This window comes from Ruditapes philippinarum, unplaced genomic scaffold, assembly GCF_026571515.1.
Source record: "Ruditapes philippinarum isolate M1 unplaced genomic scaffold, ASM2657151v2 ctg7552_1_1_1_1, whole genome shotgun sequence".
NCBI classification, from domain to species: Eukaryota; Metazoa; Mollusca; class Bivalvia; order Venerida; family Veneridae; genus Ruditapes; species Ruditapes philippinarum.
The window spans coordinates 7,554-76,334 of NW_026863919.1; the positions used below are offsets into that span (position 1 = coordinate 7,554).

General features: G+C 33.1%; 3 protein-coding genes across 4 annotated transcripts; 2 read left to right on the forward strand and 1 right to left on the reverse strand.

Annotated features, from left to right (window-relative positions):
• Positions 1-552: 552 nt before the first annotated feature.
• Positions 553-9,179, forward strand: LOC132723838 (uncharacterized). The gene is made up of 4 exons (XM_060708635.1): positions 553-673; positions 4,214-5,438; positions 5,967-6,145; positions 8,072-9,179. The coding sequence occupies exons 2-4, from the start codon at positions 4,217-4,219 to the stop codon at positions 8,255-8,257; spliced, it is 1,587 nt and encodes a 528-aa protein (XP_060564618.1). The 5' UTR covers positions 553-673; positions 4,214-4,216; the 3' UTR covers positions 8,258-9,179.
• An 8,841-nt stretch (positions 9,180-18,020) lies between these two features.
• LOC132723839 (uncharacterized) lies at positions 18,021-60,630 on the forward strand. Of its 2 annotated transcripts, none has more exons than XM_060708636.1 (4): positions 18,021-18,136; positions 50,832-52,065; positions 54,156-54,331; positions 54,494-60,630. In XM_060708636.1, exons 2-4 carry the CDS (start codon positions 50,835-50,837, stop codon positions 54,752-54,754), a joined length of 1,668 nt encoding a protein of 555 aa, XP_060564619.1. In that variant the 5' UTR covers positions 18,021-18,136; positions 50,832-50,834; the 3' UTR covers positions 54,755-60,630. The 2 variants fall into 2 exon arrangements, with proteins under 2 accessions (XP_060564619.1, XP_060564620.1); XM_060708637.1 differs by lacking the exon at positions 18,021-18,136 and adding an exon at positions 44,775-45,066.
• Positions 60,631-65,555: 4,925 nt separating this feature from the next.
• LOC132723840 (heavy metal-binding protein HIP-like) lies at positions 65,556-66,809 on the reverse strand. The gene is made up of 2 exons (XM_060708638.1): positions 66,590-66,809; positions 65,556-66,224 (listed from the first exon to the last, which is right to left on the reverse strand). The coding sequence occupies exons 1-2, from the start codon at positions 66,762-66,764 to the stop codon at positions 65,788-65,790; spliced, it is 612 nt and encodes a 203-aa protein (XP_060564621.1). The 5' UTR covers positions 66,765-66,809; the 3' UTR covers positions 65,556-65,787.
• Between the last annotated feature and the right edge of the window lie 1,972 nt (positions 66,810-68,781).

A 68,781-nucleotide genomic window follows, 5' to 3' on the forward strand; every position in this document is an offset into this window, starting at 1 on the left:
TTAGTATCTATAAAATAAACAGAAAACTAAGAATGAGGTATAAATGCAGCAACATTTACAGTCTGATCTTTATGATTTTCACTTTACTTATACACTTTACACGAAATACTTTAATCGTAGGTCGCTTGCATTCGGATGTAATAGTGTCTATGTTCTGACGTTTATAAGTCACAATTATTTTCACAAACTTACTTGCATAACAAAATTAATAACAAAAATGGATTGTTTCAGGTCTAAATGATGTAATATGGACACATATTCATTTCTTTCTGAATAATACAGTTTAAATTAGTATTATGAATGGAAATGTTAAAAACGCTTTGTATGATAAAACAGCGAGTTTCCGATTTTCCCGTCATAACACTATAAAAAGGAACCGTCATCAATATTGACTAAACAATCATTCAGATTTTATTAATATAGGATATCGATTTTAAGATATTAGACTGCCTATAAAACAAACTCAAGGGGATAAGTATGAAAACTGCACATAGCATACCTTTACTGTGATTTCAGCAAACCAAGATAACGTAACCTAGCTGTTACTTTTGAAGTGCATTATTTATAATACCCAACATTCAAGATTGTTGACATAAAATTAAATTACGCTTCCTTTTAGCAGGTTTTTATATTTCAAAAGAAAGAAAAACCCAGAGTTATAAGATGTTAAAAGGTAAGGTAATATTTAATTCATTTTTACTGTAGTGCCGAATTTAGCATTTTTTTAATGTAAAAGTAATTTGTTTCAGATGACATTACTTTGTGACTCTCTTAAAAAATACGGGCGATATGATTGATCTTTAATACATTCTACGACAGCAACATTATTTTGTTCAGCTGTGTTTCATTACTTTTGAACACTGATGATTGAATGCCTATTAAATTTGTTAGTACGTAAGGTAAGAGACAACATTTTAATTGGCTAACAAATACGTTAATATATCGAAAGTATATATTAGTTATTTGTAATATTTATTAAGAATTGATTGATTGATTAGTTGATTGATTGATTGATTGATTGATTGATTGATTGATTGATTGATTGATTGAGTAATTGATTGAACGGAACAGCAGACTAATTTCTGCAAAATTTAATCCGAAAAGAACACATTGAATGTCCCAACTGGTGGTGCGATTTGGTTCAGGGGTATAACATTTTCTTAGTAACTCTGACCACTCCTTGAAATACTTTAAAAGTGATAACATCTAGATTACCTTTATATGCTCTTTATTTATAGAAATAAGAAAGATTTTTTATTAATTTATTTTCTATTTTGAAAATCATCTTCTTTTTTTAAAATAGATCATCTTCTGTGATAAAACCTGGTTTCTGCTAGTACCTGATTAAAATTAAAAACATCATTTACATTTGTTGTCAAAAACCACACCACTACAAATGATAAAATAATTATGTTGATCAAAATGACAATAATCACTAGAACTACACTGTTAGTTCTGCTTATTCTACAACTGCTAATGCCTTTAAGCTGTTGTTGTTATGACAACAGTTATCACTCTGATGTTACTGCTGCTGTACTTTGCTTCTGCTGTTAGTATTATTTCTGATTCTACTGTAACTAACGAAGATGTTCTAACAGGTGTTGCTAGTTACTATTGTTACTTCTGTTGATGATCTAACAGGCGTTGCTTTTGCTTCTATTGTTACTTCTGTTAATGTTCTTACAACTGTTGCTTTTGCTACTACTGTAAACACTTCTGATGCTACTGCAGATTTGCTTCTGTTTCTACTGTTGCTACTGCAAATGTTCTTAGACTCTTTCTTCTTATACTACATTTGTACTCTCTGTTGCTACTACAACCATTATTTCTGCTACAACTGCTAATGCTCTTACAGCTGTTGCTTCTGCTTCTATTGTTACTTCTGCTTATATTCTTCCTAAGATAATGTAAGGATAATCATTTTTTTCACCAAATACAGTCATGATTTATTAACTATTTTAAAAAGTCTGCTTCAAAAGAAACATGCCAGCCATGTTCCTGTAAGTGTCAATATAAACTAAGTAAGTTTGACCCTTTACCAATATTTCATAATATTTTATGTATAGTACCACAATGTAATGTTATACGTTATTTAATGCTTTGTGCACTGAAGTTTCGGAGAAAAATTTTTTGACATAAGTCAATGTAAACATTTTAAGAAAAAACAGAGAAAAACTGAATCCCTACAGAAAACACGACAAAATAGAAAATGTTGCAGGCCCGGTTCTATTGAGCCTGTTCATGAACGGTACCGGGAAGTGCAAATTACCGCCCACGCCCGCTAGCACCAGTTTAAGCAAAATTCAACATCTTAACACGAAAAAGATGATTTTTTTATTTAGAAACATCAGCAGCAGATGTGTTCATGGCCGTTATCATTGAACCTTCAAAGTGACACTTTCGTAACATTCCATAAAAAGTGGCTTTTGGTCCCCAAGTAAAGGAATGCATGTGCCCTAAACGAAAGAAAAAACAAAGTTTGAAACTAAATAAAATGGAATTCTGAAAGGGAATCTGAGGTTATGAAGCCCGTATATTACAGACAAGGCATCAACAGACAAATTCAAAAAGCAGTCAACATATCCTAAGGTTGATTATACAGTATTATACAGTTAAGCCATTTTGGTCAGCAGAAGCATGATTTAAAGGCCTGTCAAGTTACTAACTTGTTCAAGGTCTTTTGTTAGTAAACATTCAATTTTATATTTGCATTTGTAAGAAACTAAAAAAGGTCAGTAGAGATAATGAAATATAGAGATTTTGTCGAGAGCATATCTACTACACGCATAGAGGGATTCAAATGAAACTTCATAGAAAAGTGCACAACTATAACAACTATAAGACTCAGCGTCATGCGCATGGACAGGTCTCTAGGTCAAATGCCAAGGTCACATTTAGAGGTCATTGAAAAACACTTGTTCGGAGCAAAACTTCAATTTGCATTGAGGATTTCAATATTACTTGGCACAACCATTGTGCGGCAGAGTGTTGCGTGCAAAATTAAAGTCCTTGCGATCAAGGTCAAGGTCACACATAGTGATCAAAGTTCCCATAGAAAAATATGAAAATGTGTATTTGGAGCATTGAGTCATCATTTATTGAGGGATTAAAACACAAATGGTCATTGTAATGACTACGGGTGTGAAACATGTAATTTATGTTAATATTTTTGTCCAGTAAATATCTCCTACACGCATGTTGGGATTCAAATGATGTTCACCACTTTGAGAAGCAGTGTCACATGCATGAACCAGGTTTATAGGTTAAAGGTTAAAGTCACAATTTATGGTAATTGTGAAATGCTTGTTTGGAGCAAAACTTATACATTCATAAGGGGATTTTAATCTTACTTGACACAAATGTTCACCATTGTGAGGCTAAGTATTGCGCACATAATCCAGGTCCCTGCTGTCAAGTCAAAGTCACATAGAGAGAACAAATTAAGTATGAAACAGAAGATGTGTACAGGGACCATCTAGTTATCATTTATGGATTGTAACACAAATGATAACTATCATGACTACAAGTGTTACACAAGTAATTTAGGTTAATATTTGCAAGGTCAGGGTCACTAGGGATGATAACATATCCAGATATTGTCAGGATATTACCCAGAGCATATCTCCTATATGCATATCTATAATTAATGTCCATATCTCTGTCTAAAGCTTTTGTGACGGGCGTATTTTTTGACAACGTTGCCCTTGTTTTAAATATTATTATGAAACAAATAATTGCCGAAAGGTTTCGGTAATTTCCTGACAAGATTAGCAGCTGCAATTGTAAAATTGTTTTAAAATGGTTTGCAACATTTATTAAGTTGTCGAAAGCATTGAAACCTTTACAATACCGGATGAAATGTACATTTTTAGACGACATATCTACTTATTTAAGTGGATGTAATAAAGATTTAGAATCATTTTCTTTCGATACAATACAGTGTTTATAAAATCACAAAATTTGCTTAGCATATAAATTTTTGTGTTTTATGTCTTAGAGATTTCAAACAATTAAAGTTATCATCAGTTTTAACTTTTTGGTAAAAGTAGACTTTTTTAAACTATTATTTGAAAATTTTGCATTATGGTATCTCACTGTCATGTTGAATTAGAAATACAGTATATTGGATATTGACAATAATATATAAAAAATGAAATATACGAATTTCTACTAACATATGAGTATGACAAATCATTTTCTTAATATGTTGCAGGAAATGGCTGAAAGTATATTGGAAGACAACCTAAAATTTTTGCTTTTAGTTGAAGGTGTTGTCAAAAAAGCTCAAACAGAGACAAAAAATAAGAATTCAAAAATACTTTGTGATGGAATAAGATACTTTATCGAGACCTGGCTTTATCTGGTAGAACGAATAAGCCCACTTTATAAAGTATCAGAATTAATTCCAGTTGGAAGTTATGCCGAGGGAACTAAAATAATACGAGCAGACGAATTTGACTTTTTGGCTGTTATTGAAGAATTGTCAAAACCGGATGTGATAAAGATAGATGTAAATGAAAGCGACATTAATCAAGGTTTGGTAAAAATCGTAGTAGCAGACGAAACATTAAAGTTAAAATGGAGTGGACTTTGTAAAGAGGGTCATTTGAAATGCTTTCAGCCAATAAACTTTCCCAATAAAAATGAAAGCAGATTTGGACATGTTGTTATTCAAGCTTTAAAAGAGTTTATAAAAAGCTCGAAACAACTAGAACTCTCAATCGGATCGCCAACTCACATCGATTGCAATATTCCTTTATGTAAAGTAAATGATACGTTTTTACATTTCAGAGGAGCTCGTTTTAAAGCACCTAATGTTATCTTAAACTTTGAATACGGGAACAGAGAGGTATCGGTTGATGTTTCACCCGCAATAAGATATCATAAAATCCACGATTGTTTCAGAGTAGATGACTGCGTTGGTCCAAAGTTTTCTGAACTTGTCCTTCGTCGCAAATCTCTGCTGCTTGTCGGAACTGAAAAGGAATCTGATTTTAAAGTGACTGTAACGGAAGCAGAGGTTGAATATATATTGACTGTCATGAAAACCGAGCACAAGATCATCTATGTATTTCTCAAGTATGTCAATAAATTATTCACGGAAATTTATCCTTCCTATCTTACACTTACTTCATACACTCTGAAAACAGTTTGTATTCATCATGATGTGAAGTGTGCAAAGAACGAGAGATCCATTAAAGAATGTTTAAAATCAGTAATCATTGATCTAAATGTTAGTTTAGAGCAATATTTTGTTGCAAGTATAGTAAATAAACATATTAATCTTGTCAAGTCTTTTAATAACGATGATGACAGAGATTATGCTGTCCGAGCTCTCAATGAAATTTGTCAGTTGCCTACAGAAATTGAAACCGTTGATGACTTTGAAACATTTATGAAGCAGGTTGCTGATGTTGAGCGACTGAAGAAAGTGAAAGGTACAAGAATTATCAATGAAATTATAGTATTTTGTTCGCTTATTACTTATAAATCAAATGCAAAACATCGCAATCCTCGTGTTTCTGTAAAGAGCAATTATTTTTTTAAATATTTGCCGTTTATTAATGCGTTGTTTATATGATAAAAAAAACTGGAGCCTTTTAAAGAGAATGTTTATCCGAGACAAATGTTGGGGTTTTATTACACTGATGATAAAAACAACATTTGGACAAATGATTTTGCAATTTATTTTAAGTTTTTTTTTTAGTTTTTACTTCTTTCTTGAATTCTAAACGCAGTGCTGATTCATTATCTGAATACAAAAAAAAAGCCATTAATGCAAATGACGAGTTTTTATTCATGATTTTTCTTTACAGTGCAGATTATGTACAGAGATCTTAACTTGTATATAATGAGATTACAATTACACTTTCGATTAATTGTGACATTTGAAATACTGCCAAACGTTTAATTTGTGCTTTGTCATACACAGTGACAGACATTTTGTTTTTTTACTTTGTCGACAGCTGCAGAGGAAGCCGCAAAAAGTATGAGGGAAATTTCTGAAATCTTTGCTACCGAGCTTCAAGAAAAAGTTTCAAATATTGTTGCTATGGGATTTGATCCTGATGAAGTGAAAGAGCTTGTACTAGGTCATTGGGATAGTCCTGAAGATTATATTATAAGAATCCTACAGGCTGAGTGGGTATGTTCTATAATGTCAATCATTGCTTTATTTATGTTATGCAATCTTTGATTTAACTTTATTTTTATTAAAAACAATACTTAATGGAGTATTTTTTAACATTTTAAGAGACATAATTATACTGTAATTGAGGATTATGCCATTAAGAGCAAAACGACACATTTATTTAGCTAAATGACAAAATTACAAAATCATGAGAGTTAAACCGTTTTCCAAAAGGTATGCAAAAGTATTACAGTCAATGTGAGTGACATTCGTATTTATTTCACGGATATAAAAACAAGTACATAGTTTAGTGTAACATCATATTTTTTTATTCCCCTTCCACATCTACGTTGCCACCCTAAAGGTGCATCCAGGTTGCTATCCCCAAAGGTCAAGATTACACTTAAAAGTCATATGATGAAGTTCATATATTCCTGTCTGATGCTTTTCTTTTCAATTACTTTTTAATAAAGTTTTTAAAACGACTTTGTATCAATGGTCACAATAATGACATGATGTGTGGAGTGCAATGTTCAGGTTGCTACCCGCAAGGTCTAGGTCATAATAGAGGTCAAATGTTAAATGTAAACAATTTTGTGTTCCCTTCATAACTTTTTAACTTCTGATTTGTTTAATTATATTGGCACAAATTTTCATCATCATCACCTACAGGGGCGACAACAAGGTGGCTACCCCCAGGGTCAAGGGTATAACATATCCAACGGTCTTGTAATTCTCACCTGAATGATGTATAAAGCATGGAAACTATTTCAAATACATGTAATACATTTGAGTCACAATCAAAGTAAAAATAGTTTAAACAGGACATATCACTTAAGCCCACGGAACAACTTTTTTCCTAAAGCATGATCAACCAAATATATAAGAAACATGTTAAAATATGAAGTCCTATATTACTCATGGTTACCAAGACCTTGACCTAAAAATTCAAATAAAATTAGAGGATTTTCAAGGATATGGATATGGAAAATAAATGGTCAATAACTGTAACAGACTTTGTGATAAGCAAATGTGCTTTTGATATACATCGCACAACATCAAGGTCACGGTTAGTTAAAGCATAAAAGGTCAAGAGGTACACATTCATGTCTGCTATGGAATGGGATTTAGCTGTTTTTCAGACTGCTTTGTTTCAATTTGTAACTCATTATGAAATTAAATTACATGTACCGTATAAGTGGTTTTTTCTGCGGTGACTTTATTTCTGCGTTTTCTGCGGTCAGTTTCGGCACCGCAGAAATAAAAACCGCAGAATATTTCTCTTACCTGCTACGAAATGTTTCCTACATTGTGACCTGTTTCGTCTAAAGTAATAACGACTAACAAATTTTAACTGTTAGCGGGTTTCCAGTTGTATAAAATTGCTGTCGGCTAAGTATGTAATCTGTGTTTGTTAGGATGTTGTTATTGTTATTAGGCTAATTTAAGAATAAAGATATTTAAAAGCATTCCAACCCATATACTTCTAATCGTTGTATACTTTAATTGTCATCTGATTTACGGTAAACTTCTAACAATTTTATTAAATTAAAATAACTGCCGGGGTATATTTTTTACACGTCAATTCACGCTGATCAAAGATGTATACCTTTCTATTGTTGCGCATTATATTTGTTTGCAAGCAAACCATATAATTCTTTGTAATTACTATAGAGTTCTGCGGTTACGACGGTGAACAAATGCGAACGTGTACATGCATATATAATAGAGAGGGTAATGTGACATAGACTTTGATTAGACGAGTTGCAGAATTTAAATCACGTTTTGTCCAAAGAAAGTGCCGCAGAAATAAAGTCCGCAGAAATAAAAAAACATGCCAAAATTTGGAAAAACCGCAGAATTTGGAGCTCGCAGAAAAAATCACTTATACGGTATATGACTTAATTGAACCTGTAAGTTCTTTATTATATGTTACTAAAGCGCGTAAGGGAACGTGAAAAGAAAAAGCTTAAAGTCGAAGAAGTCTGTTCCGCAACTCAAGGAAAGCTAGTGTCTGACACACATTCTGTCAACGAAGAACATTTAAATGGTGATGTGCCTGAGGAGCTATCAAGTCAACAAAGTAGCGCCACTCAAATTTTGTACCAACGGCAGAAAGATGTTTAAACATTTTCTAAACAGTCTCAGAGTACAAGCAAAATGTTTGTGATACACTCAGCGATGATATAAAGTTTTGTATCTCCCTGAAGTTCGTGTCTTCCAAGAGGGTCACGATGTTGAAACAATTTTTAATATTTTTATACAAAAGTATTGGCAGTATTTAGAATAAATTGAGAATGTGCGGAGAATTATGTAGATTGGCAATGGAGATTATACTTATACAAGATCTAAAGTTTTGGATACAAAACCTTTAATCCCATATTAACAGTCGGGTAGATTCGAAATGAAATGAAAATGTTAAACTCAGTTTTATTCTATATGTGTAACAAAAAGTTGCTATCCTGCAATGTTTAATTGTTAAGGGAATATAAATAAATAGTTTGTTTTAGATGATACTGAACGTACTTTCATATATTTATTATAAATTCTATAAGTAATTACCTATGCAATATTAAATGTTGTAATGAGACAGAGTACGACCAGAAGGTGATCACCGATCCACTAGGTAAATAATGAACCCGGGGACCGACTTATTTCACCGACTCATCTCTTACGTCTATTAATGTCTTTAACAATACAATACCAAACTTCATTCAGTCAATTACATTAACATATGGTTAGAACTAAAACAAACAAGAATAGAGTAGTTCAAAAACATTAACAATTCAAAATAATTCTAAAACAATCCATATACTTTGCTCACACGTCTCATATAATTCTTATTGAATGGCATATGTACTTCTGTGATTTATTTGACGTACATTTGATGAGACTTAAACTATTTGAGCTTGAACTTGTATACGTCATATTTCGGATCAGACTGAGTCAAACTGTTGTTACTTTATTTGCTTTCAAACGAAATTGTGAAAAATATCAGAATCTTTAAGTCGCTTAAATCAATATATGTATTAAAACATTAACATTTCAATATCTTTTGTTATAAGTTAGTAACTACATGTGAAACACTTGATAGAAGAATTCAACAGCGGAAAAGGAAACTTAAAGGAAGTTTATACATGATAAGTTCAATGGGCACTTAAACTTCCTGTAATTCAATTTTTTGTTGTTTTTATATCATAGATATGATGCTAAATGAAGATTCATCAATATTGTAAGTTCTAAATAGCATTATTTGTTAAGATAGTACCGAATTTACATTTCACGTAAATAAAGGGAGGTAATTAGAAATTTATTTTCTGAGTCTATTTTTTCAATTAGAAATGAATGCATGTATTTTAATGATTACATTTAATGTGGACATATTTAACATATTCTTAGATGTTAAAAAATTGTTCTAGAAGATAATTATATACAAATATAAAATTTCACTTAAGTATGGTAACAACCTTAATTACAACATACCGTATTTTTACGTAGCGATTGATAGTATAAAGTAAAATCTCGCATATGCTGAGCTTCGTCGTTTGAAAGAATTTTAAAAAAACCTTCCCGCTTCATACGTTGAAAGGCTGTTATTTTCCGCTAAAATTGCATTAAAGAAACAAAATGGCCCAAACATTGCTATCAAACTTCAAACTTTGATTCTACACTATAAGATGACCCTAGCTTACATATCTTTGGCTCAGAAGTAATAATAGTTTCCATCGAAATCCATCGTGAAGCTCCCTGGTGGGCGTTCCTTGCCAACTGGTTAACGCCGTTGGTATAAAACCACTGTGGGTTCGAATTGCGCCGGGGACATTCGTTCATGTGACAAAACTGTCAAGCTAGCAATCGGAAGATCGGCGATTTTCAAGTGCCTGGGGTCCTTCTCCACAAGATAAAATGCAGAGAGTCGTGCGAAGTAAAATCTTAACACAAGCAGTAGCGTTGCTAAATAAATGTTAGCAAAATACAAGTTCAGTCAACTGTTAACAACTGTTGTTCCATTAAGTTGCATAAAAAAGAAAAAGCTACATTTCGTTACTTAAATGTGTTTCATATCGATTCCGTTCTTATTTTGGTGTCAAAACATTCAAAATGAGTTGTGTATACCTTAAATTCTGCTACATCATTATGGCTTAATCGGAAGTACAATTTTTATTTGCATAAAAAAACTCCGCCTTTGGAACATCCGTACATCATTAGAAAATAAAAGAAAAATCTTAATCAGTCGTCCAATTTAATAGTATATTTCCGAATTATATTACGGATGTTTTCATACAAATTCGATCTTTTTTTTTAGATGAATACGTTTTGTAAACAACATAGCTAATACACCGTAAAACTGAAACAGTAAAAGTGTGTTTGTTCAAGAATATCTCATAATTGCTGTGATCTACATAATAACAATTGATTTTACCACTGCACTTGACGTGACACATACACGTGCTAACTATAGTCTTCATTTGCATGTTTTAATTCGTATACGAATTCATCCAGTATCCAGTATATCTAGAAAGTCGCAAGCTGACTATTACATGCAGTGGCTTTGTTACTTAAGATAAAAAAAATCGTTATTACAGCAGCATGCCTCTAGATCGAAATCGATAATTAATCGCACGCAACATGTAAATTATTACTTGAATCTTGAATAACTGCTTTAAACTTTTAATACATTTTTCTTAAAATTTATTATTTTGAAATATTTCTCATGTTTTATATGGAGCCATGCAACTTAAAATGAAATAATTTTAGTTTTTACCACAGGCAGAAGTATCAAACCTGGGAAGAAAAATATGACGAGATTGATATAAAAAAGCTGTGTTCATCTTAAATGTTTAAAAAATATACAGTGAAGTATGGCCCCCCTTCAAATATACTATCAGTGGAGAGAAAGGGAAGAGAAAAAATTGTCCAGATAAATAAAAAAAAAACATTCATCACTATTTCACGTTTGTATTAAGCCTCCACCAAGTCTATGGCCATTCCTTTTCAGGCAACGAGCGAATTTGTACGGTGGCATAGAGGTGAAATAAGTGCGTTTTTATTTATCTCGTGGGCACGAGGTATTATGTCGAGGTCACGAGTGGTGCACACAAGATACTATGTCGTTACCAGCCATGAGTTATTAAGTCGCGAGAACGAGATAATTAAGAAGTGCATACGAGATAGTATGTCGAGGGCACGAGTTACAAGTCGTGCGCAGGAGATAATTAAGTCGAGCGCACGAGATAATTTATCAAGCAGATTACACTATATACAATGTTTATGATTTTTCTAAGATAGCTAGAAATGTGCTATAGGACAATGCTGCCCCTACTTCACCTGTCTGTCATTGTGCCATATATTTAAGTTATTGATAAGACAATGACTTTACATTTATCTTTATTGTGGCCCTGATTTGTGACTCAATGCCCTTAGAATTATTATTTGTCATCTACTGAACAGGTTCAATGTACATACTAGGTTATATAAACCATGGCTTTCTTCTTCTCAAGTTATTCATCACACAAGCATTTTACATGAAATGATATGGTTACCTTGACCTTTGACCTATGACCAAAACATCAATCTTCCGGCCATACCAAAAAAATAAACCAGGGCTTATTCCTTTTCATGTTAGCATATGAACGAGGTTAAAAATTGTTCAGGCCGTTAGTGCGTACATACTTAACCGGGTTAACAAAATTGCAGCACAGTGTTTCGGAACGTACACATAGAGTTATACGTGTTTGTCAACCGAGTATATATACGAGTCTAAATCACATGCATTTACTGGATATCTTTAATAAAGACATCAAGTGGGACCACTCACTGTCGTCAGTAGCATCTGATACATGCAAGATTCGAGTTTCAAACCTTTCCACTGTCTTTCGATTGCTTTCTTAGCCACGGTGAATTAGCCGTTCGGTATTTTGTAACGAGTTCTGACTGGTCAATGGCAATGAAACCGCAACGTTTCGCACAAGCTAGGATGCCTGGCATTAATTTGACATTTCACTTTTTACGCGACAACCATCAAACTATCTGAAAAACAAGAGCCCCGCTAGGCGGAGCATTATATGCTCGAAAGTGTTTTAGTTAGGATGAAGCATTTATAAGACATGGGAATTAGCTGTTCATCCTATGAAATTTTACAGCTGTAGGTTGATTAATACTTTAGTTATTAATAATGACCTTAACCTTTGACCTTGTGACCCCAAAATCAATAGGGGTCTTCTACCTTATATGGATAATCATCCTAAGAAGTTTTAATATTATGGGCCAAATGGAACTTTAATTATGCTCTAGAAACTGTTTTCAGTATCAAGGTAAAAGTGACTTTGAACTTTGACAATGTGACCCCAAAATCAATAGGGGTCTTCTACCCAATATGGACAATCATAATATAAAATTTGAATATAGTGGGCCAAATGGAACTTACGTTATGCTCCTGAAACTGTCTTTGGTTTTAAAGTGATTGTGACTTTGACTTTGACCTTGTGATCCCAAAATCAATAGGGGTCTTTTGCCTCATATGGACAATCATCCTATGAAGTTTGAATATTGTGAGCCAAATGGAACTTAAGTTATGTTCCGGAAACTGTTTTCAGTTTTAAGGTTAAAGTGACATTGACCCTTGACCTTTTGACCCCAAAATCAATAGGGATCTTTTCCCCAATATGGACAATCATCCTATGAAGTTTGACCATTGTGGGCCAAATTGAACTTAAGTTATGCTCTGGAAACTGTTTTCAGTATCAAGGCAAGAGTGACATTGACCTTTGACCTTGTGATCCCAAAATCAATAGGGATCTTCTGACCAATATGGACAATCATCCTATGAAGTTTGAACATTGTTGGTCAAATGGAACATAAGTTATGTTCCGGAAACCGTTTTCAGTTAAGGTAATAGTGACCTTGATCCTTGACTTTTTGACCCCAAAATCAATAGGGGTCTTCTACCCAATATGGACGATCATCCTATGAAGTTTGAACATTGTTGGTCAATTGGAACCGGAAACTGTTTTCAGTATCAAGGTAATAGTGACCTTGACCTTCGACCTTGTGACACCAAAATCGATAGGGGTCTTCTACCCAATATGGACAATAATCCTATGAACTTTGAACATTGTTGGTCAAATGGAACTTAAGTTTTGCTCCGGAAACTGATTTCAGTTTTAAGGTAATTGTGACCTTGACCTTTGACCTTTGACGCCAAAATCAATAGGGGTCTTCTACCCAATATGGAAAATCATCCTATGAAGTTTGAACATTGTGGGCCAAATGGAACTTAAGTTATGATGCGGAAACCAAATTGCTAACGGACGGACGGACAGACAGACGGACGCCAGGGGGTATAACATAATATGCCCTTTCGGGCATATAAAAACATTACTTTTTGTAAATACCTCTTACACATTTGCGCTTAAGAAATTGCACATTATAACTCACGATATCCAAGATTGATATAATTATACTAGTAAATGTAACAATTACTCGACCCAACTCTTACAATGACAACAAAGAACTATTTTCTCTTTTAACCTTTCATACCGGTTATTAGATATCTGAGATTTCTTTATACATGTACAAGTAAAAATAATCATTACTTTGACCTTTACCGTACAAAAATACCACCAGAAGATTCTAAAAAAAAATTTGTTTCTAAAACTGGTATTAAGCTATGATATGCTATTCTTTGTTATTAAATTGAGGATGAGTTCAATTTAGTGTCCTGCTTATAAAGATATAACAAATGTACATATATACATATACATACTGACTATTATATGTTTGCCTTACATGTCCAAACTAATGAAATGTTTTTAACTGTACACAAAGGTAAGTACGTATTATCCTTCATGTCATCGTTTATTTAGTTTGACCATTAAATATATCATGTTAACGTTCATGTCATTGTACGTTTCATGCCACAATACGTATGTCACAGATTAAAATTATATGTTAATGGCAGCTGTGGCTTTCCATGGTTTCAATTAAGTGGAAATTGCGTGCACGCACGTTTTTATTCGGTTGCTTTGAAGAAGAGGATGCAGTTTGCATATAGTACTGCCTGAGAAACCTCCATCAAACAAGGACAGAGACACAAGACTTACTGTGATGCTAAGGTTCGACACTCTATTTTAGATGTTGGAGACAGGGTCCACATTAGGAATGTTACCCTTTAAGGTAAGCTAGACGACAAGTGGGTGAAGGAACCTTACATCATAGTAGGCATCCCCAATGAAGACATTCTAGTCTACAAACTGAAGAAGGCAACTTGCAAGGGAAGAAAGAAGACCCTACATAGAAACCTCCTTCTTCCTCTGATGTCTATACCGTCCACTTACACTTTTTAGCGAAAAGCCAGACCAGAATAGAGGGAACAACAAACTATAGGAGTTTTACAAGAGCAAGAGTCCGACTCAGACTGCAGCACAGGAAGTGACACTAAGACCGGTGCAGCCAATCACCAATTCACGTGTTGTTTTTGAGGATCAGTTGTCATCTACTGGTGGAGAGGTGTCATCTTTATCAAGGAATTTAAGGAGTCAACATGTTTCTCCAAATTCACATTTTAGAGATAATTTACTGTTGATAACCTTAATTTTTTTTTTTTAGGTAGAAACCAATCTAATAGTTCTCGTAATATTATTATTTTATCAAAAACTAATTCAAATGTTTCTAATGGTAACAATTTTTCTCTTTTGAGCCCGGTATTGCTCGAAGGTCAAGGGTTAGAAAACCACCAGATAGAAATGGTAAATGGGTCAGACCCATCACAGCATATATTGATTATTATCAAAATCATATCAATATGTATCCTCAATCTTTTCAAAATCAGGGGAGAATGTCACATATGAGATATTTCCAAATGATTGAACTATTTTATATCAGTTTTGATTTATATGTTGTTTTTTTTATTGAACTTAATTTCTGTGTTTTACATTAGAGAATGATTATAAAGTATCAGTTTAAACATGAAATCTATATATCAGAAATCATTAGTTCTGTGAATGCAATTAACATTTCAGATTTCCGAGACAAAACAAGTATATCAAATATGTATATTGTATTTCGAAATGTTAAGAAAATGCATTTGTTGTAATTTATATTGAATGCATTTCTTATTCTATTTGATATTTAATCTGAATTTTGTGTTGTGTCTGAAATGATGTATTTATCTTTTCAGAAAAAATGATGCAGTACCTTTAATGCTGATAAATTTTGTGTTGACCTTTAACCTGCTAAATTTTGTTATGAGCATTTAATCTACCATTACTCCAGGAAGGTTAATTTCAACTTCATGTTATTCTTGTATATCTATTTCAGTATGCATAAATGAGATAAAGTATATGTTTTTAAATGTGTTTTATTTAAGGTTGATTATGGTGGCTGATTTGTCATTCGTGTTTTCGCCCCGCGATCCGGCAAAGCGAAAAGTCGAGCATTAACAAGTTAAAATGGCGAGGGCGCGGAGCGAACACACGCAAACGCGCCCCGCCGTTTTATTTCTAAAGTCCCGAAGTTTTTTTTTTATAAAACTTTGACCCGCGCTTCCGCTAATCAGCGTATTTTTTCGCTGCTCGCCCCAGGCATTTTAACTTTTTAATTGTCGATTTGTTCCTAAGCGGGGTCGCGAGACTAAAACACGCTAATAAGCGAAGGCGCGCGGCGAAGATTTATGTACTAAACTTTGCCCGCGCCCCCGCTAATTAGCGTGTTTTCGTCTCGCAACCACGCCGTTTTATTTCTTAAATCTTGCCGCGCACCCTCGCTAATTATCGTGTTTTAATACACTTGTTACTATATATAGTAACAAAATTGCATATGATTTCAACTGATTATGAACGTCACGTGACCTATTATGAGTTTGCGGCCAGGGGCCGAGAACTAGTTATCAGCCCGAGGATCTTGTGCACGTGCACAAACTTAAATAATGACGTCATATTGTACGTCATCAAACAGTTAACTGTTAAAGTGAAAGTAGATTTTTAGCACGAATCGCTTGATATTATTATGAGAGCTTAAGCATATTTCTTACAAACATAGTTTTTAACAATTGAAGTTTAAAGAAATAATACGACAAATTCATTCCGAAAAAAAAATATCAAAATGAAACTTGCTTCTAGATTCTAGTGTACTTTGTAAACACAAAAAGTAAACAACTCTGTAGAATTACTGTACTGTACAGTAGAAATGCAGACAGGAATTTTAACAAAATAAATATCAAAGGTTTTTGAAACATGCTACTATTAATTCTACCAAGTGTATTAAAGACATTAATACGCGTCATAGTTGTGCCAGAATGTGATTATCGGCCCTGTAATGAATATTGCCCTCGGGCTAAAGCCATCGGGGCCATTATTCATTTTGCGGGCAGATTATCACCTTCCAGCCCTACTCTGCCGTGTATTAATCTCCTATTCCCTCCGCGCCCACGCCATTTTAACTTGTAATGTTCGATTTTTCGCTTGGCGGGGTCGAGGGGCAAAAACACGAATGGCACAAATCAGCCATCATAGCTGATGCAAAATGGAAAATCATTGTTGATATTTTCATTTTCAGCTGATAAATTCCTTTTGCAATTGTTTATTGATTAAGAAAATACAAATGTTAAGCATCTAAAATTCAGTAATTTTTTGGAAAATTTTGGTTTAAAATTTAAAATTTATTTCCGTTAAATCATTAAATCACTATTGCTGAAATTTACTAGGAAAATGTCAGGAGCCATTTTCTCCAACGAAGTAGAGAAGATACAGATTAAAATTATATTCTAATGGCAGCTGTGGCTTTCCATAGTTTTAATTAAGCGGAAACAATTCATTCATTTACTATTATTTGACATTTGCATTTACTTTTTTTCCCAAATTTTAATTTTGAAAATTTCATAAAAAAAATTTACCTTTATACGGGACCTGGGGTTTAAAAAAATATTATTTTAAGACAGATTATTTTTGTAGTTTTTTTTTTCGCTTTCCGTTTGTGTTCTTTTGTTATCATTTTTTTGTTTATATGTATTGTATTTGTAAATGTATAAATTTTTTGTTATTTTTAATAAAATTTTTTTACTTGAAACACGAACCAAAGGCCCCAGAGTTTTTTTCCCTGTATCCCCAAGTCCAAAAATTTAATTAAACCTTGGGGACCGTATTTTGGGTTTTTATGAGAAAATCACGAGCAACTTAAAAAATTAAGCGTTGTTGTTCTTCTTCTACAATACAATTATGTGAACTTTACAGGTTATCTTTTAGAATAGAGGAAAACGTTTGTAGCTTAAGCTAAGTTTCGTGCAAAAACTGGTACAATTCTGTAATAATCAGTATTATATATTTTAACCTATATATTCTAAAACAAGTATTTGTAAATTATCTAAAACTGATGCGAGAAAAATTAAAAAAAAAATCTTCAGGAAATGCCCGCCCTCAAAACGTTTAATTTACTAGTTTATAAAGATTTTGGCATATTTTATGGCTCTATGCATATATAAACGGTTGTTTGCAACAACCATTATTCATTATATTGTTGTTGTTGTTATATAGCAAACAATCGTTTATATACTACCATTTAATCAATCAAGAATCTTCATAATGAATCTTAATACAGCACATGGGAAATTGAAAGTAATCAATAAATTGACTTCATCCGTACAAGTCACATAAACGACACGATCGAGCGACCTTGAAAACTTGTAGTATTATAAAACATAAACGAATGGAAGACAATAAAAAACCTGGTGAATAATAGTTATAAAAGTTCTTGTTGAGTTCGCGTGTACACGATCTGAAAGTATTTATTTTTAAAAAACCATGCTTAATCTATTACTGTTATCACAGAGATGTCAAGTATTTCAAATTACTCTAACACTTAGGATATACCGCATGATCCTCCCCTGACGCCGCCAACTCTATAGATAACACAACAGTTTCCGGTGTATATGTGCACTTTATTAATAATGTTTAGAGATCTAGATCTACATTTACTTATATATCTTTAATAATCTGGAGTATTAAAAGTGAAGTAAGTTAACGGAATGTATATGTCATGTGTGTGCATTTTGTTTATTCTACTCATAAATAAGCATTATTATCTTTTAACCATGACCTCATTTTCATTTACTGGCGTGTAGCATGCATTTTCAGCTAAATTGCATTATAATATATTGTTTACAGTCAACCATGAAAATAACAAATAAAAAGTAGGATATTGTTTAACAATATTGACATGGCACTTCGTTAATTTTCGTTAAGGTCACTTGATAAACGAATATATTTGTTATAATATTTGTGAACTTTGCACGTCGGTGATGAGGTGTGGCGTACCGGACTACCTATCTGAATGTCACTGGTTCGATTTCTAACCAACAATTGCAGATTTTTGCCGTTCTGTTGATTGAATTGTTTCCTTTTGTTTTATCGGGACGTTTCCGTACAAACTTAGACGTACACATTTTTCTCTACAGTAGAACACATAAGTATTTTAACAGTTTTCTTAGTGAAATTATGCACTGTACGTATATGCTTAAATAGCGCACACACGCTATATGTGATCAAAATGATACATAGAAAGTATACACAAAGAGGGTTTGCATAAGATAATCACAATTTTAAAATTATGACAAAAAGAAACCAGCGAGTTTACTTCTATGTTCTTTAAGTGAAAGACCTTTACTTACTTCTTGCAAATAAAACAGGATTATCTACTGTGTACACGACTGCTTGAAAAACATTTCTTGCATTATCAGACTGGCGTTTCCGTTTGTTTTACCCATGCCGGAATTTCATCTGGCATGGGGGTACTAGATGAATTGCGTGCTGTACATTGCGTGCTATTCATTGGCACGTTTAGGATGACGTAATTTTACCGTTATGAATAAAATTGTAATTTCACTGTTGTAGGAAAATAATTACGGGTGTTATGACATAAATTTCAATGGAAATTGTTTAAATAAGGTAAAACGATTAAAGTATAATTGTAAAATATGCAAGAAAAAAAATATCTTACATATGTTTGCGGTTCAAATCGGAATATCGATCCCTCGCGAACCCACCCATGGGCGGGTCCCCTCTGGACGGCTTTTCCGATCCGAACCGTGGCATACCGGCTGCCGGTACAGACCAAAATATCTAGCTCGAGAGTAAAGTTCTGTTTACGGCGGTAACGAGGCTCTGATTCTTCGTCTTGCATATAGATGATAAAATAATAAATAAAAGAAAATACGAATCTAATATTTTCATTTAGCACTTTTTTTCTTAAAGTAGCGTATGAATTTACAACTCTATTCATAACGGCACATTGACGCCATCCTAAGAACGCAATTCATTCATAAAAGGCGCGTGGGAGTGACGTCATCTAAAGCATGCGACTTGTCTTACATGGGGGCGTAAGATAAGATTTTCTAGCAACGGTGTAAATAGTCGACTATCCTGTCTGATATGCAAGAAATTATTAGATTACCCCCGTGTAAGGCAGGTCGATTGCTTTAAATAACGTTCACATGATGCGTCATTTTTCCGTTATGAATGAAGTTATAAACTCATACGCTACTATCTAATATAATAATATAAGTTTTTGCAATTTCTTTCCGAAATATGATAAATATTTTATATGCAAGAAAGATAATCGTCAGAGACGGGAATATCCAGCTCCCTGGTAACTGTTTAGCGGAAACTCGACAGAGCCTCGTTACCGCCGTAACCCAGTTACCCTCGAGTTAGATATTCAGGTATGTACCTGTAGCTTGTGTAAGATCCTTTTTCGATAGCTCCAAGAGAGGATTCTTAATTTTGACATTTAAACAACTGTTTTATATACATTCATATCGATTGCAAGTTGGGTCGCAAAGTTCGCAGACTTTTATCGACTATATTAGGGTCAAATGCAAGGGTGTCAGGTAAATATTTTAAAAACTCTTTTGCTACCAAAATGTTCAGATGTACTCTTATATTTATCTAATTAGCTCTTGTTTATAGTTAAAAAGACACTCATTTGATGTTATGTTTTTTCATGGCGTGATTGAAATATTTTTCGTCATTTTTATACCATTTAATGAAAATCTTTTCCAAAAACTTGTATGCATATTTCAGATCATTTGCTCACTCCATTTTTTAGAATAATCATTTTCATTGTGCAAAATAATTTAAAAATTAAAAAAGCATTACGCATAACGCTTTTAACTGAAACCGGGGCCAAAAGAAAGGAGTTCTGTTTCTGGTATTCTGCCCAAAGAAAAGGGCTTGGGTATGTACGGGCTGTGAATCACACTAAATATCGATGATTCTCAATTTAATCTGAGATTATATCTGTAATATCTCTGTTATATATTTCCATTTAAAGTCTCCTTGTTGATCAATTTAACATTTTTCAATTTTATATGTCCTTGTTTTTGGATGCACTTGTACCTCCATTTACATTTGCTTAATTTGCCGTTAAAACCTCTGAACAACAAAAAAGGTTTATTGGCATAAATAACACGACAAAATAATCAACATATGTGGTTTAGGTAAGGCTACTGTATTGATTTTCAAACAAACGTATATAATGAGAAATGGCTCAAAATAAACCTTAACACTGAGCATTCCTCCTGAACATGTAGTTATATACGAAAATAATACATCCTACACATAGCAATCATCTCGTTAATAAGCGTGGCATAACCATTTTTGAACAACACTGCATCGTTAGAGAACACATGGTAGAAACAGGTTTGACATCACCTGTTGAATTATGATGATGATGATGATGACGATAATGATTGTTTCTGATATAAACTCAATCGTAACTTACCTGCTTCTTCATACGTTTATGAATATGTAGCAAGGTAAAATGTAGAATAACTTTATCACTAACGTCCTCTCTTCATAATGTTATGTTTAAGAAAAAAAAATAAAATATGTTGTTGCCTGAAATGGCAACAAAGAAACATTTTATGTGAAACAACAAACCTTATAGAGGAAATATATTAGGCAGTTTTTGTCTGGGGTCTTTAGTCTAGTCTAAAGTTTATTTTTTAGATATAAGACGTACTTGTTTCTCCTTTAAACTTATAAGATTTGATAACATCAATTAATTGATTGGTATTCAATCAAATAAATATATATAATAGATGGGAAAGTACAAAATATGCCGGAATACTATTAACAATCAGTTACATGTATCATAAATCTTCTACCTTAATATGTTGTAGGAAATGGCTGAAAGTGCATGTGAAGACGACCTGAAATTCTCGCTTTTAGTTGAAGGTGTAGTTATAAAGGCACAGACTGAGACAACAAATGAGAAGTCAGAAATAATTCGTGATGTCATAAGGTTTCATATTAACACCTGGCTCGATCAGGTAGAACAATTTGACGCTGCATATAAAGTATCAGAATTGATTCCAGTTGGAAGTTATGCCGAGGGAACTAAAATAATAAGAGCAGACGAATTTGACTATTTGGCTGTCATTGAAGCATTGTCAAAACCAGATGTGATAAAGATAGATGCAAGTGAAAGCGAAATTAATCACGGCTTGGTAAAGGTCGTATTAGCAGACGAAAATTAAAGTTAAAATGGAGCAAACTTTGTAAAGACGGTCATCTCTGAAATGTTTTCCAACCCATTAACTTCCCAGTAAAGGGTGAAAATAGATTTGGACATATTGTTATCGAAACTTTATGGAAATTTGTCAAGAAACTGGACGCGTATAGGACCGACAGCTGGGTCACCAACTGACATTAGATTGCAAATTCTCTTACCAGCAGTGTATGGTGGTTTTATATTTCACAGGTGCTCTTTTTTAGGGCACCCAATGTTATTTCTAAATTTGAATACGAGAACAGAGATGTATCGGTTGATGTTTTCACCAACAATAAGATATCATAAAATCCCACGAACTGTTTTCAAGAGTTGAGGACTTGCGCGGCCACAGTTTTGCTGAACTTGTTTTCCAAACGCAATCTGAACTGTTGCTTGTTCGGAACTGAAAGGGGAATCTTTTTTCAAAAAGGGACTGTGACAGAATCAAGGTGTTCATTTTTAACTTCATGAAACCCGACCACAAAGATCATAATATGTTTTTCTCTAAGTATAAATGTTTTTTTAAAATTATGAGTGGAGACTTAGTGAAGGCTACATTTTTTCCCTCACTTTTTGGATGAAAAATGGTTTTTTTTATCATGACCAAAAATTTTAAAAGTTCCCGAAAAATTAAACTAACTTTAAAAAAATTTGTTTTTAAATTTTTTTTTAAATTTATTTTAAAATTTTTGCACTGCGCAACAAAATTTGTTTTTGGGGAGTTAAAAAGGTTTAATAAAATATTTAAAAATAAAATTTTTAATTTTTTAAAAAAACAAAAAATAAAAACAGAAAGGGGAAAAAAAACAGACAGTGGCTTTAACCCTTTTTAAAAGGGGGTGACCCCCAAAAGTTTTTCAAAAAAGGGACCCTTGCAGAAAAGTTTTAAAAAAAATTTTAAGACTTTTAAATAGGAAAAATTTTTTGAAAACAGGGTTTTGTTTGACATTGGGAAAAGTCAGAAAAGATTTTTAAAGTTGGGGTAACTAATATTTTTTTTGAATTGAAATTGTTTTAAAAGGGTAAATACTTTTAAATTTATTAAATAAAACTTATTTAAAATGGCCCAAACTTTTAAAATTTTCGCCGGTTTTTTTTTTAGAAATTTCCCCAAAAAATTTTATAACAATTGGTTTTTTTTAACTGGGGTTTTTTATAATTGATACAAAATAGTATCTTTGTATAACAAGGGGAAATTTTGTAAAAAATTGGGTTTTGGGGTTTGAAAGTGCATTAGATTTATGCACAGGGTTTTCCAAAAAGGGCGTTTTAAAATCATATTTTGTTAGAAAATTTTAAACACCCCGCCCTTCTGGGTACCAAAAAAATCTTACTAAATAAATCATGAAAATTTTCTTCTTCCCAAATTATTTAAGTTTTCTTTCATTATGATACAATACTGAATGGTATTAATTCAAATGTTTAAGGAAATAGATATCACGTTTTAGTCAGTTGTTCATGTTTCGAGTTCAGTTGCGGAGTAAAAATAATCAAGAATGACAAATTTCAAAAGAATTGAACGATAACTTTGCAATATTGTACTACAACGCAAGAAAAAATATAAATGACATCTACCGTCATTCTAAATTGCTAATTGAAAAAGTATTTTAAATGTATAGAAAAATGTTGAACAGCATTTTAGCGGAGAAATAATCATGACGTCTTTTGGGTTACTGTATTGATATTACATCTGTTTAAATAAGTCGGTTTTTTATATCATACCCCGTGCCGCTTTTTGCGACCCCATAAAAACGGTATTGCACGGTTGTGCATATATTTTGAAATGACTTATTTCGTTTAAAAAACAAAAACGTAAAGATGCGCTTTTTTAGCTTACACTATTTAAAACGAAAAAATGAAAAAGAACTCTTTTTTCTTAAGTTTTAATTTTGGGGGTGTTTATTATTCAAAATATTAATTAATTTTATGCAACTCATAACTTTAAATTTTGGAATCAAAAAATATTTAAAACAAAAAAGTTTCTTTCAAAAAGGTTCATTTGCCCCAAGGTTTACGACATGTTTTGTTTTTTAAACTTTTCTCTTTGGGCCCGGTGGAAATGGAAAAAGAAGAAATTTTATAGGAAAAGCCGTTTAAAGTTTTTTAAAACAGAAATTTGGGGAAAAAGTTTTAATTTTTACTTTTGGGGGGTTCGATTTCCTGTTTTAAGGAAGGGTGTTTTTGAAAAAAACTTTGATGATTTGAAAATAGCAATTAGAATTCTTTCCCCGAAAAGGGGGAAAGGGAAAAAACCTTTAAAAATTTAAAACCCTATTTTCAAATCTGACTAAAGTTCAGATCTACTTATTTCTTTTATGTATATCTGATGACGACGGTATGTGTTTCGCCTTCTCTTTAGAGAAAGCTATTTATAGTCATGCATTCAAACTGGTTTTGGTTTTTGCATAGGCATTAGAAGAAGTATTAAAATACCGTTATAGTTTGAAGTTAAAGAAGTTGTTGATTTTTGTTAAAAAAAATGATTGAAGTATTTTTTAACAAATTACTTGAAAAAATAGAGTCAATTTTTTATGGGCAAGATTGTTTTGCCTGTTTATCTGCCGGCTATATGGACAACGCCATGTTTGTTCTTGAAATCATGAAAATTACTTACTCCCAGGGTTAAAATAAGAAACCTCGTCGCTTTTAAAATTATGAAAGCTCGCCGATGATTGGCTATGGAGCGCCATAGCTGCCTTATTTTGTTACATTTTGTTTTATTTTTCCCTAAAAGTGTCTTATTTTGTATAATAGAAGTGTTGACTTGCCAACATTGTATGGGAACCTGTCTTAACGAAGTCTTATTAGGTCAAATATTCATTTTTATCTTGTCAAAACGTAGTGCTGACTTGTCTAAACACTGTCTTATTATTTTAAAACGTCATGTTATCATGTGCAAATCCGGTGTTAACATGCCGAATGGAAGTCTAAATATGTCTAACTTGCACGCCATCTTTTTGAATTAAGATTTCATTATGTCTGAACAAAGACTTGTTTAAATGTGGTGTTGAATTATCTTGAAATTGTCTTTTCATGTGAAACAGTAGTGTTATCTTGTCAGAAGTTGGTGTCATCTTGTATAAATGTGATCCTGGTATGGTATGACACTGTTGTGTTATGTTATACTGTCGTTTTTCTTGTTTAAATGTGATATTTACTTGTCTAAACACCGTCACATTTTGTCAGACTATGTCATTGTGTTCAAATTCGGTGTTATCTTGCTTAAAGAATGTCTTTTTTATGTCAAAATAGCATGCTGTCTTGTCCAACTGTGGTGGTAATTTGTCTATAATTGTCTTATTATGTGAAACAGTAGTGTTATCTTGTCGGAACTTTGTGTCAACTTGTCAAACTAATGTCTTATTATGTCGGCTAGTAGTGATGTCTTGTTAAACTGTTATATTAACTTGGCTGAGTGCTGTCCTGTTTTGTCAAACTGTTTCGTTGCTTTGTATGAGGTGGTGTTATTCTGTCTTATTGTGCCAAAACATCATGCTGTCTTGTCTAAAACTGTTGTTATCCTGTCTAAAAATATACTTATTATGTGAAATACTAATGTTGATTTGCCAAGAAATTTTGTTTGTTTTTGTAAACATTATTTTATTATGTCAAACAGTATTGTTGACTTGTCGAAAGATGGTATTGGCATGTCTAAACACTGCCTTATTTTCTCAGATCACCATGCTATTTTATCCAAACTTTATGTAAACCGGCCTAAACACCGTCTTATTATGTGAAATAATGGTGGTGTCTTTACAAATTATGGTTATGCACTGTAAAAACGTTATTTAAATTTGTCAAACTGTCATGCTATTATGTCCAAATGCAGATTCAACTTGTCTATCTTCGTCTTATTATGTCAAATAGTCATAACATCTTGTCGAAACGTGGTGATGACTTGTCTTAATTTTCTATCTTTTTGTCAAAGTGTCATTTAATTTTGTCAAGGTTCGGTGTTATTTTTACTTAACATCGTCCTTTTACGGCGAAGTATCTTTTTTCCTTTTCAAATGTGGTGTTTACAATGTACTTGTTGAAATACAGTATCATTATGTAATACAGTGGCGTTGACTTTCCACTTTATGACTTTAACATGTCTAAATGCCGTCTCATTATGTCAGATAGTCGTGTTATCCTGTCCAGGTGCGATGTTGTCAAAATTCAGTATCACGTGACCAGAGCCCGCACGGAGCGATAAAAGATAGAGCAAAAAAAGATAACGGGACAGTTTAGCAAAATCAGACAGCGCTTTCTCAAGACAGAACTAAATGTGAATAAGACTGTTTCTGTGTTTTACAAGAAATCATCAAATTTCGACAATATAACACTTCTGTTTTACTTTATAAGAAAGAGTTTAGACAAGTCATTACCAATATTTTGACTTTATAAGACTGAGTTTTAACCAGTCAAAACTTTTTTTGAGTAAATAGCATACAGTTTATCATAATAAGGCATGATTTAGCCCAGGGAACACCCCATTTCGGTAAAATAATTAGAATATTTGATATAAAAAGACAATTCAGTAGTGTACGTTGACAAATAATTAAGATCATTGATTTATTAGGAATAAAGGTAATGACATCCGTCTATTTATTTTAGACATTTATAAAGCATGAACACAAAGACTGCACCTTCACTTTCTCTTAATTTTTCGTTTTTCGATTAAGATCCAGTTATTGGTACTGGACTTACTAACTTTGTTTATTTTTGTCACCTAGGATAAATATATCAATGTTCATGTTTTAAAATGAATAATTTAAAACATAGTCTTATCTTTCGCTTTCGTTTAAGACAACAATATACACCCATAAGTCATAATTTTACAATTGTCAAAGAATTTCTTGTTATTGTATCTTTTATATATTACAATGTAATGCATTTGTATATAAGTCTCTTCTGTTGTATGTACATTATATATACTTTGTAAATATGTCTCCAATTTTGGGGGATAATAAAATATAATACTGTTAAAAAAACACAGTTGTTTGACACATTTAGACAATGTTTAGGCATTTAAACACCGTATTTTGACAAAATAACATGGCATTTTGATAAAATAAAGCTGTGCTTTTACAAGTGAACACCAAATTTCGACAAGAGAACTTTACTGCCTTCAAATTATCAGACAGTCTTTTGAAACAACAGCTCCACAATTTGACAAAATAACGCGACTAGTTGACATAATATGACACATTTCAGACAAGCAAAGACGACATTTTTGTGTCGCCTCTACGGAGTAGTGGCGACATATAGGGATCACTTCTCCGTCGTCTGTCTGTCCGTCTGTCTGTCTGTCCGCACTCAGAGGAGAGTAATTATGTGGATAGAGGGACAATAGGTAACTGTTATTTCTCTTTGATGTCATTCATTCCGTAATGCTTTTATGTGGCTATTTTCTTTTGTGTGGCTAAAAAGAACAATAGAGAGAACAATAGAGTAGCCACATAATTACTGTCGTGTGAGAACGTCCGTCTGTCCGTCCGTCCGTCACAAAACTTGTCCGGACTACTCGTCATAAACTACTTGTGCAATTTCATCCAAACTTTACAGAAATGATCAGTACCAAGTCTAGTTGTGCATATTGTCAGCATTTTCCGGTTCAATGGTTTTTGTCAGAGTTATATGGCCCTTTAATAATTTTTAATTTTAAAGTTTGTCCGGACTACTTCTCTTATACCACTAATGCAATTTCAATGAAACTTTACAGGATTGATCTGTAGCTCAAGTCCTTGCGCATATTGCACGGTTTTTTGGTTGAATGATTTTTGGCAGAGTTATGGCCCTTTGATAAAAGGTGTTTTTTTCTGTGTTTTGCCAGATACACAAAAGCTTGTCCAGACTACTCCTCATAAACTACTGGTGCAATTTCATCCAAACTTTATAGGAATGATCAGTACCAAGTCTAGTTGTGCATATTGTCAGCATTTTCCGGTTCAATGATTTTTGTCAGAGTAATGGCCCTTTAATATTTTTTTTATTTTTAAAGTTTGTCCGGACTACTTCTCTTATACCACTAATGCAATTTCAATGAAACTTTACAGGATTGATCCTTGCGCATATTGCACGGGTTTTCTGGTTGAATGATTTTTAGTTGAGTTATGGCCCTTTGATAAAAAGGTGTTTTTTTTCTGTGTGTTGCCAGATACGCAAAAGCTTGTCCAGGCTATTCCTCATAAACTACTGGTGCAATTTTATCCAAACTTTACACGAATGATCAGTACCAAGTCTAGTTGTGCACTGTCTGTCTGTCTGTCCGTCTGTCACAAAATTTGTCTCAACATAAAATTGGCCACCATGAGGCGACACATGTGATCACTGATTGCTCTTGTTGACATGATAACACTACTGTTTGAAAATATTTAAACAATTTTAACACAAGTCAACATGACATTTTAAAGAGATAAGACTACTGTTAGGTATAATAAGGCAATGCTTAGACAAGTCGACAAATTACAATGGCATATTTGACATAATTAGACGCTTTCTGGGCAAGATAAAAAGAAATGTAATAATATGAGGCAGCTATGGCGTTCCATAATTGGCTGTGTGAATATCGACAGAAATAATTTCGTATATGGTCACGCTCAGATCTAAAAGCGGAGCGTTTTTTATTAGATTACATCATTGTTTTATTTTATTTCATAATATTGTTGTACTTTATTAAAATAAATTATATGTTTTTTACTGTTTAACAGTATTATGTTTAACTGACAAATCAGTAAAATTTAAAATAATTTCCTTGTTAAACATTACAGCAGCATGCTAAAGAGCGTGAGAAGGAAATGATTAAAGAAAGCAGTTCTACATCTGGCGGTATTCCCATTCAAGTCTCTGAAACACATTCTATCAATGAAACTTGTTCTAATGATGGTGTGTCTGGAACACTTCCCGTGTCGGCAAATTCGTCTCAAGGTCGGAGTTCAGGTTCAGAAGAATTCCTCCTTGCTGTTTACAATATACAAGATACTACGGTTACGCATGAAATTCTGTACCAACGGAAAAAAGATGTGTAAATGTTTGTGAAGTAACGAAACAAAAACAAAATGGAGTGAAACATGCTGCAATTGTGTGAAGAGTAATATTCTTATATTAACACACGAAATTATAATCCAAATACGGAGGTTTGTACTTCAGTCTATAATATATGATCATTGACCATGCATGAGTCTCAATCAATTTTCTTTTTGACTTGGAAAAATCTAATTTAACCAGTGAATATGATACTTCACCCAGAGAATATTATTATATAAGAAATGCTGTTGAATATCACATCATATTCAATGACACACTTGTCAATAATTGTATAATATATCTTTTTGACTCAAAATTCAGACGCTAATGAAAATTCATGTTAGGAAGTGCGCACTTTTACACTCGGAATATTCTTTTTAGAAAACTGAGTCATTGACCAAGCATTCAATGTAATAGATTCCAGTAAATTTTTATCGTAGTTTGATCAATGCAAGGATTAATGTTTATTCTGTAAAGCCATAACAAAGCTTTTGTATTTATTGCTTCGTTGTTTGATTTTAACCTCTGTTCTGTCTCATATAAACTCCCAAGTTGTTTGACTAGATTGGTTACAGCTGGTGCCAGAATAACAAAAAACCTGTGTGCCCTGTTATTTAAAATGATGATATAAATTTTAAAAACATTTTTTCAATCTTCATCAAACTTTGTAAGAATGTTTATGTCAATAATATCTATTAGTTAAATATATGCTATGCTCAAATTTGATATGAGAAAAAAAGTCATAACTGCTACACATTCTTTTTGTAAATATTAAATTAAAAACATGTATGACTTCACACAATGTTAATACGTTATGGTGAAATGCTACACACTATAGGTGATCATAATATGAACATATAGTGTCATTAAAAAACTGACTAAATCTTCGAAAGAAATATCGGCTTTTCTTGTCCTGTAATAAAGAATGCAACTCCCATACATAGTTTATTTATTCTTTTATTCAAATTACTTGTATATACAAATATAATTATATTCAGTAGGAGTTTCGTAGATTTCGATTAATTTCTGTGATTGAAATATTTTACACCAGGATGAGCAAAGTATATCTTTAAAAAAGGGTTTATCTTAGGTTAAAAACTATGTGAAAAACTAGGTAACAAAATCAATATAAAAATGATATCTCGAATGACTTTGCAGATGAGTCAAAATTTAGGTCATCAGATAAAATCGAAGAAAACCATTCTATAATCATAATATGTTAGATAAAAAAGAAAAAATACTCTACAATGTATCAGCATTTATGTGGTGCTTTCCCTTCGTGTACCTACTCGTGACATAATAAAGCTGATCTGCTTTCTATACGATTTGCCACAATGCCGGCAAATAAACACATCATAACTTCCCGATTTCTGTAAAGATGTTCAGTTACTAGTACTTAATTTGGTGTGATGATGTTTTAAACGATAATATAAGCGCAATATTGAAATTTTAGATATAAAATATTTTTTCCATAGATATACAATAACATGCTTACCATTTAAAAGGAACACTTTTTTCGAACACAAAAAAAACAACTGATTTTATTTCCAAAATAAATGGTATGACATTTTATGTCTGAAATTGAAACTGGTACTTTGCTGGTGAAATAAATGCTATATAATGTACAGTTTTGTATTGTTGCACTGTAAATACTTTTCAGCTGATGTACAGGGTGTGGTATTAAAGCAGGCAGAATACCATTATAACAAAGCAAATTAACCGAATTCATTTCAATTTGATACTTCTTTCGTTTCACTTTCAAACATAGTATTTGTATGACTTCAGGGATAGAATGCAAAAAACAAGCATAATTAAATGAAAAAATGACGAAATTAGACCATTGTACTCATTTTCTAAAAAGATGTAAAACTTTACAAAGGATGGATGTAATATATTGACTCGCTATTGGTCAGCTAGTAATTAGCCACTAGCTGATAAGCCCCGCCTAAATTCACCTGGCATCACCTCTATGTAGTATCATTAGTAAATAGATTTAGTAACCAGACGGCTGCGTTGTTTAATCTCTCTACCCATGCTTGTCCAGTTAACTATTTTAAATGGGCGGGAACTTACTTTGGGCGACGAGGATGATTGGATAATTTACTTTTCACTATTTTAATTTATTTTAAGGGGAAAACTTGAAATAATAAGTTCAGAAAAAATAAATTTAAAATTGTGGCTTTTTTCAAGAATAAAGGTTTTATAAAAATTTAAATTTCAAATGGCATTTTTTAAACTCCCAAAACGCCACAGCCCTTTAAAAAAGTTTTTGGACAAACTCCCAAACTTTCCAGTTCAGGGGGACAAATTACAAAAAAACGTTTTGAATTTTTACATACATGCAGCCGGAAAAAAACAAAAGACGAAAGAAAAAAACTTCCCTTTTTACACCTGGGGAGGGGGAATTTAAACAAGACATTTGAGACATAAAATCCGTAAAGAAAATTTTTATAGAAAAACCCGGGTCAGGGATTTAACTCTTTACTTTAACCCAAAGGGGAAAAAAAAATAGCATTATGGAAAGACATAGATTTAGACAGGAAAAACAAACACTCAGCATGAAACTGTTAGCCACGATTACGTTGTAAGACTCAAAAAACTCTCAACAGTATCTTGGGGTGATTTTCCAGAAAATACCCAGCAGACGACATGATTTCGCGATCAATTTATAGAACAATTTTAACCCCAAAAAAGAATTAAAAGAATCAGATTTCTCGCGAACAAGACCTAACTTAGAAAAATTCAAAAATATAAAAAAAAAAAATTTTCCAAAAAAATTATTGCCCGCACAAACAGAACTTGCAAACTGCATGCAATGAAATACAACTAGTCTACAAAAAATCAACCAACAAATTAGATTATACCTATCAAGATGACGTAAATCATGTTAAACACAAACCAACTAGAACAGCGGAAGCAGTACCAGCCAAGAGCCAGACCAGCACCAAAACCGACACAATTCAAGAGCTGCTACCGTTGCGGAGGAAAAGGTCATTCTGGTCACGAATGTCTTAAATCTCGTAATATTACGTGTCGTAAATGCAACAAGCTTGGACATTATGCAAACATGTGCAAATCTCAAAAAAAGCCACGTGCATTACGTAAATGATCATCAAGAAAATGTAAATGCACAACAAGACGAATGTGTATTCAACATAAATACAAAATGTCAGTCACCATATGTGCAAGTTGAAATAGAAGGAATTAAATGTAAATTGCTCATAGATTCTGGAGCTAGTGTTAACTGCCTAGATCGCGCAACCTTTGAAAAAGTAAAAACAAAATCAACATCACTTCACAAATGTCATTCAAAGATCTACCCTTATGCTCAAAAAATACCTTTGAAAGTTCTTGGAATTTGCAGAAATGAAAATGAAATTAAATGAAAAGGAAACAAAAATAAAATTTCACGTCATTGATAAAGAATGTACACCACTATTAGGACAGCAAACTGCAGTTGATCTAGGATTACTTAAATTCTGCATAAATAATGTGAAAAAACAAATCAAAATAACATGGATAATATTTTATCGGAGTTCAGTGACAGATTTCAAGGATTGGGAAAACTCAAAGATTTCCAGCTACAGCTACATATCAACAAAGATGTTAAGCCCATTGCACAGCCAAATCGCAGAAAATACCTTTCAAAATGCGACAGCAAGTCAGAGAAAAAATTAAGCAACTTCTAGATTCTGACGTCATAGAAAAAGTTGAAGGTGCTACACCATGGGTGTCACCCTGGTAATTATTCCGAAAAGCAATGGAGACATAAGAATTTGTGTAGACATGAGACAAGCAAATACAGCAGTTGAACGTGAACGGTTTTCAATGCCGAACATTGACGAAACACTAGAGGAACTTAGTGGAGCCAAATTCTTCACTAAACTAGATCTAAACATGGGGTATCACCAGATAGAGCTCGAACCACAATCAAGAAAAAATAACAACATTTGTCACAAACGATGGAATATATCGCTATCGCCGACTTATGTTTTGGAATTTCCTGTGCTTCAGAAGTCTACCAACGTATAATACAACATACTCTTCAAGACATACCGAACTGCAAAAATATTTCGGATGATATATTGGTATATGGCACAACAAAAGAACAACATGATGCCACATTGCATAAAGTTCTACAACGCCTACGAGACAAAAACCTAACTCTGAACAAAAGTAAATGTTGAATTCTGCAAGACAACCATCACATTTATGGGTCACACCCTCACCGCTGATGGACTCATGCCCACATGATGACAAAATAAAGGCAGTGCTAAATACAACACCACCAAAAAATGTGAAAGAAGTTAAATCTTTCTTAGGACTGCTAAACTACTGCTCGAAATTTCTTCCCAATTTCGCAACAATTTCGGAACCTATCAGAAAACTAACAAGAAAAAATGTTCCATTTGACTGGGAAAAAGAACAACAATCTGCGTTTGAACAATTAAAATCACTAATAACAAGTGCAAGTGTCATGGCTTTCTACAACCCAGAAGCTGAGACAACTCTAATGGTCGATGGCTCACCATATGGTCTGGGTGCAATTTTGGTTCAAAAACAAAATGATGGACATTTAAGACCTGTAGCATATGCAAGCAGAACACTAAATGATGTTGAAAGGCGTTACAGTCAAATTGAAAGAGAATGCTTAGCAGTAACTTGGGGAAATAGAAAAGTTTCACACTTATCTGTATGGATTAACCTTTAAAGTAATTTACAGACCATAAACCGCTAGTCAACATTTTCAAGCCAACACACAAACCTCCAGCTAGACTAGAAAGAATGCTTCTTAGACTACAAAGTTACAAATTCAACATCGAATTTCAATCAGGAGCATTAAACCCAGCTGACATCCTCTCAAGGTCAACGTATAGTCAAGAAAAATGTGAGATTTCAAATATCACAGAAGGTTACATGGATTATGTGTGCGAAAATGCCGTGCCAATGCCTATGACCTTAGATCAAATTGATAAAGAGTCATCTCAGGACAAATTCATTCAAGAACTTATCAAGTGCATTCAGCATGATAAATGGCCGAAAAATCAAGATTTCAAGATTTTTTCTACAAGTTACGCAATGAACTGTCGGTACATAATAACATTGTGTTACGGGGAAACAGAATTGTAATTCCACAGGGACTTAGGCCAAAGGTATTACCAATCGCACATGAAACACATCAAGGCATAGTGAAAACAAAGCAAATGCTAAGAGAAAAAGTTTATTGGCCTGGCATTGACAACGAAATTGAAATGCTGATTAAAACGTGCTTCCAGTGCAGCTAGTCTCAAACCCGCCACGACAACTTCCTATCACACCAACCGAATTACCAGAAACACCCTGGCAAACCGTTGGGATGGATTTAACAGGACCGTTCCCAGGGGGAGAATATATTAATTCTTGTAGTAATAGATTACTACTCTCGTTATCCAGAAGTTGAAATCATGAAATCAATCACTTCAAGATGTATAATTCAAAGACTTATGAAAATATTCGCCACACATGGACTTCCGTCAGTGATTAAAACGGACAATGCACCAAACATGGTATCTCAAGAAATCACAAACTTCTTCACTGCAAACGGAATAAAACACCAACGTGTTACGCCTTATTATCCACAAGCAGCAGGATTGGTAGAAAATTTCAACAAAACAATAGCAAAATGCGTTAAGACTGCTAAACAATGGAAAGAAAAACTGACGAACAGAAATCTACAAATTTTTGATGACATATCGAACAACCCATCATGTATCCACAGGATCCGCACCTGCATCCCTATTATTCAACAGAACAATTAGGAATAAACTACCGCACTTTGAAAGAAAGAAAAAATGACACAAAAGTAAGAAAAATGGACTCATACAAAAAACAAAACATGAAGAAATACGCAGACAGGCAGGCAAATACTCGGATTATAACATATAAACTTGGACAGAAAGTGCTTATTTTAAACAAACATCAAGGAAAATTAGACTCAAAATGGAATAATGAAATATACATTGTTATTGGACAAACGGGAAATCAAGTGAAATTAAAATCAAGACACAATGACATTGTGAGAAGGCATATCACTCAGATCCGTCCATTTTATCAGAGATAAACTGTCAGACACATTCTCAATGAAAACAAACTGACCATACAGACTAACCATTAAACTAAGAAAATTAATGACATGTTTCAGGAAATGATTACTTTAAAAAAATTAAATAGCAATAAATGCTATCATTCAAACTGGTAGAGAAAACATTAAGATTAATCAGTGTAACATTATTTCTGAGACTGTTTACAAAATGTCTAAACTTTATTGCTCTGAAAACTTCATGCGTCTTAGATAAATGACCACTATTATTTACAAATGACATGCTAGATTATGTTCATGATTATAATGCTTTTATTTCAGGGATTTTGAGTTCATGAACTTTTTAAACTACTTGCATGTTATTCTTCTGAGAAAAAGGCGGATGTAATATATTGACTCGCTATTGGTCAGCTAGTATTAGCCACTAGCTGATAAGCCCCGCCTAAATTCACCTGGCATCACCTCTATGTAGTATCATTAGTAAATAGATTTAGTAACCAGACCCGGCTCGGCGTTGTTTAATCTCTCTACCCATGCTTGTCCCAGTAACTATGTTATACAGACATTACAATGGACATTGTTTTTAGGACAGGCAAAATTACAAATATTTGCACAAGATGTCACTTCCAATTTTGCTTAAAATGCGTTTCTTTTACGAAAACAACGCATTTTAGTACTTAGCTGTTCCCCCATTTGTACCCAATACCCAAAAACCCAAAAAAAGCTTTCGACTCAGGTCTAAACTGAGAGCTGCCTATCACAGATCAGTACAAAGTTTTCATACAGGGGTTCCGTGCAGCCTAGTTTTACATATAAATTTAACGTTTAAAGTATGCTTGCCTCAATTTTACTGCTTTTACCGAGCGTTCAGGCCGCCATTGTATGAGTCCATTGTATGATTTTGGTCACGTGATCATCCGCAGTGTGACTAGTGACTAGCGCCTTTCGCCCTTGCTACCTGGCAGTCTAATATTGCTGCATATCGACAGTTAGCGGTCTGGTGCTGATGACCCATCGTGTTCAGAGATGAGCCAGAATAGCAAATCACGAAGAGATATAAGTATCAATAATATATCTTCAGAAAAACGTTAACTATTTTGATTTTCTTTTTCTTATAGTATCAGAAAAATGAGGATGAAGATCCGCGTTCTAATTATGTTAATCTTGATGAACATTCTATCGTTTATACACGATAAACATATGGCATTGCCAGTATTAAGATTTACTTCTCCTGCAAATGAGCTTGGTTGCCATCGACATACAGATATTAAACAGTTTTGCAACACAAGTAAATAAGTAAGTAGTATTTGATCGAAGATATATATCTATAAATTGGTTTTCAAAACGTATATGAAAATATAAGAAATATACATATTACGAACTATTATATGTTTGCCTCAAACGTGAAATGAAAAGTTTTTTTAATAGCCTTCGATCTGAAGGTAACACTGTTCTAAAAATAGATTTTACCTTATCACCACTACATCACCTGCACTGACTTTCGGACAAGGGATTAGGGAGTTCACACTATACATGATGTTAATCAGCGTATATTTACTTTGTTTACATGCAATATTTTAAGAAATTGTAGAATGCAAACAAGTTGGAAATGGAATTAAGTGTGAAAAGAAAAGGGACAACTACACACTGTACTTTTGAAAAGTTAAATTTAAACATATGTCACAATCTGCTCTGGCCTCTATATTTGTCAATAAAACGGTTTTTGTCATTCAGGCAGAAAAAAAGTTTGACTCTTAAATTGATTGATGAGGCGAAGTTTACAAAATGCACCAGTAATTCTAAATTGGCGATGATTTTAACAACAAATATTTTGTGTGAGACATAAAATAAAAAACAAATGTATTTTATTGTCTATACGTAAACAGTGTATGTTAAATCACGGACCTCAATTGTCAATTCAGTTTAAATATACATGCAAGCATGCATGTACGTATACATTATTTCTGATAAAGTAACTTCTAGAATCGGCATTTTTTATTAGGTAAAATAGGAAAAACGCAGAGTTTTGCGTATTCTAAAATTATTTAAGAATTAATTTAAGATAATTATTATACAGTAGTCATTAATATAATACTCGTAGCACTTTGGTGGATAGATTCATAACTTCTCCAAGCTGCGTATTTTACATTATAAACAAACTTTTGTACGGTATATCTGGGACAGAAAGATACTTTTTCATTTTTAGTCCCAATTTCTTAAAATCATACCATATCATATCACCATTTCTAATTTTGATAAACAGTGAAACAAAAACAAATTGCCAAGCGCCGGCATTTTTCTCAAATTGACATGCAGGGAAAGTATTGCCCCGAAAGTTATTTCTTTTTCACCATATCATCTTTTTTTTCCTGATGGTTTTAAACCATCTCAATCATGCTTTACGCAAGTTTAACCCCAGGAACATCATTTCCATTGAGAGAAATGTGAATAAAAGTATTCGTAACCATTACATGTTGTATAATCTACATGTAGATTAACCAGTTTCCTTGTCCGAAAGTTATCGATATGTGGCTATTTTTAGAACAGGTCTCTTATCAGTGACGTATACGATGCTTATCTCAGATCGTTCCCTATTGTGTACAGTTCAGTAAGTATTAGCCTTCATGTCGTTATTTATTTAGTTTGTTCATTAAATATATCATGTTAACTTTCATGGCATTGTACGTTTCACACTAATATACGCAGGCTGCTTTATATGTTAATCACGATTAAGTGATAAATAAACGTTGTATCCTTCTTCTATAGTAATATGAATAAGGTTAAGCCACAAAGCGAGCTTTTGACAGACATAATAGTACATTATGATTTACACCCATCGGTGGCTACACATTTTATGCTTTCAATACACTATAACTGCACACTCTACACAGCCGGGTCTGACTATACTCTCAACAGTTGAGGTAAACATACGCGTGATAAAATCTCAACACTTGAGGAAATACCGCTGTAAACTAAACCGCTGACGAATTAGCTGACGATAGAGAGTAAATAGGAAACTGCTGGCCAGTTAAATGGAAACTGCGGAAAAATATAATATATTTTATATATCTAACTGGTTAGCACTTTTTATAATAAGTTTAATTGGTCAGCAGATTCTACCATATGTTTAACTGGGCAGTAGTTTTTATTATATGTTTAACTGGTCAGCAGTTTCTCGCACGCTGAATTTGATGCTCATATAAAATAAGAAGGAAATTTTAAAAAAGCATTTTCTACTATATTTTTTTCGGGAGATGTAGAATCTGCTTTATTTACTTATATTACAACATAAATAAACAATTCACGACAACGCGCCATATTGCTTTATAAATCTTACCTAATACATTAAATTGCAGCAATACTATGCTTATAACTATGCTAATAAATTATTTTTACATTTTAGAAGTATCATTATTTAAAATTCACGAAGTTGACCTCATCACGGATTTCCCGTAACCTCATACATTCTATTAGTATGTTCATTTTTAAACATAAAATATTTATGCAACAAGTGCAAATAATACTGCAAAGACAGCAAAGGGAAAGCTCCGCAAAAAACATTGCTTTTAGCTATGTATATGATATTAGATTATTATGATAATCATTGTGATTTTAAAATAGCATTATTATACATGGAAAATGAAAGCAGACATTATATTGCGCGATGAAAGTTACCGGAATCGGTTTTAATCCCTTAAATTTTGTTACAACAGAATGGCCATTATGTTCAACTTTTAATCATACGAAAGGTTTTGTGACGTAAAAATAATTTATAAAGTATATTGTTTTTTATATATATTTAAAGAAAACACAGACATATTTAATAGAAATGATTCCAATTTTTGACATGTATATATACTTGTCACGGTTCAAAACTGTTCACTATTTAGGGGAGATATTGGGTTAGCGGATGGATAGCTCAATCGGTAAAGCCGCGGTACGGTATTCCGAGGGTCCCGGGTTCGAGTCCCGATCAGCCTGCACATTTTTATACTCCTCCGCTATATTGAAATGGGTACAGACAACAATGTGAAATTAAACTTGGAGTTTATACCATCACGGTATCCCCTGTTGGGCCCCAAATGTCACAAGGAGAGAAAAATGTGCAGTCTGGCCGGGACACGAACCCGAAAACCTCGGAATACCGTATCGCGGCTCTACCGACTGAGCTATCCGGCCGCTTATCACACCAATTCCCCTTAATAGTGATCAGTTCTGAACCGAGACATACTAGCTAGTAAATGTATTATGACTCTCAAATTTTTTATTTCAATATAAAAACAAAGTAGATATTTTTATCACTCTCAAGTGTTAGGATTTCGCCATATCGACAGAATATATGTATTATGACTCTCAAGTGTTGGGATTTCAACATATAGACATGATCTATGTATTATGTACCTCAAGCGTTGGGATTTTAATGTCTAGACAAAATATTTGTATAATAGCCCTCAAGTGTTGGGATTTAAATGTCTACACAAGATATTTGTATATTGACCCTCAAGTGTTGGGATTTCAACATATAGACAAGATAAATGTATAATAATTCTCAAATCGTTGGATTTCAATGTCTATATAATATAAATGTATTATGTCTCTCAAGTGTTGGGATTTAAACGTCTACACAAGATATTTTTATATTGACCCTCAAGTGTTGGGATTTCAACATATAGACAAGATTAATGGACTATGTCTCTCAAGTATTGGGAATCAACATATAGACAAGATATATGTTTTATGTCTCTCAAGTATTGGGATTTTAACGTCTACACAAGATATTTTTATATTGACCCTCAAGTGTTGGGATTTCAACATATAGACAAGATAAATGTATAATGTCTCTAAATGTTAAAATCCCAACACTTGAAATGTATAATACATATATCTTGTTTATATGTTGAAATCCCAACACTTGAGAGAGATAATACATATATCATGTCTATATGTCTAAATCCCAACATTTGAGACTCATTATACATATATCTTGACTACATGTTGAAATCCCAACACTTGAGGGTCATTATTGAAAGATTTTTTCTAGACGTTAAAATCCCAACACTTGAGAGACATTATACATATATCTTGTCTATATGTTAAAATCCCAACACTTGAGAGACATAATACATACATCTTGTCTATTTGTTGAAATCCCAACACTTGAGGGTCATTATAGAAATATCTTGTCTACACATTAAAATCCCAACACTTGAGAGACATAATACATATATCTTGTTTATATGTTGAAATCCCAACACTTGAGGGACATTATAGAAATATCTTGTCCGGACGTTAAAATTCCAAGACTTGATAGACGTAATACATAGCATGTGTATGTGTTGAAATCCCAACACTTGAGAGACATATTACATATATCTTGTCTATATGTTGAAATCCCAACATTTGAGGGTCATAATACATACATCTTGTCTATATGTTGAAATCCCAACACTTGAGGGACATTATAGAAATATCATGTCTAGACGTTAAAATCCCAAACATTGAGAGATATACTACATATATCTTGTTTATACAAATATCTTTTCTATATGTTGAAATCCCAACACTTCAGAGACCTCATACATATATCGTTTCAATATGTTTAAATCTTAACACTTGAGAGACATTATACATATATCTTGTCTACATGTTGAAATCCCAACATTTGAAGGTCATTATACAGTCAATCCAGAAATTTATGCTGTTTTCAGATATGAAAAATGACTTAAAATCAATCAACATGAAATCATGATTTAACAACTTTTTCAATAAGTAAAATATGTTAGGCGACTTGTTACAAAACATTGCTCACCAAATGTGACCGATTTTCAAATTGCTTTGACTCAAAAATGTACACCTTATTTTCAATGTAACGGAAGTTAAACTTCTGAGCAGGGTCAAATATGAAGCATTTTACTGTTCTAGATCTCAGTTTATCAATGATTAAAACATATTGGCAAGCAGAAGAGATCTTATATATAAAATATATACAGAATATTTGACACTAAAGACCATTTTAATAAAAATAATAACACAGAGAATAACATAAGTGAGCAGGTTTAAAACGTGACTATTTTCTTATAAGAAAACAATCGCAAAACTAATGAAAAGAGAAAGAGTGTTACACTTTTGTCATATTCAGCTATATACATATTCAACAAAAACCATGGCATTACCTGTTACCAAATGTTATCAAATTATGTTTTCTTGTACTTGTTAGTTTTACATATAGAGTCAGTAACGGAAGTTAAACTGTCAGATATTTGCTGTCAAACATTTTATATTTTACTTCAAATAACTTGCCTCTAATGTATATCGGGCAAGTTAAGTAAATTGTTTGCAGCATGAGTGTGCATAATACAAAATAACATAAAAGTCCTACAGCATACTCATACAAGCTGGAAAGGTGCCTTCCAAGAAACACGGTTATGTTTGTAACAGTGGTATATTATTTTTCAATGTAAAGGTTTATGAAATTTAAAAAAAAATCAAATAAAGAATGTTTCGTAAACAAAAGATTTGCTTCAAGTGTTAAATATTTGGAACTCACTGTTTAGCAAATACTGGCATTTGCTGGAGAAATTGTATCAATAATATGTATTTTACTTAGGTAACGGATGTTAACAATTTTTCATGTATGTTTGTATGGTTTAATAAATTTGATTTCAAATGCATCAACTGACGTCTGACCAACATAGCATCATTTTTAACAATCTAAATGTATCTGTACAGTTTCCCTGATTTGTATCAAACAAAATAATTAATAAATTAAAGCATTTTGCTTTGAAAGATGGAAAATTAAGGCAAACATTTTGACAATATTCATGACTTAATATATTTGCCAGTAATATATCTATGTCATATCTAAATTCAGTATATTAACAAGAGGGCTATTTGGGCGATATATGGCTTACTTGAATAAATATTGCAAATACCATATCATCTTTGGTTCAGGTATGTGAGATCATAATGAACTCTATAAGGAAAATTCGTTACTTTGTGACCTTGACCACTTCAAATTCCACAGGAAGAGACGGATTATTTTCTTTTTACATGTTTTACTTTCTTCCCAAGTATCTTGCATCAGTCAAAAAATAATGGCTTTATTTAGAAAATTAGAATACTTCATTAATTATTCAGTATGACCATGACCTCTGTAAAATTTCACAGTTTATATATATATAAGATGTATTTTTTATCAGATATCAAAGTTATTATTCACTTAAAATGTCATAAAAGATATTTTTAGCATGTAGAGACCAGCTGCACTTGTCAAATCGTGTCACCAAATGTCAAGAATTATCAGTTTTGGTAAAGGGCACACACCAATTAGACAACAAATATATTAATACTAGGTCTTTCCGTTACATACTAAAGCCATGTTCAGTTTTCCATAAAGGTCCTAGAGCTCATGAAGCGGGTTCAATTTTGATTCCAATAAAATGATAACATTAAACTCAGTGAAAATATAATAGAAAATGATACAAACTAATTATCTTATACATATTTGTTGTTGTATTATATAGAAGTGGATTATTTTAATAATTGCAGTCAATTTGGTAAAATATATGCTTCTTTTAGCTCTTTAATGACCATCGCTTTATAGATATGGCGAACACATAACTAAGGATAAGAACAAAAATCAATTTATTTATAATGCATAATGTTTGGTATAACTTTGGCTTAATTCAAGTAAAATATATAACATTTGTCATACAACACCACAAAAAAATTCTAGTTTTGCCAATCCAATGATTATTATTCTGTATCAATGATTGGATCAAACTGGTTTATTGAAACAGACCAGAATCCTATTAACTTCCGTTACCACACACTTTACATATGCAGAACTCTCAAGATGAACGTTGTAAGGTAAATGTCACATGAAGTTGGTTTTTTTATATTGTGGGATGGAGTGCTACTTTCTGTCAAATAATTTTGTCTTAATGCAGGTTATTTGCAAAGGAAGACAAAACCGCCAAATTATTTTTAACTTCCGTTACCCTTGCTTGAATTTCTAAGAACAACATTGTTTTGGCCACGATATTGTAAATAAAAATTACGATTGGTAATAACTGCATGTGCTTATGTATAAAAACATATTGTTAAATACACTTTTCTATCTTTTGCAATCAAAGAATTTAATCAATTTGGAATTTAACTTCCGTTACTGTGCAGATACATTTTCCTACGACATTAGCATCATCACGCATGTACATGGAAGTACAAAAGATTTCAAATTGCTACATTTCTCCATTCACAGAAATACAGTTCTCACAAAGATAACTTTCTTTTTCGAATAAAACTTTTGTTAGAGTGAAATTGTACAGAATATTAATGAACACCAGTTAACGATAGAAGCTAATTTTGAATTAATATTATTGCAACTTTTTTGCATTTTTCAAAGTATGCTGGCTTTGATCTAAACAATACTTTTAGAGTGTTTCAAATATCTTTTAACATCATAATAGCATAGGTAGGATAACAATTACCAAAAATGTCACGGAAGTTAACAGTAACGGAAGTTAAAAAAAATGTTCTTTGAAAACCGATTTTCAATATTTATATCAATTTTAAAATAATAACAACCATTACACCATCTTCTTGTAAGCCTAAAAAATCATTATGAACCATTATAGGGAAGTTATACCTTGCAATGTTCCTAAACTTTTGGTCACGGAAGTTAAACACGTTTTTGTTTTTTCTCAGTGGAAACTGTATAATGGGCTATGATGCTCGAATATGTAACTTTGATAACATATAAGGGTAATATAACAATTTTTAACAAAATCCACTGATATTATATCCCATATACACGACATTATTGAATGTACATACCATAATAAAACAAAGTTTGATAACTGTAACGGAAGTTAATACTATTTTGGAGACATAGAAGTATCAAACCGAGCTGTGGGGTTTTGAACTGGACTAGATATTTTTCTTCTTTACAAGATAGGTCTATTTTAGTTTATGAGAAAAGTTTTTTTCTTAGAAATTTCATTAACTGTTGTTAATACTCATTTGAAATATACTACCGTTACTAGCGACAAGGCAAAAGGACCGATTTTGAATATTTTTGAGAATGGTGTAAGGTATTAAAATCTCATTTTGTGGTGTTTTTGCATATTTTCTAGTGTTTTAAGCATTGGCAAATAATTTCTGCCAAAGTACCGATTAACTAAAGTTATTAATACATAATAACGTATCCGGGACATCGAAAAATTGCAAAACAGCATAAATTTTTGGAACCACTGTATATAGAAATATCTTGTCTACATGTTAAAATCCCAACACTTGAGAGACATAATACATCTTGTCTTTATGTTGAAATCCCAGCATTTGAGAACACTAAATGAGTCATTATAGACGTTTTTACAAGATATATATGTTTGTTCAGCAAAATAAAATGTAAATATAAATGTAAGTATTTAATTATACTTCGTTTCTATTAGATTATTTACAACTGTATCGCCAGTGTTATTTTACTTTATGCTTTTTTGTCCGTTTACTTTCTTTATCGTCCGCGAGTGTCCTATACTGTATATGCACGTAAGAATAGTTTTAGATGAAGACGTAAAAAGTCTAACTACCCTTACCATTTATTGCAATATCTATACGAAGAAAGTTATTTTTGAAGGATAATGGAGTAACAAACATGAATTATCATATAAAATATAAATGTATCTATAATAAAACGTAATAAAAGTGACATAAAATTCAATCTTTTTTTAATTCTTTCAAAGCACTATTAACTAAATTTATCAGATTTCCATTATCACGGATTTTAATTGTAAATTAAAACACGTGCCATTATATCCAATTATTATCAAGCTACCATCGCCAAATTAACCATCTGCTATTTATATCGTCCGTGTTTCGCTCTTTCTCTTTAATTATTGTGAGCGTTTAGACTGTGCCATTGTATACACTCAAGTGTTGGGATATTTTGTTCCTGAAGTGTAATAGATAGCCAATTCGCTACACAGCCACACACTATATACGGCCATTTCACTAGACGACGTGTGCACGCGGCTGCTAGTAGATATACATTCGTCTATTAAGCAATCCGCTAGCTCTATAAATGATAATGAAACGGCAGTTTCCGGTATACACGTGAACATGATTAGCAGACTTATTAGTCAAAATATTTTAACCTACGGGATATTTAGATAATTTTTGACATGGTCAAAATCTAGCTCTGATCGCGTTGATATTTCGACTACAGACTTATGAGATGATCGATCTACATTTACTTATATATCTACGAATATACTGGATAGTAATCTGAAGAGATGAAGATTAAGTAAGTTGGTGATATTTTTATATATTATCTGTGGTGGAATTTTTACATATTATCTGTGTGTTTAATGGTTTATTTTACTCATAAATAAGGATCGTTATCTTTTCACTATGACCTCAATTTCTTTTATTTGTGCAGGCGTGTAGCATGAATTTTCAGCCTTATTATATTCTGGTGTTTACCATAAGCCATGAAAATAACAAATAAAAAGTACTTTTGCGACGTTAATATTAATTCGCTCACTCTGTTTATCCAGAATAATCAATAATAATTTTTATTTGACAAAATGATCAAAAACGCCTTGTACATAATGCCACCTACGAATCGCACTGAAAATCGATGATTTTACTTATATCTGAGTATATTTATTTTTACTTATTTCATATTATTTCCCTTTAAAAAGGTCAATTGTAATAAATGTTACAGAAGTGTAAATTAAATTAAGATATGTTGTATATGTCAGACTGCTGTATTGATTTTCCACACAAACCTATATTTTATACATTCGTTCTAAAGATGTGAGACTTATACACCTTATATATAGCAAACATCTGGTTATTCATGTGTGGCTTAATTAACATATTTAGACAGCTCCCCAAACCCCAATCCCAGCCCTACCCCCTTACTACTGATCACACCGGATTTAAATGTTCTTACTAACTTAAAACAGTATTTCATGCTTTTCTGAAGAAACATAGTGTAAGTTTCTAACATATATAATTTTCATAATAAACGTTCCTATTATCATCCAGTCACCTACGTAGCACTAATTATTTGCTATTTTTCGCCTATCTTAATTTGTTCTGTAACCATTTCCCCATCTTAATTTGTTCCGTAATCATACTTGTGTTTCCCCTACAAGTGCAGGTTTATTATTTTAGGGATAATCGCCGTAGGGAACGTGTTACAGTATCGCGTTTACCGGTTACAGTATAGAATTTTCAAGATAGAGGATTATTTGTAGGTAAAACAGGTGACTGTTATTCCCACTGCGGTATACCGTACCCCGGATATTGCATGATATTATGAGGACTTTCATCCCATTTCGCGACTTTGAACGGGGAACGAAGGTAAGTTCAGCGACGATATTTTCCAAACTAATGGCTATTTCATTTATCTCAACGGGTTTTATATATCTAGAGGTATTTTTGTAGCTCTAAAAGACGTAAAAGTATTACAGGTATTTGTAAAATTGATTAAACTACCCCTAAACGATCCGCTGCTCACTAGAAAATACTGACCGCGATACTGTAGAATCGTTAGAAATTATTATATTACCAATATGAAAAAAAATTGAATCGAGCAATTTTTTTATTCACAATCCAAGTATGCCTTGTCCAAATTTTAGGCAAAAAGTGTGAAAGTACAAAAAGATACAGGCCAAAAAAGATACAAGAAAGTGTACCGAGTATTGATTTTAAGTGTACAGAGTATTGCAAAATAGCCCAACTTTAGTGTACAGAGTATTGCAAAACAGAATGAGCACATTAGTATGGAAAATCGATATTTTTTTCTAATTTTTCACGTCTGTTTATCGATTCAATTTCATTTTTCTGATAATGTACTGTTTATATGATATTTATTCAAATATTTCAGATTCAACAATGCATTTTCAGTGTTATTACTGTTCTTTTCCTACCGTCAAATACAGAGATTTAATTTCCCATTTGATTGAAAATCACACTATGGATGAAATAAAGTGTGTGCAGGGTCGGAAGCAGGGTACAACCATCAAAATTGACGATAAAAAACTTTAAAGAAACTTTGATCAAGGAGACCTTTCTCTGAAAAGGACAAGAATAAAAAAACATATTTAGATGACATTAATAATAGGTTTTTACAGGGCAAGTTTGCCTTAAGAAACATATCGACGCACTTCATAAAATACAAAGTAATTACTCTTTTGAACAACATTTCTCAAACGAAAAAACAGTGTTTGGGGCCTAAATAGCGCATGTTTTACACTATTTGAGGCCTCAAAAGGGGTGGGGTTGTAAAGCCTTCAAAACAGGCATTTATGAGGTAAAAGGTTATAAGGAACATAACCTTTTTATTGCATCTGCTGCCCTTTATCATAATCTTATCAAAATCCATTATTCGGTTTTTTAGCTGTACCCGCTCGGCAGTCATACGGTAACTCATTGCTAAGGCGTAACAAAATTTCACGTGCAGACGGTCTGCCGTTGCTATCTAGAGTGCAGGTGCAAAATGTCCGAAAGTTACCTTTATATGGATTTTTGGCATAGTAGGAAGTCGGTTGATATGAGATTTTGGTACACTTGCTCAATACCGTCTAATATTGACAATCTTGAGGCAGTATTAATGCACTTTGGGTGCATTATTTTTACTATTTAAAGTAAGATATGCAATAATTATTAACAAATTCTGGAAAGGTTGATCCTTCGATATCAACGAGAACATTTTAACACAGAAAACTGAGATTTTTCACGAGCAGGAATGAAAATCTGGATTATTCGCAGATGTTTCCAGTAAAGTAACTCCGAATTCTGCATATTCTGCACATATACTAGTAGTGTAAATAAGTATACACAGTAAGAAATATTTAAAATTAAATGTGGTAAATACTTTGTGTTTACTCTTTATTGATAACCAATACTCGTTACACTAAAAAGCAATACTCGTGACACCGGCGGGCAACTCCAAAGCAATACTCGGTACACTGAAATGTGTATTTATTCTCAAAATGCACTGTCATCTGAGGTTCTATTGTTGATTGAACATTTACAACATAAACATTATCATCATTATCACATTTCACTCGATTCAAGTTTTTCTTTTAAGGAAGTATATGCACAAAAACATCAAATTTGACTGATCCGAGCTCATTTATCACGTGAGCAAAGAGACGAATTTTACCTCCTAATTACATTTCAAAGCTATTTCTCAACATTTTTGGGGTTTCAGTAACTAGAGAAATTATCGAAGCATTTGTTTTTCTACAAAATTTATATCAAACCAATTCAAAATGACTAAATATCCTCACTAAACATACCTTCTTTCCTCGTTCGAAGTCGCGAAATGGGATGAAAGTCCTCATAATATCGAGCAATATCCGGGGTACGGTATACCGCAGTGATTCCGGTCCAGACTGCAAGTAGTTTGCTTAGTCTAGTATATTTTAAAAATGTTTTTGTGCTTTGATTGTAAAGAGCTGGATCCTATATCTATTCATATATTTCTTTATACCTTGCGCCACACTTTCGTCTCTATATTGGTTCATAAATGTGCATATTTGACAGTTTGAAATTTTGAATCGAGAAACCGCATTCGATCATTCTGACATTAAGCATAACTACAAAAATTGAAATTACAAAACGTTAGTCCTTTCCCAGCTAACATTACATATAGGACCGATATTGACATCTGAAATGCCGGCTCGACGTCGGATGTGCAACCCGGTTTAAGGTCGGGCCGAAATCGTTTTACCGACTTAAAGCCGATGTCAAAGTTAAATTCATAATAAGATTTTTTTCTACCTGCATATTGGTTTGATTTCCTTTGCATAGGGGCTTTAACACATAACAGAACATATATTTATTTTGCAAAAAAAACTTATATTACATCAGCAGAAATAAACTCTCATATAAATGTACATAATATATTTACACATACATACTACAATGTTTATGAACCATGCATGTTTAATAGCTAACACACATACAAACCTAAATAATAATGTTTACATGTTTGCTTTAAAGGAATGAAAATAAAAAAGTTTGAACAAAAATACCTAAGTCATGTTACTAAATAGGGAAAAGACAATAATACCGATATAGCACCGATATTATTTTTTGTATTAAAACGACTTAATTGCTCTTTTCCAAAAGCATCGATTTCTTGCTCAAATGCATTTGAGAAGAAAATATAGAAAACCTCAATTAATTGAATAACAGGAAATTAATGTGTATCAGGATTAAATCTGACCAATATCATTGCTCTTAAGCAAGTTTGTCTGTATCGGATAGATATCGGACCGACAGCGATATTCTGAATAAAATGTTTGTTGGGTTGTGTTTAGAAACATTTATAAATGTAAATGACTAATTAAACTGATGTTTTTGTTCGTCAAACGTAAACAATGTTATAGTACAGAGCGAGGTGAATTTCACAAAGTTACAGTATATAACAAGCGGCTTTGATCCGATTTCGATAGTTTATACCCAAATTTCGGTTACATTTACTACACATCTGTCATGTGCAACGCCCAGATATCTACATCATCCAAGATCGAAGTCAGACATAGAGGTAACAGTTAACATGGTCTCTCAGAATCTCACTTTGTATATTTTGTGTCCAGTCCATAACTGTTTCATAGATCAAGGGCTTTTGAAATTACTTGGTACAAATGTTCACAAAAAATTCTTTGTAAGCTAGTTTACTGAAGGTCCGTAGTTCTAGACAGTTGCCCAGTCGTGTCTGAAATGTCACAAATGGATGTCTTGTGTCTTCCTTCGCCAGTAAAGCTTGAAAGTTGTCAACTAACCTTCATGTCGGTGAATTTAAAAAAAAAATAAAACAAGAATTACAAACACAGATTTTGTCAAAATAAGTTTTGTATTAATATATTTCAAAAACATTTATTTGTGTTTTTAAATGAATCGCCTGTAGTTAATTAAACAATCCTTAAAACTAGACAATTCAACCATTTTTAAATACTTACAAAATACATTAAGTACATTAATTTTGTAGTCGGAAGTTTCAACTAGAAATAAGCTTTATTATATGTAATAGCACCAACAAATAACCATTAATTATTTTGCAAAAAGTCTCAATCTGAACTTAAAGTAAGGAAAATAGCAAACTATAACTTTTTTGCTGAAGAAAAATATAACACTTTAAAGAATATATTAAATAGAAAATTCGGGAGTATCTAAAATAAAAATAATGGATACACGAACTGTTTTTGACATTTGGCAAGTATGTCAACTGTAACCGAAATCTGGGTATAAAATGTTACAAAATCGGACCAACGTTGCTTGGTCTATACTGTACCCTTGCACATTTCACATCGCTCTATACTGTATACTGTTTATTTTTCCTAACGCGTTTGAGAAAATAGATTAAATTGGTATTTACCTTGAATAAAAGTTTCTAGACACAAAGGACTAAAGCTTTGTAGTTTTACTTTTTATAGGCATGCTAAATTAATGTCAGAATGGGCGAAAAATGCGTTGGTCGCTCTATTCAAAGTTTCAAAATGTCAAATCAAATCTGCACATTTATGAGCCAATGTAGAGATGACACTATGGTGCATGGTCTAAGGAAATATATGACTAGACACAGGATCTAATTTATTTCAAGCGAACCACAAAAACATCTATAAGAATCTAAACTACTTTCAGCCTGGACCAGACCGAAAGTCACGATAATGAAGCACATTCCCAGCGGTGAAATTCTAAATTCATATTACACCCAAAACTGTTCATTAAAAAAGCCTCAGCCTTTAAGAGAATAAAACATGTTGATGCCTTAAGTGACAACAACAACAATTTTTTTTTGTAACGCAAAATACTTTTCAGGGAGCAAAGTTCATCTTAAGATAAAAGGCCTTAAACAACTTCTCCTTTAAACTTATTTATTTGAAAATACCTTTTAATTAAACTTTTTATAATGTGACAGCATATGGGCATATTAGGTATTCGATCATAATAAATATACAATGTAGTTAACAGGTTGAAAGTTACAAAATATGCCGAAGTTCTACTGACTTTTAAGTACAACTAATCTTCTATCTTAATATGTTGTAGGAAATGGCTGAAAGTGCATTTGAAGACGACCTGAAATTTTCGCTTTTAGTTGAAGGTGTAGTCAGAAAGGCTCAGACTGAGACAACAAATGAGAGGTCAGAAATAATTCGTGATGTAATAAGGTTTCATATTAACACCTGGCTCGATCAGGTAGAACAAATTAACCCTCTTTATAAAGTATCAGAATTAATTCCAGTTGGAAGTTACGCCGAGGGAACTAAAATAATACATGCAGACGAATTTGACTATTTAGCTGTCATTGAAGAATTGTCAAAACCGGATGTGATAGAAATAGATACAAGTGAAAGCGATATTAATAAAGGCTTGGTAAAAGTCGTATTAGCAGACGAAGAATCAAAGTTGAAATGGAGCGGACTTTGTAAAGACGGTCATCTGAGATGTTTTCAACCCATAAACTTCCCAGGAATGGGTGAAAAAAGATTTGGACATGTTGTTATCGACACGGTATTTAAGTTTATCAGAAACTTGAAACGAAAATTTACGTCAGCAAAGACACCAACTGCCATAGAAGATTGCATAATTGTCTTACCAGCCGTGAATGATGTGACTTTATTTTTCAAAGGCGCTGTTTTTAGAGCACCCAATGTCATTCTAAACTTTGAATACGAGAACAGGAAGATATCGGTTGATGTTTCACCAGCAATAAGATATCATAAAATCCACGACTGTTTCCAAGCTGAGGACTGCGCTGGTCCACAGTTTGCTGAAGTTGTTCTTCGACGCAAATCTCTATTGCTTGTCGGGACTGAAAGAGAATCTGATTTTAAAGTTACTGTAACGGAAGCAGAGGTTGAGTACATATTGACTGTCATGAAACCCGAGCACAAGATCATCTATGTATTTCTCAAGTATATTGTAAAATTATACGAGAGAGTACTTCTGGACACATTTACCTCATATATGATGAAAACTGTGTGTATCCACCATGACATTAAATGTGAAAAGGACGATAGATCTATAATAGATTGTTTACAATCAGTCATAAATGAGCTAAATGTTTGCAGGCAGCAATATTTTGTTATAAGTATAGTAAATAAACATATTCACCTTGTTAGTCTCATGGATTGTCACATGGACATAACAAAAGACAAAGAATGCTTACTTCAAGGCATGACTGCAATGTGTCAGCTACCTGCAGAAATTGAAACCGTTGAAGAATTTGATACATTTATGAAGCGTATTGTTGACAGCGAGCGTCAGAAAAGATATATAGGTGAGTATTTATGTCAATGTATCATTAGTTTTAAGGTAGGCTTATTTGTTTACCAAGTACAAATTGCCAAACCCTGTCAATTTCTTGGTCTTTTTCCTATTTTTTCCTTCTTTTTAAAAAAGCGTTGATTTGACCAGATCTTTAGCTGTTCATATTGATCTAAGTATATGCATATTTCATCTATCTAAGTATGCCATAAAAAGAAGTAAATGTTGAATGAGCTCTGAAATGCATTATACCGGTATATAACTATTCTGGTATGACCCGCATTCCCCCATTGAACACAGAAGGAAAGAAAGTGTGTTTAAATCATGGAAACATATCAGGCACAATTTAGCTTGATTTCATATATGGCAGTGTTTATTTGTTGATGTCTTTAATAGAAAGAATATATCCCGAGCCGTAATTTGTAAAATATACGTTACTGATCTGTTTAAAAAATATTTTTTCATAATCCTAACGATTCTTACACAACTGGATCTTCTTCAACAAGTGTCAATGTCACAATTTGTTTACATTTATAAATATGAGGCGGTCTTTTTGATTTGCTTTATGCCATTCACATCCCATAGTTCTGTTAGGGCACACCAACGTTCAATTATTTGGTTTTTGATGACTGCTTAGTCCATGTGAACATTTAATGTCAAAAACTGTTTTAAAACATTTAACAGAACAACAGTCAGTATAACAAAGTAGTTCATTTTGACTGTTTTTATAGTTCTGCTCTTCTTTAATATTTGCAAGTTCAATGTCGCTGAAAATGATCAAATATACGATTTTGTCCAGAGCATATATACTACAAGCATGGAACTTCAAAAAAAAAATGGTTCACCAATAAGAGGAGCAGTGTCACATGCATGAACACGGTCTCTAGATTTAAGGTTAAGGTCACACTTAAAGGTCATTCAAAAATGCTTATTCGGAGCAAAACTTTAACATTCATAGGAGGATTATAATGTAACTTGGAAAAAATGTTCACCATTGTGAGGCTAAGTATTGCACGCACAATCTAGGTCCCTACTACTAAAGTCAAGGTCAAATAGAGGTCAAAAGATGTATACAGGGATCATTTAGTCATCATTGATTGATTGATTGTTACACAAATGATAACCTGCATGACTACAAATGTGATACATGTAATTTTGATTACTATTTGCAAGGTCAAGGTCACTACAGATTAATGAATATCCAGATATTGCCCAGAGCATATCTCATATATGCATATCTATAGTGCCTACATCTCTGTCAAAAGCTTTTGTGACGTGCGTATTTTGCGACAATGTTACCGTTAGTTATTACTGCTTCTCTATCAAGTGGATAAATACCAACAGTTTAAATCCAGACCGGAGATTTTCAGATTTAAATGCTTGAAGACCTTACAAGCAAGAGAACAAATGTTATACATGTATCTTGTGACAAATGCAGCAGTCCTACGCATTAATTTGTGACATGCATAATTGTACATGTGTTGAAATGTACGTAACATAACAAGCTAAATCTAAAGACCTGTATGGGCAGGGATTATGAAACATACAACATAATTGTATAATAATTAAAGTCCTTTAATTTATGGCTGAATTTACGAACAATTTACCTGTCGGTAAACATATTGGATTTGCATACAATTCTTCTACTTCTATTTTGCGCCTCGTTCTGATCTCTTAATATAGCACCCATGCGGCTAAGGCATTATATCTGCCTTTCATTTATGATTAACAATAATTATTGTTCCTTTAAGCGCCTTTTTAATTAGGTTAGCTATATTAGGGCCATTATGATCCTTTTGTCTATTATGATATTTCTGTTATTCAGAATAATGGCGTAATCTAAAAAACAAATGTTTCAGTTGCACATTGTGACAAACTGTAACATTGTTTTGAATGAGCACCAATACTGTATACCGTCCAGGGCGGCGCTGAAATGATTATATGCTAAAATTTCGTTTTTACAATAATGTAGGGTAGGAAAAAATTTAAGAGCCGACGAAAATAAATTACTATTTCGTAATTATGATTTTTGAAAACGCCTATAGACACTGCTATAACACTGTGTAGTGAGTTAATTCCCAGTGTATATTACGTTTTTGGCAGCTGAAATGGAAGAAGATAAACTAAGAAGAGAAGAAAATGAACGCTTTCACAAAGAAGTTAATGAAAGTATTTCAAATATTGTTGCTATGGGTTACGATCTTGATGAAGTGAAAAAAGTTATGGGAAAAGCTAACGTTATGTATGATTCTGAATCAGCTCTTAAAATTCTTAAAAAGGTAAGATAATTAAATACTGTCACAGTTTTTTCTTATCTTATAACAATTTTATAATCCTTTTGTTCTTTATTAAGATATTTTTGTTCTTATTAATTATGAATGAATATTATGTTTAACTTTAAAAGCAGTGAAGTTAAAAATCATTGTTTGATATTATTACAGCGTGCCAGAGAGCGAGAGGAGAAAAATGCTAAAGTCACTGATAGCTGTTCTACATCTGGTGGCATTTCCATGCATGTCTCTGATACGAATTCTGTCACTGAAAACTGTTCTGGTGATGGTGTGCCTGAAAGAATTTCCATGCCGGTAAATACGTCTCAGGATGGGAGCTCACATTCTGGAGGATTCCCCCTTGCTGTTTACAGGCCCCAAATTACTACGATTGCACATGAAATATTGTACCAAAGGAAAAAAGATGTTTAACATTTTTAAGATCGCAGAACAAGGGACAACGTGATGCTAATCAAAATAGCAATGGTATATATAAGTGGGACTAAAAAAAGGATTTGAACACCACACTAAAAACCGTATTCAGGTATATACCGGACAAGGCGCTTGAATAATAAAGTACTAAAATCTTGCCTTTTTACCCAAAGGAATGAACTTTAAAAGGTCTTATCCATCTTTTAACACAGATTTATGCATGATAATGAATGAAAAATGTAAAAATCTGCGAAAAAAACGATATTTGTCTATTTTGTAATCATGATTTCTGCAAGCGTCTAGAGTTACTGCTCCAATCCTGTCAATACATATTGAGTTAAATCCTATTAATAAGAGTGTGTTACTGACATTTATGTCAGTCAGAGTACTGGTATGTTATTTCACAACGAAAAGCAATACACTCAAATACACATTTTACGTGCATTAACATCGCGGCATAAAAAACACTTACTTTAATGTCAGGGGGCTTTTATTGCAGATGTTAATGCACGAAAAATGGTGCATTGCGTGAAAGTACAAAGCATTCGAACGATAACCTGTGCATAGTTGTACTATTATGCAAGAAAAATAATATTAAGTACACTTTAACTCCTATTCTTACATGCTAAGAAGAGAATTGATAAAATATGTTGAACTACATAAAATGTTAGCATGGAAGAAATTTTCCTGACGTCATTTGATTTATTAACGTCATATTTGACGTCATGTGACACCGAATCATTCCCTTTTTATGATGTGCATATAATAATTGTGTTATATAATGTCTTTGTCAGTCCTGTCTGTTTGATCGAAAGCTAATGTGAAGCGTGCTAGAATGCATATTTTCTTGTCCGTTAATGTATACATGCGCGCGCAGTTTTTTATGCAAGAATGGTCTAAAATAAAAGCTTTAAAAAATGTCGAAATTAAGTGGTTTAATATTTATCAGAGATACAGTAGGCCCTCAAAGGTTCTATTTTATCTTAAATGTCTGTGTTTAGTTTACCCCGAATTCCTTCTACACTATACTAGATACAATTTATTATATGTAGATGTATTTGTAATTTTGTAAGCTACAGTACCATGAGTACAAGGTCAATAACATTTATGAATACATGTATAAATACGTGCTAGAATAGTTAACATTATTCTGTGTTATATTTGTATTTTGTTCATTAGAATGTTGTTGTTTTTTTTCTTTGGTTTGCACGATACAAGAATTGACAGCAATCCGTGTGATAGATCTACATTTTAAAAAGTCAATCAATAATCGTCACCAAGTAACAACGATAGTTCTATATGCATTCTCTAAATCTCTGATACTACTTGTTTATATGAAGGAAATCTATGATCAATTGATTCAGATAAATCCAATATGGCGGCTAAAATCACCAATACTTTTTGCACCTGACTGTATGAGCTTTTAAGATCGTTGAATTCGTCCGCCGTCCGTCCACACTTGTTCGTTAACACTCTAGCGGTCACATTGTTGCCTCAATCATCATCAAACTTTGTCAGGATGCTTATCTAGGGAATTTGAACATGGGTCGTCTCGGATGAAAATCTAGGTCACAGGAGCTAAAAATAGAAAAACCTTGTGAACACTCTAGTCAGTTATCATCAAACTTGGTCAGGATGCTTGTCTAAATAATTGCTCAAATGAGTTTGAACATGGGTCATCTCAGATGAAAAACTAGGTCACAGGAGCTAAAAATAGAAAAACCTTGTTAACACTTTAGTGGTCACATTTTTGACACAATTATCATCAAACTTGGTCAGGATGCTTGACTAGGTAATTGCTCAGATAAGTTAGAACATGGGTCATCTCGGATGAAAAACTAGTTCACAGGAGCTAAAAATAGAAAAATATTGTTAACACTCTAGTGGCTACTATTTTGATCCAAATATCCTGGAAATTGGTCTGAAACTTTATTCTAATGATTTCTAGGTCAAGTTAGAATATTGGTCACCTGGGGTCAAAACCTAGGTCAAACTGCCCAAATATGGAAAACCCTTGTTAACACTCTATAGCTAGTGGCCACATTTTTTACTAAATTATCATCAAACTTGGTCAGGATGCTTGTCTAGGTAATTGCTCGCATGACTTCGAACATGGGTCATCACGGATTAAAAACTAGGTCACAGGAGCTAAAAAATAAAAAAATCTTGATAAAACTCTAGTGGCTACAGTTTTGATCCAAATAGCCTGTAAATTGGTGTGAAAGTTTGTTTTGATGATTTCTAGGTCAAGTTCGAACATGGGTCATCGCGGATGAAAAACTAGGTCACACCGCCAAAATATGGAAAAAACTTTGTTAACACTGTAGTGGTCACATTTTTTGACTCAATTATCATAAAACTTTGTAAAAAAATGCTTGTCTAAGTAATTGCTCGGATGAGTTTGAACATGGGTCATCTCGGATGAAAAACTAGGTTAAAGGACCTAAAAATAGAAAATTCTTGTGAACACTCTAGTGGTCACATTTTTGACTCAATTATCATCAAACTTAGTCAGGATGCTTGTCTAAATAATTGCTCAAATGAGTTCAAACATGGGTCATCTCAGATGAAAACTAGGTCTCACCACCCAAGTATGGAAATACCTTGTTAACAATCTAGTGGTCACATGTTTGACTCAATTATCATCAAACTTGGCCAGGATGCTTGTCTAGGTAATTGCTCGGATTAGTTCGAACATGCGTCAACAATTTCTGTAGAAAACTTCTCCTCCTAAACCACTTGGCGACATTTGTTGAAACTTTGCAGGTATGTTCCTTGCATGAAGCTCTTCCAAAGCTGTTCAAAGAATTAGATTCCATAGAGAACTCTGGTCACCATGGAAACCAAATGATTATTTTACCCAAAAAAATCATAAAAAATCAAAATCTTATTAACGACCATCCAGTCTTAACAACAACTATCAATGATAATAAACAGATTACCAATATTCAAGTAATGAATGAATCTCTACAGAAGACGAAAAATTAGAGATCGAAAACTTACTGTCAAAATGCAAAATAAAATTTCTATAAAACGATTTTGTAATGAAAAATTTAACTGAATTACGATCTTCTGAAATAACAAAAAAATACTAAATAAAACAACAAGAAAAGAAAAATTTACCTTGCGCAAGCTTAAAGATTTTACACAACAAGTCATAATGACCTTGTGTGTCTTTAAACATCTATATGTGAGTCCCCAAAGCAGATTTAAAATCTGTTCATTACATAGGCATAGTTATCCTGAGTGGAAAGCATGAAATATAACTTTCACGATTTTCTTATATTCCAGAACGCATGTATAACAAAATATACAGGCCCGTAATATGAAATTTATAGAACATAAATAAATTTGCACTTTATCACAAAATATAACTTTCTTATTTATTACTGGACTGAATTTTATGAAAATTATGTCAAAATGCTTGAAATGATACCAAGAAATTTAAGCCATCAATAAAAATACTGAAATAAATAATTTTACTCGATAACTCGTATGCATTGGATTTAGTATAAAACTGAGGTTCGGCAGGGAAATTGAATACTACAAAAATCAAAGCACTCCTGAGCATTTACGAAAAGGTTTACTTTGTGACAATTTGGCATAAATATCTTCTAGTGGATGTCTGCCGAGTCTGTTCAAATAAAAGCCCGACTGGGGTCCTATATACATATTTACCGGACAATCAGTTTACCGGACAAAAGCTATCACTGCTGAAAAGTGCTTGATTATTTGCTTCGATTCAAAAATCATTCATTCTGAATTGTACACACACTTTCTATTTCAAAGTAAATAACAACAACACCACTCTCAAGTAAATATTGTTGATTCAGTTCTTTATCTACTAAGATGCCTTTTTGTTTACAAGTTATTTCATGACCTGGTCATGCGGGGGAATAATCTGTTCTGCGCAAGTCCGAATATGGAGACCCTAAATGTTTTTTTTAGATCGGTTTTACTTTTAATTCTTTTCAACGTTACCTTGAGAGACAATCGTAACATTTTTAAATGATAAAAGTAATTTTAAATTTAGTCTTAACAGTATCTCGTTGTTGTCTTTTACAAAGAAGTGCAAATTTACGGGTACACCCATGGGAGGAAACTCTACATGAAATATAAATAAAATTGATTTTATTGCTTTTTAAGGAAACTGTATGACAAAGAACAGAACTCCATTTGAATATCAAAATGTGCCATACGTTTAAGGACATGAAGGATCAAAACTTTAATTGAGTTAATAGTGTTAATTTCAGTCACACCCTATATATTGGCCTCTTCATAACAGGCATGGCTGCCGTGTCTATTTCTAGTGACATACTGGGTTTTTCAAATATCTTAACCTTGCCATTCAATAATGGTAGTTTCCTTGCTGGTTATTTAAAGATTAATTTCAATTCACGACTTCAAAAAATTTTGAAACACAATGTCCGGTAAATTGAGTTGTTTACACGATTTTTTTCCTCTTATAATGCCCTACTTTAAAGACACATTTCTACGGTCAAATGTTTAATTTCATGTTTGATAAAGGAATGTTTACGTGCATTAAGAACCCAAAATTATTTGGGTAAAATTCCATTCTTTTTTATTATTTTAAATAAAAGTTACAGATAAAAAACTTCATATTTTGTCCGGTAATATGTAGGATCCCAGTAGGGTCAAAATTGTCCCGGCCCCAGTGGTCATTGATTTTCCTTTAATGTATATAGTAAAAACTTCAAAAATATTCTTGTGAAAATCCAAAAGATATTTAGCATAAAACATGTTCTAGTGTATGTCTACCATGTTTGTTGAAATAAACCCCCTAGGGTCAAAATTGGCTCCATCCCAGGGGATCGAGGTCGACAGTTCAATCCCCAGCCAGTTCAAATGTTTGTTTTCCTTCATTTTTTCTGCCATAGTTTTATTAACTCACCTGACACAGTGACAGGCTGAACTGTTTAATAAAGTGGCTGCTAGAGCTAAAATTAGAAAACAACATCTTAACAACATCTCAGCCACTGGTTCAATTTTGAAATAATTTTATACAAAAATTTCCTCGGTGACAGTGTACAAAAATTGTTCAGATTAAATTCCCTTGTTTTCAAATTGTGCTTCTGGGAGGGTAAGGGGCTCCATTTTGACCGTTTGACCTATTTCTTAGGGGAGCGATCCAGGGCCCTCTGGGCCCTCTTGTTTGTTTATTATCTTGGAAGGGCGCGATGAATGCATATTTGACAATGTTTGTTTTTTTCAATGCACATCAGTTAAAACTATAAATGTGTGTGAAAGTCACAGATGCACGCGCTACATATGTTCCGACATCGAATAATACGAATAAAAAAGTTATGACAGGACAACATAGTTTTTTTTTTTCATGTTTTAGAACACACTAATCTACGCACACACGAACGCGCAAATTAATGTATAGACATTATCAGAACAAAACAGAAGGTTTATTTAGTTGTATGCATGCTACAGCATAAATACATATACTTACAATACATGGCAATAATATTCTTGTATAAATACACATGTTATCATATTACAAAAGTGTTGTATCTTATCATGGCGTAGGAAAAAAAAGAGTATAAGCTCTAAGCGCCAGTAAGAGGAAAACGGAAGGTGTCTAACTAAAAAATATTATATGTAATCATTAAAATATGTGCATTCATTTCTTATTGGAAAATTTGACTTAAACTTTATAGAAAATAAATTTCTAATTACATCCCTTTGTTTACATGAAATGTTAAATTCGGTAATATCTTTATAAATAATGCTTTTTGGAAGATACAATACTGATAAATCTTAATTTGAGCATCATATTTATGATTTAAAACCATAAAAAATCGTGTTACAGGATCTTAACGTTTATCAGAAAATATTTAAATATAGACATCAAACATGAATGAGATTTTTCTTCTATTTAATAAGTGACCTTGTTCCAAAACTGTTTGCCAAAGATATCATATCATAGAATTCCGGGCTACATCTTAATTATAGGAGTCACCCGGTGGTCGGTCGGTCGGTCGGTCCAGACGTCCGTTGCATTTTCCTTGTCCGGAGAATAACTTGAAGACTAATGGTTGGAATTCAATACAACTTCATACAGTGGTCAAGCACATTGAGAGGAAGTGCAGTGCACAAGAACCATAACTCTATCTTCACTAATTACAGAGTTATTGCCCTTTGTTACTTTTCCTTGTTCGGAGCATAACTTAAAAACTACTGGTTGGAATTTAATACATTTTCATACAATGGTCAAGCACATTGAGAGAAAGTGCAGTGCACAAAAATCAGAACCCTATCTAAATTAATTTCAGAGTTCTTGCCCTTTGTTACTTTTCCATTGCTTTCTTTTCTCCGGACCATAACTTGAAGACTAAAAGTTGGAATTCAATATTACTTCATACAATGATCAAACACATTAAGAGGAAGTACAGTGCACAAGAACCATAACTCCATCATGACTCATTATAGAGTTATTGACCTTTGTTACTTTTCCTTGTCCGGAGCATAACTTGAAAACTACTGGTTGGAATTCAAAACAACTTCATACAATGGTCAAGCACAAAAATAGGAAGTCCATAACCATATCTAAAGTCATATTACAGAGTTATTGCCCTTTGTAACTTTTCCATTCCTTATTTTTGTCTGGAGCATAACTGGAAGACTAATGGTTGGAATTCAATACAATGATCAAGCACATTGAGAGAAAGTGCAGTGCACAAGAACCATATATCCATCTTGACTAATAACAGAGTTATTGCATTTTGTTACTTTTCCTTGTCCGGAGCATAACTTGAAAACTACTAGTTGGAATTCAATACAGCTTCATACAATCAACAAGCACATTAAGAGGAAGTGCAGTGCACAAGAACCATAACTCTGTCTAGTAATGAGTTACTGCCCTTTGTTAGTTTTCCTTTGCTTTTTTCTTGCCCAGAGCATGACTTGAAAAGTAGTATTTGGAATCAATAGGTCAAGTATATTGAGAGGAAGCGCAGTGCACAGAAACCATAACTCTTTCTTGATTCATTTAAGAGTTTTTGCCCTTTGTTACTTTTACATGTCCAGCGCATATCTTGAAATTTAATGTTTGGAACTCAATAAAACTTTATACAACGGTCAAGGGCAGTGAGATGAAGTGCAGTGCAGAAGAAGCATAACTCTATTTTGACTCATTACAGTTATTGCCCTTTGTTACTTTTTTGTCTAGTGCATAACTTGAAAACTAGTTGTTGGAATTCAATGCAACTTCATACAATGGTCAAGCGAAATGAGAGGAAGTGCAGTGTACAATAACTATAACTCCATCTTCAGTATTTGTAGAGTTATTGCCCTTTGTTTCTTTTCCTTGTCCGGTGCATAACTTAAAACTAATGTTTAGAATTCAATGCAACTTCATACAATGGTCAAGCGCAATGAGAGGAAGTACAGTGCTCAAGAAGCGTAACTCTTTCTGGATATATTACAGAGTAATTCAATAAATCTTCATCAATGGTCAACCATATTGTAAGGAAATGCAACATACAAAAACCACAACTATCTTTAATTGCCCACAACCATAACTGTATTTCAATTCTTTATAAAGGTATTCTGTTACTTCCTCATTTCTGAAGCAGTCTTGTGGGGGTATCAATCACATTAAGTAATAATTCTAGTTAACTATTATAACGGGAGATTATTTTTTAAAACACCAAGCAAGAATGCATATTAGTTTTTGGACAATGCACTTCCTCTCTGAAGGCTCTCTCATTGTGTGATTTGTCAATAAAAGAGCCGTGTCATGACAAAACCAACATATTGGGTTTGAGACCAGCATGCATCCGCGCAGTCTGATCAGGATCCATGCTGTTCGCTTACCAACTCTATTACAAGTAGAGAAACTGATAGCGAACAGCATGGATCCTGATTAGACTGCGCTGATGCGCAGGCTGGTCTGGATCCATGCTGGTCGCAAACGCACTATGTTGATTTTGTCATGACACGGCTCAATTTTAAGGTCTTCTTCAAAATTTCAAAGCATAATTACAATGTATGTATCATAAAGGGAGATCATTACAAAACTAACTTATGTAGAGTTATGATTTTTGATGTACTTAATTTCACTTGTCTCTAGGTTTCAATAATCCTTACAATCATTATTAAACATTAAAAACATTATTAAATATACTATGCTCAAATTTGATATTAGAAATTATTGATAATTGCTACACAGTGTCTTAATAAACAAAATAAACATGTTATGACTTCACACACAGTAGATACTCTACATACTACAGGTGGTCACAATTTGATTATATAGTGTCGTTAAAAAAACTGGCATTGTTTTCTTTTAAGAAAAGACCAATTTTACTTGACCTGTTACAGGAATCCCAGCTTTCGATACACAGTTAATTCATTCTTTTATTGAAATGAGACATATTCCTTAAGAATTTCATAGATTTCAATAATTTTCTGTGGTTTAAATATTTTACTCAAGGATGAGCATGTATATAGAGGATATTTGTTTGTTTTGCATGTAAGATTGAAATATAATTTCACTGAGTGAACACCAGATGCAATATTTTCACGAGTGGCGTAGCCACGAGTGAAAATATAATAGCTGGTGTTCACGAATGAAATATATTTCAATCTTATATGTAAAACAAATAAATTTTCTTTTTATTTTATGCTTTTTAAGTGATTTTAAGCTATTTTTTTACTGATTTTGCCGCGTAACGTCTTGCATCTCCTTTGTGACGTCATTATATCATGATGTCACATCATCAGTTTTGAAATCTAGTTCCGTTAAATTTCTCTAATTTTGTTAAATTTCTAACATGATGTATGATGACATTGACTTTCTTTTCCTAAAGAAGCAAAATTTACGTATGACGGCATTTATTTCTGCCTGTTATTCCATTTATTTATGATTTTCTGTCCATCCGCATTCAGATATAGTCCGGCTACAGTGAAAATTATTTTTTATAAATTTCACTAGTGGTTTATCAGAATATAATCATCCGATATATTACAATAAAACACTGGAAAGCATGAAATAAATGAGTATATCTTTGAAAATTAAGCAACGTAGAATTATGTATTGTGTACACTACACTTCCCCTTGCTTATTAATACCAATATCGTTGTGTAAAGTTTATTTTTCAAGCTAATTAATGGCAAGCCCTTTTAAATACTATGCAGGGAGATAATTCAAAGATAAACAATGTAGAGCTATGATTCTTTTTTAACACTGCGCTTCCTCTCGTTTTTTCTTCTTTTGTTTTCTTTTTTATAAATGTGTAAAGTTTACATAAAATATCATTGTTAACATTTAAAGTACATGAACCATAAAGGGAGATAATTAAAAAAGTAAAGCAAAGTAAAATTATGGTTCTTGAACGCTGCATTTTCTCTAACTGGTCTCTAGAGGAAAGAACGATGAATTATACAAATTAACTTACTATTAGTAATCTTATGTCTGATCAAAGGATTAAATGCTGTTAAAAATACAGTAGTAAGTACATGACTGTATGAAGTTTAAATCATATTCCTTTAATACTTTACTTGCACCCACAATTTAAGCCACTTTTTCAACCTGGAATGAACCTTCTTGTACTCGTATCCTAACCCCATAATATATATTCCCTAGATAGAAGGAAGAATTGACGAATTGACAAGGTGGCAAATACATGCTGTTACTTCATGGAGTATAACTGATACAGTTGCAGCTGTGCCTACATGTATCTTGATCATCGTCTTTTAAAAAAACAACAATTGTCTACGAGGTAGCTTAAAGCCGACCCAAATTACTTGAAAGTGTTTGTAGATAAGTGTTTGCAGATATACTCGTAAAAAAGTACTTAGTATGCAATCAATTTCAAATGTGAACGGACAAACATTACTTATTGAAAAGGGGCCTTGTAATTTCGGTGATCATATTTGCGCAGGTCATTCGGGAGAATACTACATAATATTGTGTTAGAGTGACCCCGAGGCGTCCATGGTCGAGTGGTAAAAGTCGTTATTTTAAAACCATTTGCCGCCCATCGTTGTGGGTTCGAATCCCTACCAGGGACTTTGGATTCTCTAATGTCAGGAGGCTATCCAGCTAGCTTACTCGGGTGCCCGTCAGAGCCCTCGCCTGAAATAATGCACGGAGGGGCACCGGAGGTCTTCGTCCACCAGTAAGATGAAATGTTGCCATATGACCTATAATGTGTTTATGCGACATAAAACAAAATCCAACAAAAAGGTTAGTGTCTTGTGGGCAATTAATAAAAGAAGCAGTATTAATGTTATTGGTATATATGTATGTCTTATAATAAGAAGAATACAAACTAGAGCCTCTGATATGGTTGTATACCATGCAATTCTAATCACACCCCTATCCCTTTGCAACACAGAGACTTGGTCTTTATGATCGCTAAAGCCTTTGCAAAGGTTCTGTCTGTGGAGTAAGTCAAATGGTAGAATCCAAAGTAAAAGAAACTTGAATTGAGATTTGGATATATACCTGTCAATTCTAACAATTTCTAATTGAAAAAATCATTTGCGTAAAAAAGGCATTCATTTTATACATAGCATAACTTGGAGTATCAAAATTAATGTACTCTAACCAGCTTTGTGAAGTTAGCGGCTTTTCGCCCTATCGACATGAAGTTTACGACCTAGTAGCATACATTTAGCGACCTTTCGCTCTATCGGAATGAAGTTAGCGGCCTGGCAACCTATTGGCATAAAGTTTGCGGCCTTTTGCCCTAGCAGCATAAAGTTTGTTGCCTATCGACAGTTAACGGCCTGACGACTGCGAACCATCGAGTTCAAATATCAGCCATTATATCAACTCAAGAAGAGATATAAGTATACATAATATATCTCCATGAACCATTCTATTGTTTTCACGATATCCATTCTACACGATAAATCTATGTCGTTGTTATACATACTAAGTTGTACTTCTCTCCTGCAAATGAGACTGGTTGACATCGTTATACAGATATTTAAAGCACAATTAAATAAGCAGGTAGTATTAAATCAAAGATTTTTTTTTTTAAAGTAGTTTTGATTTTTCAATCTTTTGATATAAGAAAGCCAGAAAAATGAGAATGAAAGGCTGAGGTTCCGGTCTGGTGGTCTCCATGAATTGTACTTTCGCTTAAACATGATACCCAGACATCGTCGCCGGCGTTCAGGTGTAATACTAGCGAGGTACTCTTTTCCTGCCAGTGAGGTTGTTTGGCATCAGCATACAGATATCCAACACTGTTACTAGCTAGGTTTTTCACGAACGCTACATGGAAACCAACGTTGTTCGGTGTAGATGACAATGTTGCACTTATCTGATACGTTCCGTTAACTGGTGCACGAAATGTTCCATGTCTGTAATCGTAGCCTGAGCCTTGATTTAGTTTGACCTGGTCAAATATTACAGGATGTTCCGATAAGCATCCGGTAATAGCATGACCTAGTGATGCCATAAACGCTGTGCTGTGATCCTTGTTAGAGCCTAAAATATATTTACAGACACTGAAATCTTCTTTATACTTGCATTATTATTATTTCCTTTTTTTTTCTTTTAAAAACTATATCACGCTGCGTATAATCAGGATGGTAATTTATGATTTAACTTACCAAATACTTTTATTTGCTATTTAGTTTTGCTGACAGAGACCTACCAGTTCGTACAGTTGAGTACGAATTAAGTTAAAAATTGATAATACTGTATCATATAAATCTACCTCAGGTGATTTGGTTTGTCGGACTAGATTATTATAAAAAAAGTTTTGCCAAAAATCCAATAATCCATTAAATCTCCCTTAACGAAATGAACTATACTCTTTAAACGACAAAGGTTGAGACAATAAGCGGTACCTGAACATGTACATGCTTCCTGTAGTTCTTTGAGTTGAGCTTTATTACTGTTAACATCAGCTTCTAGTTTCACCAACAGCTGAAGAACACTGCTGTCCGGCTGTTCATCTAGCAGTAGGCTGTAAACTGTACTTGTTCCGAGAACAAGAAAAAGAATTACAATTGTATTAAACATTGTTTTATGATAAACAATCTCACAATGATATAAAATGTGACAATTTCTTATCTCTGTATACATTTGGCATCATTCTATTTACATGAGTAGAGTTCATATGTTGAACGATTGGTCTCTAGAGAGAAAAAAACAGTGAACTATACAAATGGACTTAATACAAATCATCTTATTCTTGATCAAAGGATTAAAACGCTATTAAAAATACAATAATTAGCATATGACTGTATGAAGTTTTAATCACATTCCTTTAATACTTTTACTTTCACCCACATTTTAAGCCACTTTTTCAACCCGGAATGAACCCCGTAATGTCAAGTGGCTCTTACCCTAACCCCATAATATATTTTCCCTATAGATAGAAGGAAGGATAACGAATTGACAAGGTGGCAAATACATGCTGTTACAGCAAGGAGTATAAAAACTCTGATACAGTAGCACTTGAAATCCAGAAGTTTAAATGTGAATGTTGTGCCTACATATATCTTGTATATATATTGTTTTCGAGGTAGCTTAAAGCAGACACAAATTACTTGAAAGAATGTATTCTTCATAAGTGTTTGTAGATGAGTGTTTGTAGATGTACTCGTAAAAAGTATGCAATCAATTTCAGATGGGAACAGGCAAACATTACTAATTCAAAGTCTTTGTGTCTCGTGATTTCGGTGATCATTTTTGCCCAGGTCATCCGGGAGAATAGTAGTAGTACATGATATTGTGTTAAAGTGTGGGGCGTCCGTGTTCGAGTGGTAAAGGTCGTTAATTTCAAACCACTTGCCGCTCATCGCTGTGGGTTTGAATCCCACCAGGGACTTTGATTCCTTCATGTGAGGAAGCTATCCATCTAGCTTAATCAGGTGCCCGTTAGTGCCCGTGCCTGAAATGACGTACATAGGGTCACCTGAGGTCGACCTCGACAAGTAAGATGGAAAGTTGCCATATGACATGGTTGTTTGCCAGGCAATTGTAACCATACCCTATCTCCTTGCAAAGCAGAGACTTGAACTATAGGATCGCAAAACCATAGCAAAGGTTCTGTCTGTTGGGCAAGTCAAATGGTAGAATCTAAATTAAAAGACACTGGAAGTGAGAGTTGGGTATATATACATGTATTCCTGTCCATTCTAATGCTTTGAACCAGCACATTAGCCCTACTTAAGCTCATGGTCAAGCTTTCCCATGAACTATTCCGGTTGTGGGCGGAGCTACAATTAATGGACTGGTGCAAAATGCAAATATTATAACAAATGCATCGGCAGTTTTTGTCAAGACATTTTAGTCATGGTACTTTGTAACATAGTTTAAATCAGACAATATCAGACAATTTTTTCATTTCTTTTTTTTTTTTTGAATATTTAATAATGCAACAGATGGGACAAACTGTAACTTTGATTTCTTATTGGTATACATATATGTACAGTGTAAAGTAATGTCTCAATTATCTAATTTATTAACCAGGTCTCAAGGTCAAAGATCAAGGTCACACTTAGAGGTCATTGAAAAACGCTTGTCCGAGCATAACTTCTACATGCATAGAGGGATTTCAATATAACTTGGCACAAATGTACACAATTGTAAGGCGAGCATCACGTGCGAAATTCAAGTGCCTGTGGCCAAGGTCGAAGTCACATAGGGGTCAAAGTTCCGATAAAAATGTGTATTCAGATCATTTACACATCATTTATTGAGGGATGGAAATATCATGACTACCATTGTAAAGCTAAGTATTGTGCACATAATCAAGGTCTCTGCTACCAAAGTCAAGGTCACATAGTGAAGTCAAAATTTGTGTACGGGACCATTTAGTCATCATTCACAAATGATGACTATCATGACTACAAATGTGTCACATACAATTTAAGTTTATATTTGATAGAACATCCAGATATTGTCCGGATATTGCCCAGAGCATATCTCCTATATGCATATCTATAACGCCACATCTGTCAAAAGCTTTTATTACGGGCGTATTTTGCGACAATGCTGGCACCCTTGTTTAGAGAATAACATTTTTAAAAAA

Coding starts and splice junctions, on each gene's coding strand:
- LOC132723838 (XM_060708635.1), top strand. CDS start 4,217: ATGGCTGAAAGTATATTGGAAGACAACCTAAAATTTTTGCTTTTAGTT. Junction 5,439..5,966: donor GCGACTGAAGAAAGTGAAAG/GTACAAGAATTA, acceptor CTTTGTCGACAG/CTGCAGAGGAAGCCGCAAAA. Junction 6,146..8,071: donor GAATCCTACAGGCTGAGTGG/GTATGTTCTATA, acceptor ATGTTACTAAAG/CGCGTAAGGGAACGTGAAAA.
- LOC132723839 (XM_060708636.1), top strand. CDS start 50,835: ATGGCTGAAAGTGCATTTGAAGACGACCTGAAATTTTCGCTTTTAGTT. Junction 52,066..54,155: donor GCGTCAGAAAAGATATATAG/GTGAGTATTTAT, acceptor CGTTTTTGGCAG/CTGAAATGGAAGAAGATAAA. Junction 54,332..54,493: donor CTCTTAAAATTCTTAAAAAG/GTAAGATAATTA, acceptor ATATTATTACAG/CGTGCCAGAGAGCGAGAGGA.
- LOC132723840 (XM_060708638.1), bottom strand. CDS start 66,764: ATGTTTAATACAATTGTAATTCTTTTTCTTGTTCTCGGAACAAGTACA. Junction 66,225..66,589: donor GGAAGCATGTACATGTTCAG/GTACCGCTTATT, acceptor AATATATTTTAG/GCTCTAACAAGGATCACAGC.